The sequence below is a fragment of the Hemicordylus capensis genome, chromosome 3 (genome assembly GCF_027244095.1).
Source record: "Hemicordylus capensis ecotype Gifberg chromosome 3, rHemCap1.1.pri, whole genome shotgun sequence".
NCBI classification, from domain to species: Eukaryota; Metazoa; Chordata; class Lepidosauria; order Squamata; family Cordylidae; genus Hemicordylus; species Hemicordylus capensis.
In genome coordinates, this window is record NC_069659.1 from 167610082 (window position 1) to 167682170 (window position 72089).

General features: G+C 45.8%; 1 protein-coding gene and 1 long non-coding RNA gene across 2 annotated transcripts; both read left to right on the top strand.

Moving 5' to 3' along the window:
• The first annotated feature begins 14450 nt into the window (after window positions 1–14450).
• LOC128349191 (forkhead box protein C1-like) lies at window positions 14451–19123 on the top strand. The gene is made up of 6 exons (XM_053305217.1): window positions 14451–14756; window positions 15202–15225; window positions 15903–15931; window positions 17112–17318; window positions 17617–17835; window positions 18797–19123. The coding sequence occupies exons 1-6, from the start codon at window positions 14725–14727 to the stop codon at window positions 18991–18993; spliced, it is 708 nt and encodes a 235-aa protein (XP_053161192.1). The 5' UTR covers window positions 14451–14724; the 3' UTR covers window positions 18994–19123.
• A 24140-nt stretch (window positions 19124–43263) lies between these two features.
• Window positions 43264–47193, top strand: LOC128351038 (uncharacterized). Its single transcript, XR_008319565.1, has 2 exons — window positions 43264–45973; window positions 46758–47193. It is a non-coding gene; the product is annotated as an uncharacterized LOC128351038 (long non-coding RNA).
• The last annotated feature ends 24896 nt before the right edge of the window (window positions 47194–72089 follow it).

The window sequence follows — 72089 nt, forward strand, 5'->3', positions numbered from 1 at the left end:
ATTTTTTCAACAATGAATATAATTTGAATTTATCAATAAAGTAGTGGCCCTTTCACCCAAGCTTTGCTTCAAGTGTATTGGGGGGGGGGTGCCGTTCTGGAGGGTGTGATACAAAGTGCAGGGCATTTTGTGCATAGTGCCACTTGCAGTTTACCAGGCATATGGTACTGCTTTAGCCTGCAACCTGATATAAACCTAAAGTTTTTACAATCTACCTCTGTGCTGCCTGCTGTTTTCCAAGTCCTGGTTGAATTCTCTTTCATTTTAAAGGTGTTGCATAAGGGAACAGCAGTCTGGGTAGAGCAGAAGGTTTCAAGTTCCTTCCCTGGCTTCTCGAAGATAGGGCTGAGAGAGATTCCTGCCTGCAACCTTGGAGAAGCCACTGCCAGTCTGTGAAGACAATACTGAGCTAGATAGACCAATGGTCCGACTCAGTATATGGCAGCTTCTCTGTTCCTAATACAAACATGAAGTTTTATTATTGTTGCTATTATCATCATCATTATAATTAACTCTCTTAGCCAGCCACAGCCATGCGTGGGGATGTGGCAAGGGCTATGCGTGCCGGTGGAGGAGGTGCCTGATTGGAGGCGCCTGATTGGCTGGCAGCTGGCAATGGCCACTGTGAGGAGGAGGTGGGGGCGACAGTGGCGGCAGGCCTAGCCTGGCCATGGCGAGGAGGCTGCGGAGGGGGCGTTGGGCCCAGCCACAACGAGGCAGCAATGGCGGACCCATGGCCGCTGTGAGGAAGGGGCGGCAGGGCTAGCCCGGCCATGACGAGGAGTCTGGGGGGGGGGGGTGGGCCCAGCTGCAGCAGGTCCGGCGGAGGCTGCAGAGGGGGCGGTGGGCCCAGGTGCGGTGAGGTGGTGGTGAGCAGCCGCAGTGAGGAAGCGGCAGCAGAAACCGTGAACTGCGGCTGGGGAGTGGGTGGGAAAGTGGCCTGTTGGTGAGTGTGGGGGGAGAAGTGGCCTGGCGGGGAGTGGGGGAGAGAAGCAGGAGGGCATCAGGGAATAGAGACTGGGGTAGAAGCTGGAGGGGAGGGCTTGGGGAGGAGGGGAGTGTACTACCACACAGATGCTCTGTGCTGGATCAGCTAGTAATTATTTATTATATACAATCTAAAATGAATTTGATTTGGATTCTCTGGACATGCTGATACTGCTTTGAAGCTTGATCTGGACCTAATTTGAAGTCTAGTTTCAAGTAGTTGTTTCAAGATAGTAGATCCAATCTATATTCTGATTTCAGCTCTTCTCTAATTGTACTGTTCTCTCTCTCTCTCTCTCTCTCTCTCTCTCTCTCTCTCTCACACACACACACACACACACTGCAATTGAGAGTCACTTTTAGTAAAAAGATGAGGAGGCTAGCTTAATTATTGACCCAAGATTAGGGTTGCACCTGAGCAGTATTGTAGTCCCCCCATCCCATATCATCACAACTCACCCTCCCATTTAGACAATGTATAAATAAAACTAAACTGAACTACTTAGGCCTCTCAAAGTGGTTTACATAAAGCTTTTTTAAAGCTTATCAGCTAAAAAACCCCAACAACTTTAAAATAACAACCTATCCAGGGCAGTTAGAGGACGTTGGCAGCCCAACTTCCTATAGTTGCTCTTCCTTTCAGTGATATTAGCATATTTCAAATAATCAGGGTCTTCATAATGTGTGTGTTCTCATGAATTTGTGTTGTATGCATGCATGCATGCATGTGTGTGTGTGTGTGTGTGTGTGTGTGTGTGTGTGTCTATTTGGATGATGCAGATTATCTAGACCCATTTCAAACTGGTTTTTGTGTGGGCTATGGGGTTGAGATTGGCTTTGCTGGCCTGATGGATGATCTCCAACTGGTATTGACAGAGGAAGTGTGACTCTGCTGATCCTTTTGGATATCTCTGCGGTTTTCGATACCATTGACCATGGTATCCTTCTGGACTGCCTGAGGGAGGTGAGGTCGGGTGGCACTGTTTTACAGTGGTTCCATTTCTACCTCTCTGGTAGATTCCAGATGGTGTCTCTTGCAGACTGTTGCTCTGCAAAGCAAGAACTAAAGTGTGGAGTTCATCAAGGCTCCATACTCTCTCCAATGCTCTTTAACATCTAAATGAAACTGCTAGGAGAGATCATCAGAAGTTTGGTGCAAGGTGTTATCCATATGCTGATGACACCCAGATCTATTTCTCCTTGTTGACCTCATCAGGAAATGGCACATCTTCCCTAAATGCCTGCTTGGAGGTGGTAATGGATGCGGGATAACAAACTGAAGTTGAATCCAAATAAGATGGAGGTACTGGCTGTGGGGTGCCGGGACCCGAGAGATGGTTTAGATCTGCCTGTTATGGAGGGGTTACATTTCCCCTGAAAGATCAGGTATGTAGCTTGGGAGTGCTCCTGGATACAAAGCTCTCCCTGGTTTCTCGGGTTGAGACGGCAGCCAGGGGCGCTTTTTATTAGCTTTGGCTGATACATCAGTGACATCCATTTCTAGAGGGGGATTACCTTAAAACAGTGGTATATATGCTGGTAACCTCCAGGCTTGACTACTGTAATGTACTCTACGTAGGGCTGCCTTTTTACATAGTCTGGAAACTACAATTGGTACAGAACGTGGCAGCCAGATTGGTCTCCGGAACAACACGAAGGGACCACATAACACCAATTTTAAAAGAACTGCACTGGCTGCCAATATGTTTCCTGGTGAAATAAAAAGTGTTGGTTATCACCTATAAAGCCCTTAATGGCCTGGGCCCGGGGGTTTTAAGAGAGTGCCTTCTTTGTCATGAACCCTGCCTCCTGTTACGATCTTCTGGAGAGGTCCAGTTAACGGTTGCCGCCAACTCATCTGGTGGCAACCTGGGACCGGGCATTCTTTGTGGCTGCCCCAGGGCTTTGGAATATGCTCCCTGCTAAAATAAGAGCATCTTCTTCTCTGTTTGTTTTCAAGAAAACCCTGAAGACTCACAGGTTCTCGTAGGTTTTTACTTAGAATTAATTTTAATAATTTGTTTTAATAACTGTTTTATGCTATTGTTTTCATTGTGTTTTGTGGATTTTAACCTGTGGCTTTTATATTGTTTTAAGTTTTGTACACTGCCTAGAGATGTATATATGTAATATATATATTACAACTGCGGCTAGAATGGTTCTTGCTAAGAAATGGAGATCTGCAGAAATTCCAACAAAAGAAGAATGGTTGATGAAGGCATATGAATATGCAGAAATGGCAAAACTTACTGTATTAGTAAGAGTTAGTCATATAGAAAACTTTGTTGAAGATTGGAAACCCTTTTTGAAAAACAATGTGAATTTGGATTTATTAATGGGGGTTGAAATGTAAAAATAACAGTTGGGGAATTTGTCATAGTAATGAAACTAATAGATTACTGTGGTGATGAAAACAACAATTAGGACATAATAACTAGATATATAAATACAAAGAAAATATTCACATGAGAGCAAATATGGATGTTGTAGTATAACTGTGTTGAAAGATGAACTGGAAGTCACATTGATATGTAGAAAACTAATAAAAATAAAGTGCAAAAATAAAAGAGATGTCTATATCAGGTGGTATAAAACTATGATAGATAAATAAATATATCTTTGTGTGTTTGTGAGGAGTGTGTGTTTCTGTTTCTGTATGCTGCATGCACATTCATGTGTTCTGCATGTGTGTTTCTCTGTGCACGTGTAACCACACAGGTTATAAGTGCATTTTCAAATTCATTCCATACATCTCTGAAACCTCCATTGCCTCTCCCCCAAATTGCTGCTGCGATGCTACTCCCATTATTCCCAATTGTGGGAGTAACTGCAACTGCGATTACATGATGCTTAGTAGGCACAGAGCAGCCCCGCCTCGACAGCAGTGTGAGCAAGCTTTAAAGCACTGCAGCACAGGCAGCTTTCTCTTCGATCTATGGTTGCCTGCGGAGTATGTCAGCCACTGTCCCTAAGGAGGCCCATTTGGCACCCACCCTTATCAGATCTTTTCAGTGCCAGATACAAAACTTTTATTTCCCCAGGCCTTTTAAATGTTAGCTGAGTCTGTGTTTTATTTTGCAGTGCTGCTTTCGTTTCATTCCTTCTGACATTTTAATTTCAGCTATATTTAAATACATTGCTACTGACTGACCAATGTTTTAACTGTTTTATGGTTGTTAATTGCCCTGTAAGCTATTGCTATAGAATTTATCTATCTGCATCTGGAGCATATGGCTGCTCCTAGTCATTCAACTATGCTTCTTGCTCCCCTAAATGGAGGGCAGTATTGCACTGTTTCTGCACAGTTTGGCTGCATTTCACAATGAAGGAGGATAAATGTTTTCAATCTAGCATGAGGGACTTGTTTTGTTTTTTTAAAAAACCCAAATTGAACCTCTGTGGTCAGAAGAACTCATTACATAAGCCCGTCACTGCTGTAAAGCAATAGCTGTATGAACTCATGGAAGAGAATAGTGCCATTTTAACAGATGGTCGTAGGCATCTACTAGCAAGAGAGACACTTTACATTCAGCAAACATGCATGTCTCCAGCCAGCCAAAAAATGTCAAAAAGCAAGTGTTGATCCCAATAATATGTGCTCATAATTTAAGGCAATGAGCTCTCATTCACGAAACCAGTGTTGGTTGGGATTATGCCTTTGAAACAGAAACTCTTGTGGTAAAAGAGGAGAATTTATGGATGAGGTTCATGAACAGAGAGTAATGAAAATCTAAGAACTCAGTACTATGATCTGATGAGGCAACAGTGAGATAAACTTGTTAAACCTTGGAGGTTGTTGTTGTTGTTATTTATTTATTAATTTATTTATTACATTTATCAACCACCCCATCCAGAGGCTCTGGGTGGTATATATTCAAGAAATTCATTTTATTTCCTGAATATATAATTTATATCATGCCTCTCTGAAGAGGCAAATTGTTTTCATTTCTTCTCAGTCACTGGTAAAAATTAATGTAATGTTAATTTATTAAGGGAAATAACTAAGGAAGTATTCTTTTTTTTTAATTTTATTTGTTCGATTTTTAGACCACCCTTACAAAATAGCTCAGGGCGGTTGTAAAATAATGTGTAAAATAATGTGTGTGTGGGGGGGGGGGGGATATGGCAGTTATTCACCATGTTTACTAAGGAATGAAGTTATAGGAAGATTGGGGGGGATTAACAGCTGTTCATCAATAAAATTAATTACCCATGATGGTTGTAGTTCTCATTCCTTCCAGGGCAGTTTTCAAGAAAAGGCTCTTGCTTTTGAGAAGGGTATCCTGTCTTAAGGCAGAGTATTAGGGATGTGCACCAACTGTTTGACAGAGAATCAGTCTTCAACAAACTGGACCAGTTCAACATTTATGGTTCCCTAAATGGAACCCACCTCCAGGAGAGGCAGGCTGGTCTGCAGCTGAACCGAACCAAGACCAGTCAGTTGCAGACTGGTTTGACCCAGTTCGAGGGGCTATGCTTGTAAAGGGGAATCCAATGAGAGAGGTTTTCTGAGAGAGGTTTTCTTTATTGAATAAACAAACTACTAGAATTTTACATTACGATACATTCACAAGATCAGAAATCCAAAGGTTAGCAATATAGACCAGGATACATCAAGCAAAACCCAAGAAATACAGAATAGTCCTTTCAAGCAAAGAAATACAACACGTCGGACTCTCACGTAATCGGGGGAGGGACATCGATCGTCCATTTCCAGCGTCTTTCCCATTCCACCCTCGATAAGGAGCCCCGTTCTTTTTGGACAAAACCATATAACCTCTTCCAGGCCAATTGCACTGTCTTCCCCACTCTGATCTCATAGTCTCTTTTCACTTCCCCATTGCGATGGAGGAACATAGCATGCATGATATACAAACTGGTTAACCAAAAAACATAGATTGGAACCTTCCATTTACTCTCTAGAACTCCCCCTGACCTATCCCTCTTCCGACCCACTTTCTTACTAGGACCTGGCGGGAGAGGATCCCCGACCGTGCCCGTGGTCAGAGCCTCCCAGGACTGCGCGCCCAATTCGGGCCATCGGAAAAGGGACCCCGCCCTTCGCCACACTTCCCTTGCCATCACGCATTCTTTGAGGAAGTGAGCGTGAGTCTCCACCGGAGGCGTTTCCGAGACGGCGGCTTCCTGTTGGCAAGTTATCCTGGGGCAGAGCTGCTGATTGGACTGGATCCACCGTTTACTCCCATTCAGGGGTAACACTCGATGATATATCCTCCACCTGAATTCCCAAAGGTGAAAGGGAATTTCCTTTTCTTTCAGGAATGCGACCGGTTCTCCCATCTGATAGAAGGACCATGAGCTCCCGCCTTGAGACGACCTACGTTTCTGTGCCCGCGAGAAGGGTCCCTCCGTCAGCGCCATGTCATATACGCTCTTGTTCATCTGTCGGATGGTCCGAGGCATCCTCAATACGGTGGGCACGATCTTTCCCCGTTTCATCCAACCGAGGAGATCCTCGAAATACTCCGGCACGGCCTCTTTCACCTTCTGGGTCACGTTCCCGAGAAAGGCGCCTTTCTCCCACCAGTCCACTCCCCACCGGGAGTCTCGCCAGACGGTCGCGAATAACGCCGCCCAGAGTCTCTGTAGCAGATTTCCTCTGTCATAAACGACGCAGAAGATCCAAATTCCAAAATTATAAGACACAAATTTGGCCAAGAAAAAAGACTGCAACGCCGGGAGAGCCAGGCCTCCCTGTTTCACGGTCTGGTAGGCCACCGCCCTGGGCAGCGGGAAGGTGCTCATCCTCCACATGAAAGCAAACACTCGTCCCTCTACCCTCCTCAGCAGATTGGACGGAGGGGGTTAGACCGTCGCCAGATTGTGGGCAATGGGCACTAGGCAGGTTTTGACATAGACCGCCCTCTGATACATCAATAACTTCCAGTTCTTCCATTGAGCGATCTTAGCGGTAACCTTCTCTTCCCACGCGAGCCAGTCTTCCTTCCAGACGTGACTTTTGACTCCAAAAGCGAGTCCCAAGACGCGCACCGCATCTTTCCATTCTCTCGAGGGTCCCCCTTCCTCGGGGCCTCCTTCCGCTTGATCTCTCACCGGCAGATATCGTAATTGGCCCTTCCCCCGATCCACTTTGACAAAAAAGCTTTTCTCCACGTTCACCTCGGAACCCAAGATCGCTCCGTAGTCGGCAAAAAGGTCCAGCGCCACCCGGACCTCCTCCTCCCCCGTTAACAGCAAGGTCACATCATCAGCGTGCGCTATAAACTTCACTCTGAAATCGCCAGGGGTCTCTTTCCCGATGTCATGTGACGATTCCGAGTCCATCGCCGTAATCGCCGGTTCCTCTTCCTCACTAGATCCCAGGAAGACCTCACCCGGCGAAGGTAGGGGGATCACGAATCCCGGCAAGCAGGGTTCACATTGGATTCTCCTTAGAACTGGATCCAGAGCAAAGACGTATAATAGTGGACTCAGGGGGCAGCCCTGGCGCACCCCTGAATGCAATATGATACGGTCACCTCTCCAGCCGTTAACTTGCAGGACCACTCCTGCATCGGTGTATAGCATCCGTACCCAGTCCACGAATCGCGACGGAACTCCCTTGCTTCGGAGCAGTGCCCACAGATAGGTGTGATTGATCTTGTTGAAGGCCTTGATCTGATTGAGGAGTAACAGATGACCCTTCCAACGATCCTGTTTGATGAATCGAAAGACTTCCCTCACTAAGCACAGAGAATCCACCATGTTCCTGCCCGGCACGGCGCTCGTCTGAAGACTATGAATCAATTTCGCAGCTGTCGCCACCAATCTCTGATTCAAGATCTTCGCCAGGATCCTGTAGTCGACGTTGGTCAGCGTGATGGGTCTCCATTTCTTAGGTAGCGAAGTATCCCCCTTTTTGGGGAAGAAGATCAGAAGCCCGTCCGTGAAGGATCGGCCCAGAGCCCCCTCCTCCATGCAGGAGTTAAATAGCTTGACTAATACTGGCAGCAAGAGGTCCACAAATTCTTTATAAAAAGCCCACGTCAGGCCGTCCGGGCCCGGAGACGAAGTTCCCTTGCCTCCCGAGATGACTCCCTTCACTTCTTCGGGTGTCACCGGTCGGACCATGGAGTCGCATTCTTCCTTCGTCAGAGACCGACCCTCTCTGGCATCCTCCGCCGCGTGACAGTTCTTCAGATACACATACACATCCTCTTCCTTGACAATCCATTCTGCGTACAGCTTTTGGTAATATTGAGACATGACGCAGAGCATGTCTTGAGGGTCAGCTTTCAGGACTCCTTCCTTGGTCCTCAGACCTTGGAAGCCCAAGTGCAGTTTTGGCGCGTTCCTTTTGGCCCATTCATCTCTATCGACTATCGCACCCCTAGTCCGGTAAATTTTACTCATCAGCCGATTCTGACGGAGTTGATTTTGAAAGAGAGGGATAGTAGCTCTGCATCCCCCAAGTCTCTCCTCTTCAAAAGCCTTCCCTTTATTCATCCTATCCATGATTCTCAACAATTGAGAAATGGCTCTCTGGTACTCTTGGATATCTTTCCTATAGACCTCACTATCAGCTAATATTACACACTTAGAGATCCTTCTCTTCAAGATCTCCCAGTTCACCACGACATCTTCAGTGGTATTTAACATCAGTCTCGTCTGACGGTTCAGTTCTAATAACAAAAGTGACTTAAAATAATCGGAACTCAAATGTTTTGGTTGTAAGCGCCATAAAGGCTTCCCTCTGGGCAAAACCTCCAATGAGGATTCCCCTTTACAACAAAGGGGAATCTGGCTTTAAAAGGATTCTAAGGGTGGCCGGGGTGAGGAGGACGGTGAGAGGACACCTTTAAAAGTAGGTGCTTACTGATCTGTCAGTGTCAGCCACTCTTCGAAACCCAGACGCTCCCCCCACCAGCCCGGTGGCACAGTTCTGGTCTCCATGGATGCACTCAGAAAATGATTAACGTATTCCAGAAATTCCCATGAAAATTCATAAATGCTGGTCTGATTCCAAATCAAGTCAAGGGGCAATCACCCATCACTAATTTCCCTTGCCTCCATTTTCAGCTGAATAATTAATGGCCCAGCTGGCAGAGCCTAGATGGAAAATGATATGGTTACTGGCATGCCCTAAGTTGGGCATAGCTGCACAGTGGGGGGTAGATCACCTCTCTGGAATCTACCAATGCCCCCTGGCTACTATGCAGCAGCCTTTAACAAGCTCCCAGTTGTCTGACAGTCCCACGCTAGAAATCTCTCCACCACCAACTCTCCTAGTCAGGCAAGATGCAGAAGTCTCTGGAACATGAATAATAGAGGAATGAGTGTGAGCCCGTGGGTTGATGTTCTGAAGTGTATTTTTCCCTATGAGCAGTAAAGTGTTTCTAATTAGGCCCTCCCTCAATTCATCTGTTTGCTTACCAGAGAGTTATTCTTGCTCTTTTGAGTTATAATTAATTCAGAATGTTATTAATTTTCCTACAGAGCCTAATGTAATGTAATGTACGCTTTCTTTAACGAGGAGGCTCTGCTGATATGATGTTGTTTTATCACAGGTTTGTCAATGTGTGTCATGCTTACAGATTAAGGCATTTTAATTCTTGAAGCCCTAAATATCTCCAGATCAGATGATTCACCATAGTCAACATAGGTAATTGCAGTTCAGTACTCAATGTAATTTATTTGGCAATGTTTTCATTGAAAGGCTTTTCAGCTAGCATTATTGATGTTTACAAGCATTCCCAAACTGACTGCAGTTGGCAACTGTCCTTTGCAGTCTTTAGAGGTGAAAAGTTGTACAATCTGACAAATCGGATTTCTCCAGCACTCATTTTCAAGAGCAATTGTAAGAGCAATTTTCAACGTTGTGCTGTAGGGCAGGCAGCTCTAGCTGCCAGAGCTCAATTCTTAATTTGGCTTTCTTGTTCTTAATCCAGGTACAAAACAGGGGGTGTCCTCTTCCACAGTTCTCTTCCAGGGAGATGACTACAACAATTACTACTACTACAACAATTACTACTACTACCACCCCAAATCTGCAGATGATATAACCCCAGGTGGGATAGCTCTCACGTAGGGTTGCCACATTCTTTGGAGATTATTCTTGGGCATGGCCATCAAAAGTGGATGTGGGGAAGATGCACAAATGTTAAAACCCTACTTTTTAATATCAGGATTGGAAAGAGCTCAGCATTTGACAGTGGAGCTTGGATGCTGTTTTGTGCATTTTCCCCTGAAGCAGGGGTAGGCAACCTGAGGCACTCAAGCTATTGCTGAACTACAATTCCCATCACTCTCATCCACATTCATTGAGGCTGGGGATGATTGGAGCTGTAGTTCAACAACAGCTGGAGTGCCTTGGGTTGTCTGCTCCTGCCCTATAGTGTTCTTTGCAGAAGTGAGCATTAGGAACTCATATAATTTTGGGAGCAGTAGTTTGGGGTGGAGCTTCTGCAGAACTTCATCTTCCATGTTGTCACAATACAGTTGCGTTTTAAGACCTGTTGTTCCTTGAATTTCTTCCTGCTACTCCACATAGGAGATACTTTCTGTTGGCTAAGAGGACTCTCACAAGACTGCACATTCCGCTTCAGGCAAGTTGTTGAGACCTCCAACAATGCCACTAGAGAAAAGGGGGCTCCTTTGGTCTATATGCTTCACAGCTATGCCACCCTCCAGAATGGAGGGGAAGGGGAAGAATGAAGAATGAATGATCCAGAATGGAGGGGAAGGGGAAGCTATGGAAGGGAAGTGAGCCATATAAAGAGTCAACCTAGCCAGGTGGCTTAAAAAGGGTCCTGGGGCCAAAAGATTGGGGTGGGTGATAGTGTCCAATGGGTTGAAGCTACCACCCAAATTTCAAAGAAATTGGGCAAAGGGGTGGTTTTTAAAGAATTTTTGAAGTTTACACATCTTTAAGCTTTTCCCCATAAGGAATAATGGGGATTTCATCAGCCTTAGTTAAAAGTCCCTGGGTTCTGTTGTTTCTGAGGTGTTCTGAGAGTAGATTCTCTGGTAGCAAATGAGAGTGGATTCATTTTCAATGACAAATAATGAATCCACTCTCATTTGCGACCAGAGAATCTACTCCCAGAACACCTCAGAAACAACAAAATCCAGAGCCCCATGGGCTTGTGGGTATGAGGGTGGTTGGCACCCTATGTGCACTACGCCACCACTCACTCTGGGCCACCCTGATGCCCCCCAAGTGGAGTTATGGGGCTGCTGAAATCCCCATTATTCCCAATGGGGAGAAACTTGAAGAGGTGCGAAATCCAGAAATTCTTTAAACATCACCCTTCACAAATTTCTTTGAAATCTGGATAGTAGCAAGCATCCATTGGGGCAATACCACCCAACTCACTCATCTGCCCCGAAACCCCCTTTCTGCCCAAAATCTGCCCCAAAGACATGCCAACTTCAAAAATTTTTGAAAAATCACTCTTTTGCCCTATTTATTTGAAATCTGGGTGGTAGCTTCCTTTCACCCATTGGGGCAATACCACCCACCACGACCCACTCTGGGCCACCCTGGTGCCACCACCCCCTGGGGAGTTATAACTAAGGCTGCTGAAATCACCATTATTCCCTATGGGGAAAAACTTAAAGATGCATAAACGGCAAAAATTCTTTTAAAATCACCCCTTTGCCCAATTTATTTGAAATTTGGGTGGTAGCTTCCACTCACTGGGCACTACCACCCAACCCACTCTGGCCACAAAATGGAGGTCTGAATCCCTGATTTTTTCAGATCCAAATAGAGGGTGTTTTGTTTTGTACCTGAATCTGGGCTATTGAGGACAGGGGTGATTTGGTTTGTCTACAAACCACTCGAATCAACCAGATTCGGGTACAAATCATTTTGAACCCAAATTGTTTCACATATCCCTACCAGTAAGCACTGCTCCAAGGTGGAAAATATCACTTGAAATGGTGTTACATGTGAGGAGGTAAACTGAGCAGAAGGGGCTCTCTACAGGAATCTGGGTGAGGTGCCTTCACCCCACACAGCATTCCAGGTACTGGCGATGGGTAGGTTTGCTGCTGTTTAAAGTGATATTTGACTGCCCTCAACACCCCTTGGAGCAGTATTCACCAGCTGCTACTGGGAAATAATGCAACTACAAAATGAAATTCGACAGAGAGAAATACAAAGTTCTGCACTTAGGCTAGCTTAATTAACTAACTAATTAATTAATTAAAGGATTTCCTGATTGGGCAGTAGCACATTCGGAACATGAGTTAGCAGTGTGATGCTAACTCCTTTACCAAGCTGTCGGTTTGGCAGTGGCTCAGCAAAGGAGTGAGTAGCATGCTTGGGGCTGCACTGAGGGTGAGTGGAGCACTAGTGCTGGCACCAGCAGCGTAAGCAGCTTATTTTCTCTCTCTTCGCCCCGCTTGGCCACCCCTCATCGTGCCAAACTTGTTCTCCCAAACAGGGCCTGGTTCAGTTCGATCATGGATCCTAAAAATGCAATTCATGGATTTTATGCAGTTCTGTCCATGATCAAGCCTCCCAACCAGCTCTGGTTCGAAGTAAACCGGTTCAGCACGAACCATTTGCACAGACCCCTACACATGGCAGCCATCTGTCAAACTCAATGATTGTATGAACCCTGCAAGGAAAGGCAATGAGGGCCAAGAAGCAGTGGGAATGCTGGGGCTGTATTTCTCAAACGGATTTGAGCCAACCAGCCAATTCTTTGACTGCAGGCTTCTACTGTACATGGAACTATTAGAAGATATTGCAAAAGCTGTGCAATATAGTCAACAGCTGTAGTTGGTTGTAAGCCATTATTAAGATGATGGACTATTCCTTCCTGCTTTCCCTCCTAGCAATTTTGTTGAGACATCTGCCTTTGCCCAAGTCTACTGTTTAGTTTTCAAATCCTATTTCTTTCTCTTTTCTTAAAACTATTGGTCCTGCTATGCCCCGTTATTTTCTTAGTATCTTCTCCCTCTCTCTCGCAGTCAGAGTCAGTTCTGGTTCTGGGGTTCTGGTCCTCCTCAGTCATAAGAAGCTTGTGCTTGATTCGCTCTGGCATTATTCTTGACCCTTAAACTACATTTGAACTCCCTCCTTTCATTTTTTCCAAGCTTTTAAGTGTTTTGTTCTCTCATGGTGCCTAGATTTTTAAGCCCATCAGTTCTCTTCTTCATTCTCACCACTTTGGCTTTGTCATGCTACAGAAAATTACTTTAATCTTATTTACTGACTTTCTACTTTCCTAAAGGAAATAGCATTATTTTCTGCACTTTTGCTTCTTGATATTGTCAGCTTTTAGTGTTCTTCACTTTTAAACTCTTTTGGTTTTTGTGGTCCTTTCTAGAGTCTCTGGCAATCGTTAGAATGCCTAAAAATGTAAGAATAGCATCCTTAGCGGGATTCATCCATCCCCTGTGGGGCCATGAGCTACCATGGTGGGTCTTTTGAGAGGACAGAGAGGAGGTCCCTTTGTCCAATGTTCATTTTAATGTGCAGTGCATCAAACTATGTGCAGCAGAAACTAAGATTTTGTACCGTTGGGCCTATTGAGTTTAATAAGGATGTGGGTTGTTTCCTAAGAAGAATCAGAGGGGGCGGGGATAATTGTTTGCTTTCCATTGTCATAACCTTATACAAAAAGTACATTACAGCCTTCTGTTGCGCCCTCTCATTCTTTGTGGGCCATCTTCATTTTTTGTGCTTCCCCTCTTTCTTTGTCCTCCTTATTTCCCCTCCCTCCCTCTCGGTCACTTTCGATTCATTCGCCTTTTTCCTTCTGTAAGCAAATTCTGAAGGAAGGGGATGCTTGTGGGTAGGGGTGGGCTGCAGCCGCTGCTTGTGCAGTTGGACACAAAGTTTATAATAAACCTGCATGCTTCCTCTGTAACATGTAAGAATGCAAAGGCAAGAGCCGCACCCATTTCATGTCCCCAGCATCTGGGATTCTGCCTGTGCACCTGGAGGTTCTCTATAGCCATCATGACTAATAGCCACAGAGGGATCTCTCCTCCCCCATGAATGTTTCTAACCCCCTTTCAACCCCATCTAAGCCAGTGGTCATCACCGCATTTAGAGGTGGTGAGTTCCATAAGTTAACTGGCTTTCTTTTTGTGTATTCTGAACAGAGACGGGCCTCAGTGCTGAATGTGATTTAGAGGAATTTCCTAGCTAAAGGACTTCAGCAAGTGATTAGGTGGAAACCTAATCTAAGTGATTAGGTGGGAAATTAGCTGGGGACATGCAATGGATGTGGCTGTTGCCTTTGCCCTCCTACATGTTACAGAGGACTCATGCAAGGCTAATTATAAACTTTGTGTCCAACTGTACAAGCAGCAGCTGCAGCCCACCCCTATCCACAAGCTGCAGCCCACCCCTATCCACCCCTATCCACAAGCACCCCTATCCAGCCCACCTCTATCCAGCCCATCCCTATCCCCTTCCTTCAGAATTTGTTAACAAAAGGGGAAAGTCAAATGAATAGAAAGTGACATGTGGGGAGCAGGGAGGGCAGGACTGGGATGACTCAACCCTGGTGCTCTGACACTTTGAGCTGCACCCCCAAGACAGTGTTTGGATTCAAACCAGAGCCAGCATGACCAGTAACAGTAACTTGTGACTTCACAGTCAGCCACAGAATTCTGCCATCATGGTTCCCCTTGGAAACCGAAGATTCTGCAGCAGGCTCAATTGGCAGCGTTTTAGATTAGCTGAAGCATCTTCAATAAATTGGCTGTCTTCGGCTGCCAGTTTATTAGCAGCTTAACAACTTAGTTGTCAAGATGGGTGGCTGTTGGTCATGTGTGGCCTGCAGGTAAGTCTCTGGCATGGTGGGTGAAGCAAAATCTAATGGCGGTGTGGACTTGGTTTTTAAAGATGCCCTTCCGTTGTTTTAGCCTGTCTGGGCAGAGAACTGAAGCCCAGCCTGCTGTGTTCACATGTGTTTGTGCTCCCTGTGGGAACTTCAGTGGTCACAAGTTCACCACGACTATTCACACCACACAGCTTCTCCTTGAAATGCAGGCGGCCCTCAAAGGTCACCTGCTTGGCTGATTTCCACTGTGTTTCTTAAGCTTGGAGGTCCTAGACCGGTGAAGCTGTATCACTCAGGAGCTACTGGCTGGCTCCTGTGGGCCCACTTGGGGGGTTGTGGGGAAATCCTGCCCACCAGTTGAAGCTGACTTCAAAAGCTGCTCCCCAGCACCCCCATGTTATGTCCAAGAACATGCCTAACCTTTTCTTCTTTCATGTTCCCATAGGTCTCACCCAGAGGCAGAACCAAAGTGAGTTGCTCTCTTCTCTACCCTTGACTCCTCTTAATGCTTTTGGCTCTGGTGTGGCCAGCTGAAGGGATGGGGGGGAGTGATGAGCAGGAGGTATTCAGACATAGCCCAAACCCAGGTGTGGCATATATTGCCTCATCAAGGTGAGCCCATCTCCTTTCCATGTTCAGGATGCAATAATTGGCTGCTGAATCAAATGCCAATTTCGTCAACTGTCCCCTTGATACCTTTGGCAGGCTGCCTCCCTCCTATTTAAAACACAAAACAGCATGTATGTGTCCCTTTGTGGGGGGGGCTTTTTAAAAAGTGGGGAAACTACACTGGAGAGGGGTGGGAAAGCTGGCCTCATGACTGTGAACTACGAGAGCAGGCCCACCCCCCGCCCCGCCACAACCAGTCAATCCTCAATGAAAAATACTCTGAGCAAAATGCAGTGAGTGACATTCAACAGCAATTACATTCACTGCTCCCAACTATGGAATCATCCAAAATTAGCAGGGCCACCTATAAGGATTATGGGAGAGGACATACTTGGCTGCATGTGAATTAAAATTAGAGGGAGGGCACATACTAGTAATAACCCTAGTAATACTAGTAATACCCCTAGTATTACTGGGGGAGGAGACCCTCTCTTTCCTGTGATTTGCTACTAAGAATATTTCTCCTTATCTCTGCAGGGATGAAGATGAAGAGGGGGCACTGACAGGTAAGTGGATGATGAGAGTGCCTGCTTCTCCTCAGGGCTCCCCAGCCCCCCAGGGACAGCCTCCTTGGAGAACTGTTTCTCTTAGACAATGGAGAGAGATGGGCAGACATCCATCCGATGGATGGATAGCAGGAGGGCAGGTTCAGCCACCTCTATCCTTTGCTGTTGATGCAGCCGAAAGTGTTAGAGGAGACTGGAGGGGGGGCCCTGTGAGTCACATCTAGCTATCCTCCATTCGAAGAGGAGATGGGGAAAGGGCTGTGGCAGCAGGCAGGTAGGTTTGGTCATTCTCCTTTAGAGGTTGTGCACTTTTGAAAAAGTCCTGCAAGAACCCTTTGCCCACACCCAGCCCCAAGACACCCTCTGGGTCTGTTTCTCCCTGCCTTCAAGAAGAGGAAGCTAATTGTTTCCAACTATCTCATTTTTTGACAATGACATGGGTCAAGATGGAACTGGAGGATCACCTGAAAACAAGGGCAACATTTCCTGGCCAATGTGCTCTGAGCTCGGACCAAGGAGACTCTTTTTTTCTCCAACCACAGTTTTCTACCTCTAGCAGCCAGGCCTGCATTCCTGAGATCAGAGCTATGCTTCCTGCTTATGGCATCCAGGCAGATTTTCAAGACCCCCCACCCCACTAGGCCAAGAGGCTGTAACTGGGGGTTGGTTCGTGAACCAGAGATAGTCCATGTCAACCATCAGCTCCCATTCTGCTCAAAGGAGAAGCTTCTTTCCTCACACAGAAGGGAGAGCCCATAGCCCAGTAGTGGAACAATTGCTTTGCACGCACAAGGTCTCCTGTTGAGACTTCATCATCTTCTGTTAAAGCATCTTAGCTAGCTAGGAAAAGGCTTCTGCCCAAGAGTGGCTGCCAGCCAGAGTAGGGCAAAGAGAGCCAAGAGCATGACTTGGTAGAAGGCAGCTGCACTTGTATATACAGCAGGCAGAGCCTGGCCATTGCACTCCCTTCTGAAATGTACTTGGTGAGGGCTGTCTTGCCAGTCAGTGTTATGCAATGTACTCCTCTTCATTCCTTGCTTGTTTCCTTGCTTGGCCCACCTCACCCACAATCCCAGGCTACTTCCCAGCTGGCTAACCTAGGCAGAAAAGGGAGGCCATTTTTATCAGGCCTACAAGCCACGATCATTTCCTGATTCCTGCTTTATTTCCTCTCTTTCAGGTCATCCCAGAAACCCAACCCATGCTGCACCATTTTCTGGGGGACTCCCCAATGTTTTGGGGGACACTCTGGAGAAAGAGCTCACTGAAGAACCCTCCGTGCCAGAACCTCTTCCAGCACCTCATATGACCAATGACATCCTGGAGGAAGATCTCACTGAGGAACCCTCCATGCCAGAAGTTCGGTTGCAGCGGTGGGAAAGGGAAGGTATGTTCACAGCATGCCCCTGAAATTGCTGCTGGGCTAAGAACAGCTCTTTTGCTCTGTTTATTTCATGTTGAAATGCTTGATTTGAGTCTGCATCTAAGATTTCAGAGGGGAGGCCTGTGAGTGGGCTGTCAGTGCTTGCTGAAGTGTTCCTTCGTTTTCTGTCTTTCATGTGTCCAAGCTCCTGTGCCTGTAATCCAAGCAGCTTCTCAGAGTGAGCAGTGAGGGGGCAAGTGATGGTGGGTGTGGTAGGATGTCAGCCTTTGCAGCTGACCTCCTGCTGCTTCTTCTCTTGCAGATGTTCCTGCAGACCCTGCTGCACTTCTCCAGCCCTCTGGGTCTGAGTCATCATTGTCCTCTGCCTCCCTGGAGGTTGCCTCCATCCCACCCTCTACCTCCACCTCTTCCCTCCTCCTGCATCCCTCTCCACCTCCTCCTCCTTCCCCACCTCCTCTGGAGCCGGACCTCAGCAACGTAAATGAAACTCTGCAGAGTTTGGTAGAGATCCAGGTCCGCTGTAAGTCTCACAGAGGCAGCACTCCATAACCTCTACCTTTTCCATCCTCATTGTGATTTTACAATCTAAAAAACTTATAGTCTAAAAAGAGAGGCAGGGATACAATAGAGGAAGGAGAGGGAAGCTGAGGTGGGGGCAAGTGGGGGAAAGATGTGTATGTATTTCAGCCGCAGCTCCTTAGGACCAGGGAGACCCAGGTTTGAATTCTCATCCAGTCATGAAACTCTCTGGGTGACTTTGGGCCAGTCACTTGTCCCACAGCCTAACTTACCTCTTAGGGTTATTGTGAGGAAAAAATAACCATGCATAAACCTCCCTGAGCTGCTTGAGGAAGAGCAGAATATGAATGCTAAAAGGAAAACAAATATCAGCCCTTTTGAGTTTAAGCTGAGATGAAACAGGAAACCAAGGAGGATGATATACAATTGTGCATATTGCAAATCCTCCTTATAGTGTCATCAATGTACATGGGCAAAGGTTCCCTGCCACCAGGAGCATACAGTCTAAAGTTTGGCTTTGGAGAGAGAAGTGAGGAAGAGGAGGAAAGGGAGAGGAAAGCATAAGGGGCATTAAGTTCAAGCCGATGGAGCTGCCTCTACTGAGGCATTAAGCCAAAGGCTGCAGAGTGGAGGTGGGTTTTCAGGTACCATTGGAAGGATAGGAGAGAGATGAAGGGCCACATCTGAGTGGCTGTTCCAGACCCAAGGGTCAGCGAGAGAGAAGAGAAAGAGTTGTTTTAGAGAGCAGGAGACCTTCAGGTGGCTCCTGAAGACAGAGAAGCTGGAAGAGCAAAAAATCAACCTGACGGGGTGCAAGTTCACCGGGGGATACATAGCCATGGAGGATTTTCAAGACAGAGAGGAGGAGTCTGTGCTGGGCATGGAAGGGGACTAGAAGTCCGTGCAGGGACTGACGTGGTGGAGGAAAGGCCCCTTCACCCTTTTTTTTTCTCTCCTTCAAGGCCAAAGAGACCTCCGCAGCTGCCAGGAATGTGTACAAAGCTTCAAGGCACTGAGGGGACAACTGAGGCGGCTAAGGAGCAGACTGGCCAGGGTGGAAGCCACTATGGGGATCGTGGTTCCTCCAAGGGAGCTGGACGTTGCTGAGGAAGAAAGGGAAGGCAAATTAAAAGAGACAACTGTGCTACTATTTACATGAGTAGCAATAAAATGCTATGTATATATATTTAAAATATTAAATATTTGTTTTAATACGATGTAGAGATAGAACAGCAATAAAACTTGCATATTTATTGTTTAAAAAATAAAGTGTTTTATTTTAAAGAAAATACATTTGTCTTGCTTTGAATATTCTTTGGGTAGAGTTGGGTAAAAAGGTCTTTGGGTCAAACTCAGCTACAGAAAAGATTCTCTTGGCCAGTCCACTCAGGGCCAAGAGATGTTTGAGAGTTTCAAGATGGAGCTCAAGATAGACAGTTCCTTGCCAGGAGGCTCATACAGAGCTTGTCTGCCCCAACATGTACGGCTAGGAGGCTGGATTTTGGCCCTGAAGAGAGATCTGCCCCGTGTGGAAGAGGATGGAATGGTGATGCAGAAGAGGAAGCTTGATTTAGGGCAGGGCTGCACAACTCCAGCCCTCCAGCTGCTGTTTGGCTAGAGTCCCCATCAACCCTGACTATAGGCTACTGCGACTACTGGGGACTATGGAAGCTGTAATCAAACAACAGCTGGAAGGCCCAAGTTCGAGGCCAAATGTTATTCTCCAGCCCTCTTATTTTCCACCAGGAGCCAAAGCAGCAGCTGGAAGCTTAGATCCAGGCAGAGTCAAACTGATTGACCAATTTGGCCCTGGGGGAACAGCTAGGAGGTGGCACCTCCATTTCCTTTGCAGGAAGAAAAGCCGTGGGGGTGGCTCTCTGTAGAGCATGACAGGAAAGAACCAAAAAAGGCAGCCTCCATAGGACCTTCCAGGTTCTTTCCAGCATGACAGGAAAGAACCAAAAAAGGCAGCCTCCATATCAGGCCACCTCCCAGGACCTTCCAGCCTTGCTTGTACTCTGGCAGAAGAACCCAAGGAGACCACCTTTATATCATGAGAGCTCTGTATCAGACCTCCACCCAGGGCAATCCATCCCTGCTGATACTTCAGGGAAAGAGAATGAAGAGGCCCCCTACATAGCAGGCCTCCTCCCAAATGCAGGATCAGCAATGAGATTAGACCTTTAGCCTCCAGGCTGTTTTTCTGCTGGAGAAGAGAGAAGAAGGAAAGCCTGAAAGAGAGCACTTGTCACTGCAGATGTTAGATAGGGATGTGCGGTTCGGTTCGGATCCGGACCGGTTCGTCCGAACCGGTCCGGATCCGGCGGCTCGATCCCGGACCGAATCGGGCCCTCCCGGGGACCGAGCCGGACCGAATTCGAGCCGGTTCGGGAATGAAATTGAGTCTCACTCAGTGTCTCTTTAAAGTGTGTCCTCCATTTTGTGTCTCCTTCCCGAAACTTTTGCTCCTCCTTGCATCCATTTTGTGATGCTATTTCCAGGCATTGTATTGGCTGCGCTATTGATCCTTGATTGGCCAGAATGAGTCCTTTGGTCTGGTAGGCTGCTTGGCTGTTGCACTGTTGAGAGCTGGCACCCTGTTGGCCGTGGGGGGAGTGCAAAGGTGGGGGCTCCCAAAGGAGGGAATTTCAAACCTATATAAACCCAAGCCTCTTCTCTGGAAACTTCTCTTGGCTGCAGTTGTGGGATCATCTCTGAGACCTGCTTGCCCTTTGCTGGCTGCTCTGGTGTCTCTGTGAGTCCTGACTGTGTCCTGTGTCTCTCTGTGTGTGCTCTGTCTAATCCTTTGTCCACCTGCCCTTTGTGACTCTCTGTGTGTCTCCTCTCTCTGTCTGTCTCTTGTCTGTATACTGTGTGTTACTTCACTTTACTTTCTTCTTAATTTCCCCCAATTTTCCCTGTTCCTTGTCTGTCTGCTTTTCTCCCCCCCCCTCCCCCCCCTTTCCCTTCTCATCCTTTGGGCCTACCCTCCCCCTCCCCCACTCCCACCCACTGCATCCTCATTGCTTTAAATCTTCTTCCATTAATTATTGCTCTTTGTCCTGCCTTGTTGTTGTCCAACTTTTTGATTTTCACATTGCATTCCATTGGTTTCAGTTATATATTGCTTGCTGGTTTTGCTTAAATTGTACCATTTTGTTTGTTTCTGCTGACTGCTGCTGCCCTGCGAGTTGGTTCCCTGAATCCCTCCCCCCCACCCCCAGAGGATTCTGTTGTTGTTTCTTGTTGTCCCATATAATCAGTTTTGGTTCCCTGCTCCAAACTTGCCCCTCCAAGTCCAACCACACCCCACCCCAACCCCACCCCATCCAGCCTTCTCCCAAGTTTGCTGCTGCCAAACCGAGTCCAGTTTTCTTTGCTTGGTTCCACTTATTCATTTGCTATTATTAATTTGCAGCAATTGTGGTTTCATTGTCTCTGTTCACTTAGTGGCCCCCCTCAGAGTCTGTGTTTGGTTCCCCCTCCCCACACCCCCACCCCCAAGTTTTTTCTGCTGGTTATAGACTTTCTTTTAATTTTTTTTTAAACTTCTGGCTTGTGTTCTCTTGATATATATTGCTTTATATATTTTGCTACCCTCCTCCTCCTCCTCCCCCCCCCTGCCTGCCCCCCCCACCCTCCCTCCTCCCAGACCCTACCCTAGCCCAGGCCCAGCTCCTCCCCCAACCACCCCATCCAGCCTAATCGCTGCTGCTGCCCGAGTTGTTCCAGTTTCTCCTTTGCTGTTTGTTGTTGCCCCCTCCCCTTCCCCCCAACACCCCTCTGCCACACACTAGCCCCCAACCACACACACCCTCTCTGCTCCCCCCACCCCACCTCTTTTTCTCCTTGCCCCTGACTCTCTCCACTCACCCCAGGCCCCCTGCCACACACTAGCCCCCAACCACACACACCCTCTCTGCTCCCCCCACCCCACCTCTTTTCCTCCTTGCCCCTGACTCTCTCCACTTACCCCAGGCCCCCTGCCACACACTAGCCCCAACCACACACACCCTCTCTGCTCCCCCCACCCCACCTCTTTTTCTCCTTGCCCCCGACTCTCTCCACTTACCCCAGGCCCCCTGCCACACACTAGCCCCCAACCACACACAGCCTCTCTGCTCCCCCCACCCCACCTCTTTTCCTCCTTGCCCCCGACTCTCTCCACTTACCCCAGGCCCCCTGCCACACACTAGCCCCAACCACACACACCCTCTCTGCTCCCCCCACCCCACCTCTTTTTCTCCTTGCCCCCGACTCTCTCCACTTACCCCAGGCCCCCTGCCACACACTAGCCCCCAACCACACACACCCTCTCTGCTCCCCCCACCCCACCTCTTTTTCTCCTTGCCCCCGACTCTCTCCACTTACCCCAGGCCCCCTGCCACACACTAGCCCCCAACCACACACAGCCTCTCTGCTCCCCCCACCCCACCTCTTTTCCTCCTTGCCCCCGACTCTCTCCACTTACCCCAGGCCCCCTGCCACACACTAGCCCCAACCACACACACCCTCTCTGCTCCCCCCACCCCACCTCTTTTTCTCCTTGCCCCCGACTCTCTCCACTTACCCCAGGCCCCCTGCCACACACTAGCCCCCAACCACACACACCCTCTCTGCTCCCCCCACCCCACCTCTTTTTCTCCTTGCCCCCGACTCTCTCCACTTACCCCAGGCCCCCTGCCACACACTAGCCCCCAACCACACACACCCTCTCTGCTCCCCCCACCCCACCTCTTTTCCTCCTTGCCCCCGACTCTCTCCACTTACCCCAGGCCCCCTGCCACACACTAGCCCCCAACCACACACACCCTCTCTGCTCCCCCCACCTCTTTGGACCGCTGCTACTGCTGTGTCCTCCCCCCACACCTGAATCCCCCCTCCCTGCTGCGCTGCGCTTCTCCTCTCTCCTCTTTCTCTCTATCATCTCTCTTTCTCCTCTCTCTCTCTTTCTTTTCTCTCTCTCTCCTCTCTTTCTCTTTGTCCCTGCCCCCCCTCTCTTTTCTCTCTCTCTTAGTCTTTTCTCTCTCTGCTCCCCTTCACTTTCCACCTCCTCTCCCACAGCTGCAGCCGCACACAGTAGCCTACCCACCTGGCGGCTGCCATCGGTTTTTTTTTTCTTTTTATAGTTTTTGGTTGATTTTGTCTCTGCTTGGGGGTGAGTTGAGCGACACAAATAGTGTTGTCTCCTCACTTCTGCCCCTCCATCGTTGTTGAACTACCCCGGTTGCCTGTGTGCCTCGTGCGGCCGCCCTGCTGTGTCTCAGCCCAGGGTGGCTGGCTGGCGGCGGCGAATCCGTGACCAGCAGTGAGCGGCAGGAGAAGGACCGGAAGAAGAGGGGTTAGTGCGTGTGCGATTGTGCACCTTTTGTTGCCCCTTTCTCTCCCTAGCTGGCGGTTTTAAATAGGGACACCCCTATTCTGAAATGCATTTGGGTGTGGGGAGGAGGGAGGGAACCTTGGAGAGGAGATGTACTGTTGTAAAACTTGTGTCTTCATGCCCATGCCCAGTAAAGAAATTGCTGCTGTGTGTTGCGTTGCATTGCATGCGTCTTGCAGGTGGTTTTTGAACAGGTGCCTTCCAGAGTGCTTCCTTGCCTCTGGGGCAGTCTGAGTGGGGTCCAGGGTTCTGATGCGATGCTGCCACTACATGCTGGGCCCATGCCATGCCAGAGTGCTTCCTTGCCTCTGGGGCAGTCTGAGTGGGGTCCTGGCTGGGCTCTGATGCTGCCACTACATGCTGGGCCCATGCCATGCCAGAGTGCTTCCTTGCCTCTGGGGCAGTCTGAGTGGGGTCCTGGCTGGGCTCTGATGCTGCCACTACATGCTGGGCCAATACACACGTATGATGATGATCATGATGTTCAATCCATGAGGCTGCCATCAAGTGTTTGCTGCTGCTTGCTTGCCATGGCATTGGGCAGGCAGAGTCACAGAGTGGGTGGGTTCAACCTCTGTGTTGGTGTGACTGGGTTCTGGTTTTGGTTGTGTGCAATTTAGAGTCACTAAATAGGCTGCATTGAGTTTGATGCTCCCCCCACAGGAGCATTACTTGAGAACCACCCCCCAGAACCCACACTTTGTGTTCCAGTTCACTAAATAAGGGTTTCCTCCTTTGATCTGCAGGTTCCCAAGCGTTGACTGCATCCCTCCCCCACCCCCGGTAGGTGCTGTGCCCTCCCCCCATCCACTCTCCCCCCCCAAAAAAGCTAAAAACTTGCCACCCACACCACAACTACTCCACCCAACTGCCCGTGCCACCCTCCCACACCAGGGTTCCACCCTTTAACCCCCTATTTTTCTAAAAAAAACCCCTCCCAGACCCATCTCCCCAATTGGCTTGGTGGTTGACTCCCAAATTCAAAAAGGACACCCTCCCCCTCACTTCGATTGGCTTCCCCCCCCATATCAAAAAGTCTTCCTTTCCCCCCAATTGGCTTCCTTTTTTGAAAACAAACTTCCCCCCCGCCGCCTCCAAATCAGCTGCCTTTTTTTTGGCCCCTAAGCCCCTCCAAATTATTTTTTTGACCCTGTCTGGCCTTCCTCCTAAAGTCTCCCTCCTTCTGACCTAGCAGCATGTCTGAGCGCCGTGTGGCGGGCAGGGCTCGCTCAAGGCTGGCAGGCAGAGGTGGGAGAGGCCAGGTGCGGGGTGCGCCTGCGGCACGGGGAGGGAGAGGACGCGGGGAGCCTGAGGACACCCCAGTTCTCCCCATTGGAGAATTCTTTGCTCCGGCCCCATCTTTGGTGCGCAGGATTCAGTTCCCCACGCCTGCTGCCGCCAATCGCGGCAGAGGCAGAGGCACTGTTAGGGCTGTGGCGGGTCCCTCCTCGCCGGCGGCACCAGGTGCTGCTGAGCTACCGCCAGTTGTTGAGGTGGAGGAGACTGTGGAGTTGGAAGAGCAGGTAGAGGGTGGTGAGGACCGTGCGGCTGGCAGCGATGCAGCCAGGTTCTCCCTCCCTCTGGGGCCCCTTCCCCCTATCCTTTCGCCGCTCAGTGGGCCCCCCCCTCGTGAAGCCCGACACTCTGGTGGGGAGCGGTCTGGCGAGGTGGTGGAGGAGAGGCCTGCCTCTCCGATGCCAGTTGAGCCGGGCCCTTCCTCCGCTGTGGAGGGCGGAAGGGGCGGGTTGGGTGGCAGCAGTGGGCAGGCAGCGGCGGCCGCCCCCCCCCTAGGACTGCAGCCACCCTGCGAGAAACGGCCTAGGACGGCGCCCAGGGCGCAGGAGGCCAAGGGCAGTGGTGCATGGGTGCATTTTGAGGTCCCTCAAGATGCCCCATTCCACGCCCGCTGTGTCCACTGCAGGATGCTTGTCAGCCGTGGAAGGGACCCTGCGCACCTGGGTACGACGCCTATGTGGAGACACCTAGAGCGTCACCACCCAGGTCTCAGGGGACAGGCTGGCAGCGCTAGTGCGCCTTGTGCATCTGCCACTAGGGCGGGCAGCGGCAGTGTGCCAGCCAGCAGGCAGGCTACACTGCCCGTCCAGCGGTGGACGCAGTCCTCGGGCAGCCAGCGTATTGTTCGCGTGGACCATCATCACCTCACCCGCCTCATAGGGGAGATGATTTCCACCGATGACCAGCCGTTTCAGGTGGTCGAGAACAACGGCTTCCGCCGTATTCTCCAATACCTGGCTCCCGAATACGTCATCCCCTCAAGGACGACGTTCAGCCGGAACGTGGTCCCCTCCCTGTACCGCTGGTGCAGGGAGCTCGTGTCGGCCGAGCTGCGTGCAGCTCCGGCCGGGACAAGCGTGCATTTCACGACTGACCTCTGGACCAGTGTCAGTGGGATGCACGCTTCTTTCCTGGCCCTCACTGCCCACTGGTGGGGACCGGAGAGTGAGGGGACCTCCGCGGGCGATGCTTCCGGGTCCGGCGCGGCTCCCGATGCACTACGGCACAGGTGGGCCGTCCTGCACGTGGAGACGATGGACACGAGGCACACCGCGGAGGAGGTGGCGGCCGTACTCGACCGCCAGATAGAGGAGTGGATTGGCGGGTGTCCACACCTCTCCCGCGGCTTCATTGTCACCGACAATGGAGCCAACGTTACCGCCGCTGTCGAGACAGTCATGGACTGTGTGAACATACGGTGTATGGCACACACGCTCCATCTGACCGTCAGGGACGCCCTTGGCCTTAAGGAGCTGAGGGCGTCCCAGGAGAAGGGGGCCCGCCCCATCGCAGGTGCTGTTGCTGCCACGGCTACGCTTGTGGATAAGTCCCGCAAGCTGGCCGCCCACTTCCACCGCAGCGAGAAATCCAGGAGACTGCTTCGCCAGAAGCAGGATGACCTTGGCCTTCCTCGCCATCTCATCCCTACGGATGTGGAGACGCGGTGGAACTCCACCTTCCTCCTGTTCCAGCGCCTGTTGGAGCAGGAGAGAGCCCCTGTCGCCCTGGCGAGGGACGAGTCCTTGGATGTCTGCGACTTCTCGAACGCAGAGTGGAAGCAGATGTCCGAGGCGGTGTCGGCACTCGAGCCCTTCCAGCTTGCCACGAAGGGCTTGTGTGGCGACACCACTCCCTTGAGCCAGGCGCTGCCCACAGCTGTTGGTCTCGAGAAGCTGATGGGTGGACTCCATATCTCTCTGACCACGCCAGAGGGTCGTGCTCTGGCTGGGAGGCTGAGGTCTGGGGTTGACAAGCGGCTCGTTGATGTGCTGGGAGACAGGGAGGAGTATGTCCTCGCTTGTCTCTGTCACCCAGCCCTCAAGGGCAATGCCGTGAGTGCCGACGACTTGCCCAGGTGGAAGGGCATCCTGGTCGAGAAGGTTAGGGAGGAGGAGGCCGCTAGGGCCCGCAGAGACCAGGGTGTTGGTAGTGGTGCGGGGGCAGCCCTCGCGGCCCAACCCGCACCCAGCAGCAGCATGGGCGGCCAGCCGGCGTCAGCTTCCCCTTCCCCTCCCTCTTCCCAGTCCAGCAGCGCGGCATCCCAGGCGGCGCCATCGCAGCAGCCATTTGCTACCGACTCGAGATCCGCCCAGTGGTTTCAGCGGTTCTGCTATGGCGCCATGCCTGGTATGCGGGAGGCTCGACCTGCCAGGCCCCCCTCCAGTGCTGAGCAATGCGTTGCGCAGTACTTGGAGGAGCCTGTGGAGGGAGACGGCGTGGACTGCGCACAGTTCTGGGCGAGCCGCCGCCAAGTCTGGCCGGACCTGGCGGTGGTGGCTGTGCGCCTCCTCTCCTGCCCCCCAACCAGTGTCCAGAGCGAGCGGGTGTTTTCACGTGCCGGGGACGTGGTGACACCCTCTCGCTCCCGCTTGGACCCTGGTCTGGTGGAGCAGCTGGTCTTCCTTAAGGTGAACCTCCCCCTGTTGGGCTACCCCAAGCTGCAGTTTGAGACGGGCGAGTGATTACCGTGGGTTGCCCCATGGTTGGTCACCTGCCTGGCTCGAACTCTGTGCTTATCCCTACCCTCCCCCCTTCCACCTCTAGCTGAGCTGACGTGACAGATGCTGAGCCGTGCCAGCCAGTCGCAGCGTGTAGTGTGCCCACACAGAGATGCAGTTGTAGTAGTAGTTGTAGTGCTGCGACTGGCCAGATGTTTACAATGCCCACACCCACCTAAAAAGAAACCCAATGCTGACCAGCACAGGCCCTTTATCTATCCACCTGTCAGCATTTGGGGACCTGGCGTGGGCACGGCACACCCCCCCAAAGTAGCACAGCCCACGGAGTACTAGACTTAGCGGCAGCGGCGGGTATACGTTCAAAAATGCAGTGTAGATATGTAAATACTGTATGTAAATAAACATGTAAATAATTTTTTCTTTAAAAACCCCATGTCAAAATCAAGCCTCAAAATTATGCAAAAGAAAGAAAAAAAGGTGACAAAGGGAGAACAAAATGATGAATGCCAAATGAATTGATTTTATTGAAAATGTCACCAGAAATCATGTGTGGGGGGCTTGGTTTACATGGAGAAGATGATTGGGTGATTTTTTGAAATGAAACGAATGAATTATTATCATCTTATGTTCATCTTGATTGTGGTCACTGTTGATGTTGGCTGATGGCAAAAAACCCAAAACCATCAGAATAGCAATGAACTGGCTGCCAACACAACATATTGATTGATAACTGTGCAGGGGGGGAATTGGGTCTGTGTGTGTGTGTGTGGTGCAGGCTCAGTCTGTCTCTTCCTGTTGTGTGTCTGTCTGTCTGTCTGTCTGTGTGAATGGATGCCTAGCACTGTCTCTGTGTGTGGATGCTTTCTGTGTGTAGTGTGGTGTGTGTCTGTCTACATGTTTTTTTTCCTCCCCCCCATGCCTCCCTCCATCCTTCCCCTCTCATCCTCTCCCCTTCCTCTTCACCACCTTCCATCCTCCCTCCCTTCCAGCCCACCACCGCCTCACCTGCCCCCAACCCCGGTCTGGCAGATGATGAGAGTCTGGTCTCTCCCACCGAAGCACACACGTGAGCACGTGTGTGCACAAATATGTGGCTGACCAACTCTGAGCCGGACCCTCCCCCCTTCAATCCCCTCTACATCCCTCTCCCCCTCCCCTTTCCTCCCCCCTGCCTCCCAGCCTCCCTCCCTGCCTCCCTCCCCCCTCCTAGCTAGCAGCGCACACATACACACACAAAACACCTGTGGTGGCAAACACCACCAGCACACATGCACTCACACTGGTGCCACCACCTCTGCCTTGGGCCTCTGTGTCCTTGAGCAGATATGTGGTGGTGGACCAGAGAAGCATTTCTTTCCAGCAAGGCAAAAGGCATGCACTCACTGCACACACACACACACACACACGAAGAGGTGAAGACGAGAAGAGGCAACTTCTAGAACCAGCAGCAGCAGGTGAGTGTCGTGTAATTGTGTTGCTTCCCAAGGCCACTGCCCATGCTCAATGCTCAGTCTGCTGAAACTAAAGAACTAGCTACAATCACCCTTCCTCACATGCAGCTCAGCTCAGCTCAGCTCAGCTGCACAGCACACTGACTAACTAGACACTACAGCTGGTGGTAGAAAAAACAGAAGTCTAGATTCTAGAAGATGTCCTGGTGGATTTTAAACTTTCAAATCTGTGCTAGGATTGCCTCGCCCGCCTCCTCCTCCTCCTCCTCCTCCTCCTCCTCCTGCCTGTAATTGTGCCCTCTCCCCTTGCAGTTGCGCCGTCGTGATGGGTTGGTGATGTGCGTGCGCCGTCTACTTGTTAGCTCTCTCCTCCTCATGTTGGCTGGGCTTGCCAGGCACTGGCTGGCAGCAGCTGTTGGCTGTGTGCTAGGCTCAGGCTGTGGCGCGCGTGACTGGACTGGGAATGTTATTGTAGCGGCAACACTGGTTGTGGTGGTAGCAGTAGTAGCTGTTGTTGTTGCTGGGCTGGTGGCTGCTGGCCTGTGCTGACTCTGCGCACTTGGTCTGGTCTGGTCTGGTCATTGGGATGCAGATGTAGGGTGTGTGTGCATCATCCATGGGGAGCATCAGAGCAGAGCAGAGCAGGTTGGCTGGCTTCTGTCTGTCGGGCCTAGTCAGTGGCAGGCACTGAGTGAGGCGGTGGTTCCTTTGGGCATCACGTCACCCATCATGCAGAGCGGCAGGTCTGCTGCTCTGCTGCTCCGCCTCCTGCTTCTTCTCTGTGTGTGCTGCTCTTGTGCTTAGTGTGCTGCTCCGCTGCTGCTGCTGTGCTGGCAGGCAGCACAGCAGTGGCCTTTTTGTTAGATCAGAGAGTGGGTGTTGTCTCTCTGAGTGTCCTCCTCTTACTTGCTTGGATAGGAGTGGTGGTAGTAGGTAGGCATTAAGATGGACTGACTAGGTGTTACGTGTTAGGGCGCCCAGAGAGAGGGGCCAAAAAGATGGGGTGGCAATTGTTGGGTTGCTCCTAGTATTATTGGTGAATTTCTGAAGAAAAATTTTTTTTCCATTGGCTAGAATGGGGGTTCGGGGCTGCCCCAGACCCGCCTCTGTGGGGTGGCAGCACCGCCAAAGTGGGTCCGGGGCCATGGCAAAAATGCCCTCAGTCCCTCCCAGCAATCCCCGTAGAGATAGGAGTGATGGTTCTGTTGTTTTTCTGAGGTGTTCTGAGTGAGTGTGGATTCTGTGATAGCAAATGAGAGTGGATTCATGGTGTCTCATTGGAAATCTCATAAGCTATCATAGAATCTACACTCAGAATACCTCAGAAAAACAACAGAACCATCACTCCTATCTCTACGGGGATTGCTGGGAGGGACTGAGGGCATTTTTGCCATGGCCCCGGACCCACTTTGGGGGTGCTGCCACCCCACAGAGGTGGGTCTGGGGCAGCCCCGAACCCCCATTCTAGCCAATGGGAAAAAAATTTTTCTTCAGAAATTCACCAATAATACTAGGAGCCACCAATTGCCTTGGGATTTTTGGGGTGGAGGACACCCATGGGTGGCTACCACCCACCCCAGCTTTTTTGCCCCTAAGGGCTCCACATTGTGAGTTATGGGCAAAAATTTATTTTTTGAAAAAAATTTGTAAAAAATCAGAGGAAGGTCCAATCGACTTGAAATTTGGGTGGCAGGTAGAACACAATGTCCCCTTCAAAACCGAAACCGAACCGGACCGGGGGGGTGGTCTGGCAAAACCAAAACCGAACCACCCCGGTCCGGTCCGGACCCGGTTCGGACCCGAACCGAACCGGGAGAACCGGTTTTATGCACATCCCTAATGTTAGATCTGATATGACAATGAAATAAGACAACAATGCAGGGACCACTGCATTAGCTACACAACTCAGTGGTCGAATGCCTGTCCTTGACCATCTCTAAGAGCCCTTAAAGATGGTCAAGTGTAAGGACAAGAATGCGTTTGCTCTTGAGGCTCATTGTGCATGCACTGAGAAGAATCATTAGAATCAACAGAAGATCCCTTCTTAATGGGATACATTGGGCTGAGTGTTTGCACCTAGAACAACACATCACCATGGGAGTGCTGTGCCCATGAATGCAGTAATGCAAAGAGGTGATGTTTCAGACAAATGGTGCACCTGATTCAGACAGCTCTAGGCAACAAGCTTGATACTCTGGCAATGATTCAGGAATATCATCCAATCTTCAAGGTCAGTTTCCTTTTAAAAGTGAAGAGAGAGTTTCTGTAATCCTGATACCATTATTACATTTTATTAACATTATGCTTACTGGATGGTCATACACTGATTTTCTTAAAAGGATTCACTTTCCTGGCCAGAGTGACCAACATTTAGTCTACTAATTGTTTTAACTTAAGAGAAATAAACAGCTCCAGGAGATATGACTTTTTTGGATGCCCCTTAATAAAAATGGAACTACTTTTATAGAATTTCCTTATTTTGCCAAGACCAGATGGCTGAATTTTGAAAGCACATTTAGCAAATAGTTTCTCTCTCTCTCTCTCTCTCTTTTCTTTTGATAGGGAAGAGTTCATATCTGTATCAATATATGCCAGCCCAGGGCCAACTCCAAAAGTAAATGGGATATTTGGCCCAGGGGTTGGGGAGCCAACAGATCAGCAGCTGAAAGTCCCTTGCTGTTGCCTAGCAACTAATACACATCCCTTTGCCTTGGCTCAGCAAAACTGCCAAATCAGATCTCAACATGGATATCACAAGCCACTGCACACCTAACCATGACAGTGCCTGCAACGAGGCAAGAAAGGCTGCATCTTGTCAAGAGAAAGGCACACCACCTGCATTCAAGGGTGCAACTTGGGGGGGGGGCAGCCAGGGCACGTGCCCTAGGCGCCACTGAGGAGGGGGCGCCACACCAGTCCCTGCCACCCCCACCCCATTGCCCACTGGCCCGGCCCCAGGGCCCCTCAGCCACTTGCCATCCTGCTTGCCTTGCCCTCTGGCTCTGGCCAAGGATCCGAGCGGCCTGCAAACTGCAGAGAGCTCTTCTTCTCTCCCCGCCTCTCAGCTGATTGGCAGGTGGGCGGGGCTTCCAGAGAGGCCTCCCAGAAGCCTGAACTTGGCATTCCCCAGCAAGCCAGGAAGGAGGTAGGATGGAAGAGTCGTCTGCAGCAGACTCTCTGCCCAGACCATCCAACACAGCTTTTGCAAGGTAGACTGTGAATCCCTTTTTGTGGTTACCCCTCTCCCACCCCAGGTATATAGGGATCTGCTTGCCATAGGGCTTTGATCGGGGGGGGGGGAGACTGAGAAGTCTCTGAATATTTAATTTAAAACAGATTGAAAAATTTCTGGCTTTAAATTTCTGGCTTTTTACTATCTAAAAAGGCCTGTTGCTTGTTTCATGGCAGAAAATTACAAAAACTTCTGGAACAAACAATATTACATTCATTCATGTAAAACTGCACTTATGTTCAAGTTGTTTTGCACCCCAGAAGGTCTGAGTGAGAACTGTGAAGCATGTGTTGTGCTTTTATTTTATTTTTCTTATGTGTGAACTGCTCCCCAATAACTTGCAGGGACTTCAGGGTAAATCTGGCCAACATGTGAATGCAGCACCTCCATTCCAGAGGAGATGTGTGTTAAAGGGCTTTAAAAGCCTCATGTGAAAAACCTCCTGGAATCAAACTTTACTGAATTTGTTCAAGAATTCTGAGAAAACAAACATAGGCTCACCCTGCATGCTTGAAAGTCTCCTTTGCTAATCTGCAGCAAGGAGGCCATTTTAATAATTAGTGTTTTTAGTGTGTTCTAAGCATTAAAAGTAGCACAAATATATAGTACTCACTGTATATCACTATATATTGTGAAGTGTGCGTGTGTGTATTCAGTGAAATGTATTTCCAGGCAGCATGCTTATTTTGAAATATCAGACTTAAATCCTTGGGGGCCTGGGGTGCGTGGAGGCCCTGGACATTGAGGGGCTGCTGGTCCATTTTAAAGTCTCATCTTGGCCCATTCCAACTTTGCTATGCCCCTGGCAGTCACTACACATGGGTTTCTGCACAACACCTGCACAGAAGAAACTTCCATGTAGAAAATGTGTCTTTTGTAAACTGACCTTGAATTTTCCATCCATGACTGGGATATCTGAGATTTAGAGTCAATAATAAAAGAACAGCACACTGCTTGTGACAGGAAGGGGCAAATTACAATGATTTCTTAATCTGGAAGGGGCTGGTTTTGGCCCTGGCAGAACTTGGCTGTCCGCTCCTGTTGAAAATTCCTCTGTCTAGTGTGGCAAACTAATGTATCCTCCTCCCTCCTGGTGTCAAAGTAAGCACTAGAATGGTGAATGCACATACACCCCATCATGAGCCAACAGTCATAACAAGACAAAGGCTGGTAGGAATCATTCACTGGTTTATAGACCCCACGCCACCTTCTTCTTCCCTTATTTTGCTAGTGGCTATTTGGGCAGGTGATCCTCTAGTCTAGGACAAAGTCATGTTTTTTTAAAAGCATGATATGAGACAGAGAAAATGACACCTGGAATCCTCACATAACTCCTGACTGTTGTTCTAAGTCTTTTACAGAGATGGCTCATGTTTTCAGGTTTTGATCAACAACCATGCCTAGATGGTACAGTGTTCCTTTTAACAGGGATTTCCAGATATTGTTGACTACAAGTCCCATCATTCCTGTTTGGACAAGGGCGCAATTTCAGTGCTTGCCCTAGGCGCTATTTTCCCTAGATACACCTCTGGTTAGGGGTAATTACTTATATAGCAGAGTATTTCAAGAGCTAAATCATTCCCATTAAAGCAGACATTAACAGGATCTCAGGGGCAACAGCTTGTAAATGATACGCATGGAGATTCATGTAAGGTTAAACTAATCTACTTTATTCAGAAGTACATGATGATAGAAAAGACCTATATCTAACTGCCAGCCACATGTTGGTCACAGAGAGACCTAAAGAAGCACGGTGCTCAAAGAGAGTGCTAGAAGCATCCTGGGGAGGAGGAGAAGGAAGTCACTCCCAGGAAGTTCCTGAGTACATTCTATCCATAGAGGGGTCATAGAGGCAGAGATAAACAGGAAAGAGGAGGAGACCCTATCAATCTCTACCCCCAATGCCCCTAGTGGTCCTTAGGGTAACTGGTGCAAAACGTTGATGCCATCTGGAGCTGAATCTCCAACATTCATAGCACCAGCGTTGAAGAGTGTGCAGCCATTCCCACAGAGAGGTTTTTTTGTGTGCTTCTTTCTCTCTAGGTTTTCATCCTGAACTGCATGTGGAAAAGAAACAGGAAATCCATATGTAACAGTACTTGCTAGTTCCTTTTTTTGTTTTTGAAAGGCAACCCCACAAAAGAGTGTAGTGTAGTGCAGCTATCCACTCGTGCCACTGTGGTCAGATCTGCCTTCTCCAGGAATTCTCCAGCTGATATACAGCTGGTGCATCAACCTAAGTTGGACAAAGGTCTCTAGGGGTTTCTGAACTTCACTGTGTTAGGCTCAAAAATGATTGAGGTTTTGCAAGCATTTCTTCCGACTACTCATAAACATCCAAGGGCTTTCACAAGCCCTCAAAAATATCCTCAGCAAATACAAGTGTTTGCCCCATCCCTGCCATTTTTGGAACTATAGGACTTTAGCACTGCCTAATCAAATCAATTGGGATTTCATGCCTGGGGCATGAAATGAGATGAGATGAGGCAGTCACCTCAAATGTCATATTATTGGGGCACCAGTGGGGGGGGGGAGTGCCTTGCCAAGATGCTCTTGTTGCCCTTTGCCACCTGTGGACTGACTGACTACAAGCAGGCTGGAATCAGCTGTTAAGTGTTCAGCCCAGCTTGCACCTGAGTGGATACTCATGATCTAAGCAGTTTCCCTCCTGCTTGCTGATTGGCTTGGTGGGTGACGGCAGAAAGGTGCTGGAGACCTGCTGCTAGGATTTAAGCCACAGACACAACAGGTGCCATACAATGTCTTTGGCATTTTAATTGTAGTTTGGTGTAATCTGCCTTGACCAGTGTAACAGAGAGAGACATATTTTAGGGGTGTGCATTTTGGAATTTTCTTCTTTCGATTTGTATCTGAATCGAAACACCCCCGTTTTGTTTTGTACCCAAATTTTCTGAATCCGAATCAGCCCTGTTTTGTTTTGTAGCCGAATTTTCCTAATCCGAATCGATTTGGATTTTTAAAAAGGGTCCCAGGGCAAAAAGATTGGATGGTGGTGGTAGTGTCCAATGGGTGGAATCTACCACCCAAATTTCAAAGGAATTAGGCAAAGGGCTGATTTTTTGTGAATTTTTTAAGTTTACACATCTTTAAGAATTTTCCCATAGGGAATAATGGGGATTCCAGCAAATGTATCGCTGCAAATCAAGGGGAAAGGGTTGACCCAGAGTGGAGTGTGTTGGGTGGTAGTGCCCAATGGGGGCAAGGAAACTTCCAGAATTATCTCAAAAGAATTAGGAACATAGGAAACTGCCATATACTGAGTCAGACCATTGCTCTATCTAGCTCAGTATTGTCTTCACAGACTGGCAGTGGCTTCTCCAAGGTTGCAGGCAGGAATCTCTCTCAGCCCTATCTTGGAGAAGCCAGGGAGGGAACTTGAAACCTTCTGCTCTTCCCAGAGTGGCTTCATCCCCTGAGGGGAATATCTTGCAGTGCTCACACATCAAGTCTCCCATTCATATGCAACCAGGGCTGATCCTGCTTAGCTATGGAGACAAGTCATGCTCAGCCACAAGACCAGTTCTCCTCTCCATTGGGCAAAGGGCTGATCTTTTGTGAATTGTTGAAGTTTATGTGTCTTTTAAGATTCTTCCCTAGGGAATAATGGAGGTTTCATCAGCCCCATAATTCTACTTGGGGGGCACTGGCGTTTCCCAGAGTGAGGGGTTGTGTAGTGCACATAGGGTGCCAACCACCTCCATACCCACAAGCCCTTGGGGTACTGGGTTTTGTGTTTCTGAGGTGTTCATTGTAGATTCTCCGGTAGCATATGAGATTTTCAGTGAAAAACAAGAATCCACTCTCATATGCTACCAGAGAATCTACACTCAGAACACCACAGAAACAACAGAACCCAGCACCCCATGGCTTAGCAACCCTTCCCCTGGCCAATGTGGGGTCAGTAAAGAGTGGGAAGAAGCAAAAGAGTCAATGGGGAACAAGGAGGGAATTGTCAGCAGGTCAGCCCATGATTTAGGTCACCGATCAGAAGGCTGGAAGGGTGGGAAATTCAAAGAGATGTCAAACACAAAATGGAGACTGACTCAGAGATTACTACAAAATGGAGGTCCGAAACAACAAAACGTTTTGTAGCCGAAACAGGGACGTTTTGTTTTGTGTACAAAACTTTTGGATCTGGAAAATGGGTGTTTTGTTTTGTCTACAAAACACCTGAAACAGGCTGTTTTGGGTACAAAACGTTTTGTATCCGAAACGTTTCGCACATTCCTATTATTTATCTGATTGTCTTATGAAGTATATACTAATGTATCATCTTTTTCTCCTTCATTTCCTCAGGATGTCATAGTTCCCCAAGGATCTGGGATAAGACTGTTACTGTTTTCCCTTGACTTGTTTCTTCTAGGTTCTATTATTCTTTTAAAAATTAATTGTATTTTATGCTGACATTTTGCAGCTTTACTTTTCGCTTCCAGCTTCCACTCCATCTGTTATTGCCAACCTCTCTGCATGTCTTAGTGCTCTCTCTTCATGGATTATTGCTTGTTTTCTGAAATTAAATTTGTTCAGGATGGGATTTTTAGCTTTTTTTCTCTCTGTTGCTTTTTCTAACCCTTCTATTTCTCTTTCTTTTGCTGGTGTGACTGTTCTCTTATTTCTTGCTTCTGATCTTCAGTTCTTCCATTTTCCTCTCTCTTACATATTCAGTTCCGTTCCGTCCAGTTCTTCCATTTCTTTCCCATTACACATCTACAAGCGCTTGCCAAATCTTTCCATATGCAATTTGCTAGTATTTCCTAAATTTATTATTTTCTCTCTGTTGATTTTTACAACTCTTGTTCATTCTCTTACATTTCCCAGGCTTGACTACTGTAATGCTCTTCTATACTGGTCCCTCTCTCTTCTGTGAAACCTGGTTTATTAATGGCTTTGAAATATTTCCCAAGAGTTCCCAAGAGGCTAGCCAAATATTGCTGTTGCCAGTAATCAGCACAAGCCAAAATCTAATTAAACTGAAATATTTTCTTTGGACCCATTGACCCCAGTAGCCCAATGGAGCTAATGGAGGAGCTCAGTGCAAGAAAAGTTTAAAAATAGGGCGCTTTGCAATCACATGTTGTGCACAGATGGTAGAAGAAGTTACCACAGAAATGAAGGATCAATTTTTCTTAGGCTCCATTTTTTGAACCTGCATGAAGGATTGATTTAAAGCCGACCCCTGCACAGAGCATCTGCGCATTTTTTGGGGCCGGCTACCTCTCTCCCCCCCTGCCCAAGTCTTCGGCTGGGCCGCCGCCGGCCTCCGCGTTCAGGCCGGGCCCGCCACCGGCCTCCACGGCCGGGCCGGGCCCACCACCGGCGGCCTCCGCAGCCGGGCAGGGCCCGCCACCGCCCGCCTCCCCGGCCAGGCCAGGGCCCCCGCCACTGCCGGCCTCCCTGGCCAGGCCAGGCCCACCGCCACCCTGGCCTCCATGGCCTGGCAAGGCCTGCCACCGCCTCTGTCCTCCACCAGAGACGCACCTCAGCCAATCAGGTGCGTCCCTCCGCTCTGCTGCCCAGCCAATCAGCTGGGTTGCCGGGACACATCCCTACAGAGGCTGAGGCACGTCTAGGAGAATTAAATATATAGATGATTAATGGCAAGACTGTAAATTTCAAAATTGATTCAGGCATGAATCCTCCTCCACTACACAAAGCACAGACTGTTCTATGTAGCCCAGGAGGTCCTTTAGACTGTACTGGACACTTTATAACACAAACCAGTCAAAAAGGCAATCAGTACGAGTTTTCTGTCTATGTGATTAGAGGCCATGATCTAGATCAGGGATTCTCAACATTGGGTCTCCAGATGTTATTGGACTTCAACTCCCATAATCCCCAACCAAAGACCACTAGGGCTGGGGATTATGGGAGCTGAAGTCCAATACCATCTGGGGACCCAACGCTGAGAATCCCTGATCTAGTTAATCTTCTCAGTTGTGGAGTAGCTACCAAAATGGGACTAATGAAAGCAGTGAGGAGAAATAGAAAGAGTGTTGGGGGGCACTGACCTACTCCGGAACATCTACTCTGTGGACATTGTCTTAAGACAGGATGCTAAGCCTTATAGTGTTCACACTCTACACAGGATTCTCATTCCATTACTCCACAAAGAGGAAATATAGCTAGAAAGGATGAAGGCACTTAGCATAATTAAAGAAATCACAGAACCTACACCCTGGTGTGCTACAACAGTCCCAGTCATAAAGAAAAATGGAAAAATCTGTATCTGCGGAGATCTGAAAAGTAAAAGCCATTAGAAGTTTAAAAGCACCTACAAATATCACTGAATTGAGATGCTTTCTAGGAATGGTGAATTATCTGCAGAACCTCTCCACAGAGACACAGCCACTAAACCTGCTACTGTGGTCCAATACATGCTGGAGCTGGGGATCAGATCAAGAGGCTATCTTTATGAAAATAAAGGACATGATCTCAAATGCCCCAATTTTGCATCTCTATGATCCCAATAAGCCTATAATGGTTAGTACTGATTCAAGGAGTTATGGACTGGGTGGTGTTCTACTCCAATTACACAGGTCCGAGTGGATGCTGGTAACATTCTGCTCCAGGACACTTACAGAAACAGAACAATGTTATGCACAAATAGAGAAAGAATGCCTAGTAGATATTTGTGTGGTCTACCATCCTTCAGACTGCTCACTGACCACAAACCCTTGTGACCTTAATAAAAGGGAAAGATTTGGATCAAGCACCAGTACGATGTCAATGTTTTTTTGATAAGAATGACGAGGTTCAACCCAATAACTGTATACATTCCAGGGAAAGAGCTAGTACTTGCAGATGTCTTATCACATTGTCCCATACGGCAGGAAAACCCCTATGACCTAGAGAAGAAAGTACAAGCTTATTTTGATGCAGTACACATCTTCATGGAAACATTTAACAAGCGGCTTCTTCCGATCAGAACAGTTACTAAACATGATCCAGAACTTCAATAGGTCTTACAGTAAATCAGAAATGGGTGGCTTAAATAGATTGATGACACTTCAGAGCCGTCTAAGCAATACTTTTGTGAACGTGGCCAGCTTATTGAATCAGATGGAGTAATAACAAAAGCACTTCATATCTTGTCATATCTGAGAAAGAACTAGGGATGTGCATGATTCCATTTTTTTGTTTCGATTTGTACTCAAATTGAAACACCCCCAATTTGTTTTGGGTCTAAATCTGACCCCCGCCAATCACTCTAGATTCAGTTTGTACACTAATTTTCTGAATCCGAATTTGAATTTATTTGGATTAAAAAAGGGTCCTGGGGCCAAAAGAGTGGGGTGGGTGGTAGTGCTCAATGGGTGGAAGCTACCACCCAAATTTTTTAAAAAAGAAAAATGGGCAAAGGGGTGATTTTAAAAGAATTTTTGAAGTTGGTGCATCTTTAAGCTTTCCCCCATAGAAAATAATGGAGATTTAAGCAACCTTATAGCTCCACATGGGGGGCACCAGGGTGGCCCAGAGTGGGCTGTTGTGAGTGGTTGTGCCCAATGGGTGCAAGGAAGCTACCACCCAGATTTCAAAGATATTTATTTATTTATTTATTTAATCAATTTCTATACAGCCCTTTCAAAAATGGCTCAGGGTGGTTTACACAGAGAAATAATACATAAATAAGATTGATCCCTGTCCCCAAATGGCTCACAATCTAAAAAGAAACATAAGATAGACACCAGCAACAGTTACTGGAGGTACTGTGCTGTGGTTGGATAGGGCCAGTTACTCTCCCCCTGCTAAATAAAAGAAAATCATCACATTGGGCAAAGGGGTGGTTTTTAAATGATTTTTGAAGTTTATGCATCTTTAAGCTTTTCCACATAGGGAATAATGGGGATTTCAGCAGCCTTAGTTATATCTGCCCAGGGGGTGGCACCAGGGTGGCCCAGAGCAGGTTGTAGTGGGTGGTAGTGCCCCAATGGGTGCAAGGAAGCTACCACCCAGATTTCAAAGAAATTGGGTAAAGGGGTGACTTTTAAATGATTTTTGAAGTTGGCATGTATGTCTTTGGGGCAGATCTGGGGCAGAAAGGGGGTTTTGGGGGCAGAAGAGTAGGTCAGGTGGTATTGCCCCAATGGTTGCCTGCTACCACCCAGTTTTCAAATAAATTGGTGAAAGGGGTGATTTTTTAAAAAGTCCTAATTTTGTGCATCTTTAAGCTTTTCCCCCATAGGGAATAATGGGGATTTCAACAGCCCCATAACTCCACTTGGGGGGCATCAGAGTGGCCCAGAGTGAGTGGTGGTGTAGTGCACATAGGGTGCCAACCACCCTCAAACCCACAAGCCCATGGGGCACTGGATTTTGTTGTTTCTGATGTGTTCTGAGAGTAGATTTTCTGGTAGCAAATGAGATTGAATCCACTTTGAACCCAACACACTTTGGCCTCAAAATGGAGGTCCGAATCTCTGGACTTTTTGGATCTGAATTGGGGGTGATGTATTTCATACCTGAATCTGGGCAACTGAGGACAGGGGTGATTTGTTTTGTTTACAAATCACCCTAATCGGCCAGATTTGGGTACAAATCGTTTTGTACTCAAATCATTTTGCACATCCCTAGAAAGAACAACCTTCCAATGTGGAAACAGTACCTGCAACCCCAAGTTCTTCTATAGAGACTGTGCCAGGGCTAGCCACAAAAATTGACAATGATATCAGTACTCCGCTCACTACTTGTTCCAATCGAATTATCTGGAAACTTCTGAGGTTTTAAGATAGACGTACAAATTGCCAATTCTTTAGATATGCTGTTTAAATAATAACTGTTGTTGGTTTGAGATGTGTGTGTGGGGGGGAGGGGGAGATTTGTGGAAGTGTTGTTTTAAAATGTCCAGCCAGTAGGTGAACCTGTCTCTTCCTGTAATACAATAATGAAGTCTTTGCCTATAATGGCTGCCTTCCTCTGAACTCTCATGACAGACTCTGGGTAAATTACTAGGAGGATATATCAACTAGTGTACCTGTGCAGTGTCACATGGTAAAATATTATGCAGACATATTTGTCAGTGGAAATATTTAAGTCCATAGTGGGAACTGGCTGAAATTCAAGTATGTTTGCTTTAGTAGACTGCAAATCAGACAATCAGTCTCACTGATTTTAATATGCCTAAATAGACGAGCTTCAATCCAAAGTCCTTAGATGTACGAAGCTCTGCAGTTTTTGGATTTGGACAATAATGTAGATGGAAAGTCCATTCAAATAGATGGAATTAACTTTAAAATAATGAGTGCTGCAGAATCAGGGTGGCAAAGAGCTTAAATCCAAATACATTGTCTTAATGGGATTAAGGTTTGGGCTGTAAATCTGTCAGAGCTCCAACAAGAAACGGTTTAAAGTGAGTCATAAGCATGAATTATTGTAGTCATTGGAGCCTACTTTGCTGATCCAATTATTCAGTATCCACTTCACTGGTGCAATTTACATTTGTTCATCCCTTTTGCTTTACAACTGATTATAACAACATTTGATCAAATAGGGAGAAATTGTTTACTTTGTTAAATATTCTTTTGCTGCCTAAAGAAATGAGGGTGAAGGGAACAACACAATTCATCTTCAATATCTTCAAGGTTAAAGTGTGTGTGTGTGTGTGTGTGTGTGTGTGTGTGTGTGTGTGTGTGTGTGTGTGTGAAGCAGGGGAAGCAGTCCATTTTAAAAGCACATTTTATTCTCATTATACCTCATAGGGTTGGAGATTTACTGCAAATTTATGTTAATTTATGTTATTAGAAGCATATTGACAATGGTATTGATAAGGAGAGCTTTGGCTTGACCAAACCTTGCATGGACAGTAATGTAGGCCTCTTGCCCTCAAGAGTGATTGTACAGAAATGTGTGAGTCAGAACCTGAGTGAGGAATTTCATAAGTGAGGCAAACAGGTAGTGAAGTAACAAAAGCTAATGTTAAATGTTAGGAGGGTTTCAACATGGATACAAGAAACAAAAAACTGCAGACATCCTGCAGGTTGACTTAGTGTAACATAACAAAATTTGGAAAATTCTTTGGGGGCTAGTCATATCAAGTGCTCATGATCAGGTGAGAGGTCCAATGAGAAAAGAGTAAAAATCTATAATAATAGAAAGGGTATAAAATGATTGTGTTAGATTGTAACGGGGTCCTTTTTCAGACCTACATTGACAGTCTGGTTGATCCTTCAGCTGTCTGAATATCCCGGCTTTGCTAATTCCTGTAAGATGTAGTAGGGGTCATTTTTGTATTGGATAAGTTAGCCCATATTATCTTAGATAAGTGCTTGACATGAGTCCATGTGTTTGACATAGGTTCAGGCCTTGACATTGGCTAATGGTCAGGACTGGTCATGCCCTGGTCTGGTGATAGGTGAATTCCAATCTCCCATGCTATGTCCAAACTAAATGCCCCCTTCTCCAGCTGAATGCACACACACACCCCACATCTTGCTGATGAGTAATTTTCCACATCACTACTTTTCCCCACACCCCACCCCTCCTCAATATCCCCCACCTCCTCTCTTTTGCTCAATCTTAAAGAATTAGCCTGTTGACTCAGGTGAACTTCCTCAAATTTTGTGAAGGTTCTTCCCCATTTTCACTGAAAAACAGGGTCCAAAAGTGAGAGTATGCTAACCACAAGCGTTCCACTTGAAGGGGCTGCATGCCCAGATTTGTACTCTTTTTGGTTTCCACTTACATATATCCTGTTGTTAGACAATAAAATTAAATGTCAATGGTCAAGACCCCTTTTGACCAATTATTATCAAGGAAGAATGGAAAAATATTAATGTGTGGGTGATCTGCAAAAAGGTACAATAACCCCGTTTTGTAGGAAGGGAGGAAGCTGATTCGATCAATTGGACAACACCTAACACCAGGCAAAAGAAGAAGCACAAGGGCTTTGATGATGGAACCAGGATATTTAACGGTGTTTCGTCTGTACACTTCCATATGGAGAAGACGACAAACGTGGTTCGTCGCACATGAAACTTGTGTTTGCTGTCCCGGTATCCATGTGGTCATGGTCATTTGTTGTGAAGAACCTGGATGGAGGGGAAATATGGAGGTGGTTGTTTGGGGAGGAACAACCTATGATATTTGGTGGTTATGCCCATCTAATATTTGGCTTCGTACATCAAAAATTCTGGGAGGTCGAAGAAGGACCTGGGCCACTCAGAGGCAGAAAATGGATCCTGTGTTCTGTGCAAGAGGAGGGGGTCTTACGCGGGCACAGCTCATGGAAAATGCCTCTCCGGGAACTTGGAATGGAGTGGCTCCAGTTGATTGATGTGTCTGGCATATTTAGGGGAAAGGGAACATAGTTTCCTCCATCACTTACATGCATGTATGCCATTTGCTGTTATTTCCCCCTTTTCTTTCTTCTTCTATTTTTCTTTTCACTCCAAAAGGGAGGGCCTTTCTTTGCTTTATTTCGTGATTTATGTTTTAATTTTGCATGTATTTTATTTCAGATACAATCACAATGCCTAGAGGGGGACTTGAGGGTGTGAGAGACACCCAACGTGTGTGAAGGTTGTTATTGCCATCTATTTGGTATTGCGCAATGATGGTGACCTTCCTGTTTGCTCTGAATTTGCATGACACGGCTATGTTTTTCTGGGCAAGCCATCCATTGGATAAAACAGGGTGAGAGCTAGGCGAAAGCAGGTGGAAACACAGGCTATGCATTTACACACACCCTACACTCACACACATGGCCAATGTTGTGCAAAAGGGATGTTGGGGTATTGTATGTCAATGGTTATGTTTGGGATGGGAAAATTATTATGGAGTTGAGTGATATTTGTCTTTTTTGTAGAGTGACCTCGACCCTTCCGCCAGGGGAGAGCGATCCACTCCAAACTCAAACCGAGTTACCTATTATGAGTAGGTCTGAACCTCATGTGAAGTTTCCCAGGTTCAAAGATCACCATCAGAAGACAAGGAAGATTAGATCCCCAGACCATGCTGCTGTGCTCCCATCTGTCACCATAACATTGATTCCAAGTTTGCCCAACTAAGGCCAGATGTGGGAATGCATTCTGAACAACATTTTGAATCCATTGAAGCTGTTGCCGGGAACAAAGGTGAGATGGCAAACCTATGGGCATTGTATGAGCAGGATGATTGTGAACTTCAATGGAAAGAAATCAGCCTATGAATTCAACTTGGATAACCGTCCTGGAGGAGTGCTGTGGGTTGTGACACCATCTGAATACGTCTCCCTTCAGAAGACAGAGCACACTTGTGAATTGACTTCTACTGTAGTTCACAATTGTGTCAAGAAAGGACATTGGTCACTTAACAAAAGTGCAGACCAAGCCACTGTAGCGTAGATGCTCCCTGATGTGAAGAGAATGGGAAAATGTACCTGGAATAGCAGTTTTCCCTGGGGACGTCTTAAAGATCCCAGCCCTCAGTCTTTGAGATATGTGGTCCTGAAATATCGTGAGCTGTTTCCTACAACTCCTGTTCTGCTGGCCGGTTGCGCTGTCTGGAAAAAAGCTACTCCATGTCCGGAAGGGTGCTGGAGCCACACCCTCTGGATTGTGGTGAGTGCTGAAACAAAGCTTTGCTAAACAAATAAGATTCTCATCATTTCTTGGGACTATTGGGAGACTTGCCTGACTCGAATTGGATCTCTGATATTGATGCTTCTCCTCCTCTAGGCCAAGCCTAGAGTGAACCATCTAGACTAAGAATCTTTAACCAATTTAAAATGTCTTTCAATAGGAATCCAGAAGGGAAGATTGGAATCCAGTTTTGGCATAACTGACTCGTCAGTCAAACTTAAGTGCCAGAGTGGTTACAGTTTTAAGCTTGACTGGCCTGATTGGTGAGTTCAGATAGTCAAGGTCTATGTAGACCTGTGTCATGGTAAGTCATTCTAATTAACTAACAAACAACAGTAACATTGCACTTCAGAGTGTTTGAAGTGTGCCACATACATTATCTCAGAAATCCTTCCAACAACCCCTTAAGTCAAGGGCAGGCAGACCTAAGATTTCTAGAAGCTACTTTCTCTCTCTCTTTTTGCCAGAGCCTTGGGAGCTACCAGCACAAAACAGCAGCTCGGGGGAGCAGAGTTGGTCACAAAATGGCAACCTGGGGAGGTGAAGCCAGTAGCAAAATGGCAGCTAGTGCAAAGATTTTACCTGGCTGACGTTCTGATTTATGAAGCATTTGTGTGATGAGCAAAACTGCACAAGAACAAGAAGATTGCATCATTGCACTAAAACCCCCAACAATTTGGGAAAGATCCCTAAACTAGAAAAATACTACACACAATACATCAACAACACCCCCCCCTCTCTCTCTCTCACACACACACACACACATCCCGAAGTCACAAAGTGTTCCATGAGAAATTGAGGCCAGGTTCAAATTAAATACCAAACCGGAGGTCCCTTTGTTGGAGATGGAGTTCAAGTGCATTGACCTTTTGCACCACCTATCCTAATGACCACTAGGGGCATTGGGAGCAGAGGTGGCTATTGAGGATCTCCTTACCACTCCCTGCTTTCCTCTGCTGTATGACCCTCGCCTTGACTCCTCAGGTACTCCCTGTAGTGAGTCAGTCCTCCAGAGAGAAGGTGGAAACATTTCTCTCTCTCCCTACCTATTCATTATGTAGCTGATAGATAGGATAGGTCTTTCCTATTCCAAATGTATTTCACTAATAAACCTATTTAGTTTAGACTCTACAATGATCTCCATGTGTGTTACTTAAATAGCTGCAACAACTAAACTCTGCACTCTGTAACTGGAGTGGTAGCTTCCTTGGTGTGGTGCTTCGCTAAATAATCACAAACCCCAACAGGATTACAGGCTCAGCAGCCCAAAATTCTGCAGCGGATTTTTTCCTTTTAAAGTGCAGCTGAGTGAGTTAGAAAGACAGCATGGATCCAGAGGCGAGCGTCGCTGCCTTTTCCAAGCTAAATGGAAGGCATTATGAACAATGGGTTATGAAAATGGAAGCTCTCCTGATGGCAAAAGGAATTAATGGAGTATTCAGAGAACCACAACCAACAGATGGGGAGGCTGCCAAAAAAGAGTGAGATTCACAGAACGACAGAGCATATGTCTTGGTTCTTCTAAATGTGAGTGATGATTTACTAATGCATTTCAAAGAGACTAAAATTGCCTCAGAGGTGTTGAAAAAGCTCAAAAAGGTGTGACAGATTCTCCCCCAACGCTGCTGTTCTTTTAATTCAAAGGATTTGCAAAATGCAGCTGGAGGTAGGAGGGGATCTTTCAACCCATATAAGTGGAATGTAGGAGACTCACAGATTACTTAAACAACATGGATCTACTTTGGATGATCAAGTGTTAATTGGCTTGATTCTGAGATCTTTGCCACAACGTAATAATCATGTAAAAATGGCACTGGAGGTTTCAAATAGTGAGCTTGAATTGGAAACTGTAATTGCGTGCTTGCAAGATTTCAATCTTAAACAGGAAGAAACAGATTTTGAAAAGCATGGGGACAGTACTACAGCCTTTTTCAGGAAACAAAGGCTTTGCCTCAACTGCAATGAAGCTGAGAATTCTCAAGCTAATTGCCAAGGTCCTAAATGTGGTAAATGCAGAAAGAATCCTAGAGGGGGAACACCTGGTTACCATAGCAACAGAGATGACTTACAGTCTGTGAACACAATAGACAGCGTTCTCGCAGACAGAAAGGCAAACAGCACCTGGATTTAAGGAACATGAGACTAAGAGAGACAGTCAAAGAATCAGAACTTACCAGAAATGAAAGAAATGTTTTTATTTTATTCAGGTGCTACCCAAAATGTTCTGAATTCCCCTGAACTGTTTATTGAAGGGGGGGGGGGATACAAAGTTCCTGCTTTGTTGCTGAGGGGAACATGATTTTTTTTGAAGGGGAGAGGAACAGCCAAACTTCGTTGCTGGCAGTTTGGTGGACAGATTGAGAAAATTTTGATCCAGGATGCTCTCTTAGTCCCTGATATGGAGTGTAACTTGATCTCTGTGGGCCATGGAGTCAATGAAGGTTGCAAAGTGACTTTTGAGGACAAAGCTTGTTACATTACCAAATATGATAATTTAATTAATTAATTACTGTTTTAATAGTTTTAACATTGTTTTAAGATATTGTTTTAAAATTTTGAATTGTTGTGGTGTTAACTTTTTGCTGTCATTTATTTTAACTAATGTTTTAATTTTTCTGTTGTCGTTTATTTGTTTTAACTAATGATTTTAACTTTTTTGTTGTCATTTTTTGTTGTAAACCACCTAGAGACGTACGTTTTGGGTGGTATAAATATATGTTAAATTAAAAAAATAGATTATGACAGCCTATATGCGTAAAGATGTTCGTTTTCAATTGGACTGTGTTATGAATAGGCAAGACTTGCAACTTCATGCAAACACAAGAAGTGGTCTACCATCCTATACCATAAAACCCTTAAGCGCGCGGCCGTGCTGCCCGTGCTGCCCGTGTCTTTTTGGGCCATTCTGGGCATGCGCGGAGCACATGCCCAGATTGGCCCAAAAAGACATGGCTGCCCAGACACTGGTGGCCATGTTGGCCCGAACGGCCCATGCAAGTTTCCAAAGCAGACAGCTCCCTATTCCCTAAATGGCTCACAATTTAAGAAGAATGCCGCGGCCGCCCGATTCCTCCTTCCCCGCTCCACCCCCCCATGATTAAGGGCCTAAATGGCCCAAAAAAATGCCGCCGTGGCCGCCGCCGCCTCCCGCCCTCCCAAGTGGCCGATTCTTCCTTCCCCACCCCCCCACATGAATAAGGGCCAAAATGGCCCATTAAAATGCCTCCGCGGCCGCCGCCGCAAACCGCCCACCTGCCCACCCAGCTGCCTGAGACCTCCTCACCCGATGCAGCCCAAGACAGACAGAAAAGAAGAGAAGAGCTCGCGAAAAGAGCTCCTCTCTCTGTAAAGCCACTGCCCAGACTGGCAGTGGCTTTGCCGAGAGAGGAGCTCTGCTTGCAAGCTCCTCTCTCCTTCGCATTCAAAATGCCCGACTGACGCGGGCAAGGGCTGTCTGCGGCAGTGGGGGGGGGGGGGGGAGCTAGCGCCCGTTATCATAACGGGCTTGAAAATACTACTATGTCATAAAAGAATAGTGCATAGGCAGATAAATGAGCTTGAGAAAAATAGTAGACTAATTAAGGACTTTAAAGTGGAATCATGCAAAGAAGCTGCCACTAGATGTCAATGAAAGCAGTGAGACCCAGCTTTTCTGGACAGACACAGACAGAGTCATAACATCCTTTGGAGCTAATACATTCTGACGTCTCTGGTCCACTTGAAAATAGTATGGGTAGCATTCACTACATACTCACATGTATTGATGATTTTTCAAGATTTACTTATGTATATCCTCTGAGAGAGAAAAGTCAAGTGTTTGAAAGGATTAAAGAGTGTATTGTAGGGATGTGTGAATTGATTTGGGTACAAATTGGTTTGTACCCAAACCTAGCTGATTCATGCAATTTGGAGACAGAACAAATTGCCCCTGTGGTCCATTGGCTAGATTCGGATTCAAATCGAATCATGCCTGATTCAATTTGAATTGATTCGAGATGTGGATCCCTCCCATTAATTTCCCGAGATTCCCAGCTTTCATTTTTTTTAAAAAATTTAAGCTCTAGCCCTTGAAGAAGTGGAGTTATGGAGCAAAATGTGTGGTTACTATTTTTCAAGTGTTTGGACTCTTTGGTGTATAATAACTTTTCCTCAATGAATCCCTATGAGGATTTATTACACACCTCCATTTCTTCTATTTATTTTGACAGTCTTTTCAACAGTGCCAACTGCCAACTGCCATGTGCCAACCACACCCCCTTCCACTCACAAGGCAGTGGGGTACTACTCAGTTTATGTTCAAAGACTTTTTTTCAAGTGTTTAGACTCTTTGGTGTCTAATAACCTTTCCTCATAATGAATCCCTATGAGGATTCATTACACATCAAGGAGTCTAAACATGTCAAAAATTCCTAAGATATAAACTGAGTACTCAGTGGTTTGTGGGTTGGGGGGTGGGTAGTTGGAACATGGGATGCCACTAATCCCCACCCCTACTTACAAAGCAGTGGGGTCAAAATGAATAGAAGAAAGGAAGGCATGTAATGAAGACATGAAAGCATCTAAACTCTTTCAAATATTCATAAAGAAATAAACAGTACCCCAGTGTGTGTGTGTGGGGGGGTGTAGATTGACACATGGCAGTTGACAGTTGGCACTGTCCAATGACAGTCAAAATGAACAGAAGAAATGAAGGCATATAATGAATCCTCATAGGGATTTATTATGAGGAAAGCTTATTATACACCAAACAATCCAAACACTTGAAAAATAATGGCCGCACATTTTGCTTCATAACTCCACTTCTACAAGGGTTGGAGCTTAGCTTAAAAAAAAAAAAAAAGATAGCTGGGGATCTATGTTAGGGTTAGGACAGGGCAACTTCAAATCCCCATTATTTCCTATGGCAGAAATATAGAAAATCAGTAAAAGCTAAATAAATTCATTAAAAATAAACCAAGCACCCCATTGCCTTGAAATTTGTTTGGTTGGTGGCACCCATGGGTAGGTACCCATGGGTGCCACCAACCAAACAAATTTCAAGGCAATGGGGTGCTTGGTTTATTTTTAATGAATCCATTAAAACCCACAATCCAAATGTGGTGCCCCTAGGACCTTGTTAAGTGGTCCAAAATGATCTGAATCCAAATCAAATTGAATCAAATACAAATTGAATCTGGGGGTGATTTGGGGGGTTAGATTTGGGCACACAAAAACCTAGGGATGATTCATTTGGGGCACAAATTAAAAAAATGATTGTGCACATCCCTAGTGTATTGCACTGGTCAATAAAATACAGTGGTCCCTCGACTTACGAAGATAATCCGATCCGAACGCACGTTCGTAGGTCGGAATTTTCGTAAGTCGAAAAGCGCATCCACGGAGGTCTGGAACACTCGTAAGTCGAGGAAACCGCATCTAAAAATTCGTAGGTCGAGGAAGCCGCATCTAAACCGGCAACGACTTCCGGTATTTTTTGTCGTTCGTATGTCGAAATCGTCGGATGTCGAGTGCTTCGTAAGTCGAGGGACCACTGTAACTGGAATAAAGCCTCAGAGACTAAGGTCAGATAATGGAGGTGAATACATGTCAAATGACATGAAAAGATTTTTCAAGGAACATGGGATTTCACATAAACCTACACCCGCATATCCACCTGAACTCAATGGTGTGGCAGAGAGGAAAAATCGTGCTCTACAAGAAATGACCAGATGCATGTTACATGATGTTGGCTTGGCAAATAAATACTGGGGAGAAGCAGTGATGACTCATAAAATTATTTGTATAACAGATTGCCAACCAAAGCAATAGACAAGACACCATTTGAACTGTGGCATGGGTGCAAACCGTATCAGAGTGTTTGGATCAAAGACTTATGCATATGTCTCAAAGGCCAAGAGAACCACACTCAATTCCAGATGTGAACTGGGAGTATTGGTTGGATTTGGTCCTTTTTGAATCTCAAACTACAACACACACCAAAACAACAAACACCAACTATATAATCCATATTACTGATGAATTACAACCATACATATAATGTAACCAAATAATTGTTCACAATTACAATGCTAAGGAAACCAGAATTGATGAAATCCATTAATCTGAACATTCCTACATTGCTGCCATCCAATTAGTCTCTTCATTTAGACCAAAGGGCATGACTGTTTGTAGTTAATATATCTAATACACCTCTCTTTGCTATAATTAACTAGAAAGATAGTTTTCAGAGGCTCGTACTTTCTCTATATACCAACATTCAGTTCTTTTCCACGACAACCATATTCCTTAAAATGACTAACCCGGGGTTCCTGAACCTTTCCTTTCCTGGGCGTTTTCCACACTACAAGATTTGCAACGCTTAAAGTGTTGCAAAGTGTAATGGAGTGAGGCAGTGGTTTGAAAACGGGAGCCCAGCGATTCTCAGGCAGTAATCTGTCTGATTACTGCAGCGGTTTTTCCAAGCAAGGAGCTTCCATACTCCACCTCTAGAGCGCATCTACTGGCCCCTCCTCCTCTCTATCTCTGGCCAGTGAGGGTTTTGAAGGGAGAGGGGGTAATTGATGTGGCAGACTTTTTTTTTTAACACCTTCTTGGTGCACTTGCACAAATCTGCCACAAGGGGGAAGCGCCTTTCTGAAAAAATGCCTTTTGTCAATGCAGGCTAGTCAAGACAAGCAAAGATAATTCTTGTGTTTGAAAAATACAGTGGTGGAGAGGGAGGAAGGATGCAGAGAGGAGGTGAGCAGTCTGAAGATGTGGTGGGGGGGGCACAATGGCTTTGGGATAAGTAGCCGGAAGCATTGGCAAATACACCTTTGCATCTTTGCACAACCTCCCCCCCCCGCAAGATTTTTATTAAAAGGGAGGAGGGTTAGTCGAGGGCGGAGAGTAGAGAAAGCCTGGAGGAGGAAGGAAAACTAGTCCCCACAAACAGCACCTCACCCTGCAGCGGGGGTGGAAGAGAGAATACCGCCCTCCCTGCTGTGTGCAGCACCTGCCGACTCTACCCCACCCCCCGTTCGTAAGTGCTAAGCACTTGATGAGGCAGGAAGAAGCAAGAAAAAAAAAAACCTTCTAAACTGATGGTATGGAATAGGGAAAAAAGCAGTCCATACTTCCACACGGTGCAACACCGGAAATCCGTATCAAGCCTCTCTACCACGGAAAAATACAGCTAGTTTCAGGCAACACATTAATAGTGTTGTAAGGCGGAATCACATCAATATGATGCGAATCCAGGCATGGGGAGTGTGGACTGCACCCATTCTATAATGTGGTGACGCCGAGGGCAATCTGGATGGGCACTCAACAGAAACGCTTTGGCAACATTGCAGTGGTCAGTGTGGAAAACACCTTGATACAGCTTTTATGTTGATATGTATCTTAATCATTCTGGTTGTCATTCCAACATATAAGAGTTTGCATTGACATTGGATAAGGTATATAACTCCTTTGCTGCTGCTGCTGCAAGTTAAAAAAAAATCATGTATTATGAACCCATTCTTAGGGTTCTGAAACACGTCTAATTTTGTACAATTTGAGCAGACCTCTGCCACATGGGTATTGTCCCCTGGGTCTGGATCCATCTTATCTAGATTGTACTTATTTCCAGGGTTTTATCCTTTCTTACTTTACTATGAACTGTTAAATCTGTTAAATCTGTTTTAATATTCTAACCCGATTTTGGGGCTTTTAATCACTGTAATTGTTTAATTGTTGTTTTAAAATGTTTTTAAATTGTTAATTGTTGTTATATGGTTTTAATTAATTTGTTTTAGCTTTTTATTGTTTTAGTGGTTTGTTTTAATTGTAAACCGCCCTGAGCCATTTTGGAAGGGCGGTATATAAATCTAAACAAACAAACAAACAAACAAACAAACAAACAAACAAACAAACAAACTAATATATCTTTCAAATTGTACTAATTTTAATGTGCACTAATATATCTTTCAAATTGTAGGTATTTATATAAGTAAATAATAGAATATCTTTATATCCTGGGATGTTTTCAAATATATACCAATGTTTCCCTATGTTCTTCTTCACTAGATGGGAATGTGTGCCAAAAGTTAAAAGTATCACCATTCTGTTCCTGTCTCCATTCTTCATATTCCTATCTAAATTCTTCTATCTAAATTCTTGGGAATGCCTATTTTAGAATTCTTCTTTGGGTATCCTCTCCCCCCCAATTGTTCCATCAGAATGTGTGACTGGTTAACAAAGGCCGACACAGTGCTATAGTTTCTGAGAAGTCTAATCATCTGTGAATATGGGAGATTTCTCTTCAAATGGGTTGGATGGTGACTATCATACTTTAGAAAGGAATTGACATTTGTGGGCTTTCTATAAACATCTGTAATTAATCTTCCATTGGATATGCAAATATTTACAACTAGAAAATGTATGCTGTCCTTATTGGAAGCTATTTCAAATGTAATAGACTTATGTACAGAATTTATGAAGCCTCTAAATAACTTCAATTCATTAAAAGTGCCTCTCCAAATTAAAAAAAATATCACCCAGGTATCTTTTGTATACTATAATATTTTCTCCAAAGCTGAACTTTGAAGAAACAAGATAGAAAAAGTATTGATGCTTTTGAACTTTGGTGCTGGAGAAGACTTTTGAAGATACCATGGACAACCAGGAAAACAAACATATGGATCATAGAACAAATCAATCCAGAATTTTCCCTTGCTCAAACTATCATACTTTGGAGACATTATGCAAAAACCCAGCTCCCTTGAGAAATCAATAATTCTGGGAAACATTGAAGGAAAGGGAAGAAGAGGACAACCAGCAGCAAGGTGGATGGACTCGATTACAACAGCAATGAATGCACCACTGAGACCTTAAAGGCCAAGCTGAAGACAGATCATCCTGGAGAGAATCTGTCTATTGGTCGCTAAGGGTCAACACCGACTTGACAGCACTTAATCAATTAAAAAAAGGGTTATTCTTATTTGTCACATGTATTCTTTCAGAATGATCCATATAAAGGTTAGCTAATTCTGGAGCAAGCCAGCACCCCATTGCCATGCCAGAAACCTGCCAATAATAGGTCTCAATAAACAGAAATAAATTTTTCTTCAGTACTATTTCTGCTAAATCACATCCAAAGTTGCTGGTAGGGGATTATATAATATATCCTGCTGATTTAGTGTCTCTTCAATGACCAACATAGCCTCTTCCTCAGGAATATCGAGGTATAAGGATGTCCCATCCATAGTCACCAAAAGGATATCTACACAGTCCAATTTGATTTCCTCTAAATTCAGGAAAGGGGTGTCAGGCAGCATTCCTCTGCTTGTGACTGGTTGACAGCTGCGAGATGACATTTCTTTCACTGTTGAGCTTGTCAGGCTAAGGGAATAGTGGGCTGAACCTAAACACATCCAGGAGGAAGGAGGGACATCGCCTGACATGTCTCTCTTTCTCCTCCCAGTGATGACTCATCTCACTTGAAGCTGAGATAAGTTCTCCAATCAGGAGCCAGAAGTATGCCATAAAGGCAGAGGGGCAGGAAGGGAAAGTGAAGAGTGAACTGTGAGCCAATGCCCCCCCCCACTTCCTCAAGGGTCCAGAAATGTTATCGTTCAATTATAGCTATGTCCCTGTCCTGAGCCTTGACAATATGGGAGGCTGCAGCTTATAATAGATTATATTAAGATCATGACAGCCATTATACATGGACTTCCTTTTAGCCACTGGAAAACTCTCTGCCAATTTCTTTCTATGTTTATGCAGAAGATCATTATATTTTCCCTAGGGCAATGAACATTAAAAACAAACTAATCCCAGAATGCCCATGGGTTGATTAAATATACTTTCTTACACAAATTTACCACAGTGAAGAATGCACTATTCTAGTGGGAGCTGAGAGAATAATAGAAAACCGAATAATTCACATTCCAATTATTAATCATACTTCTGGTGTTTAATACAATAAATGGGCATATCTGGAAGGGATAATCAATGATCATCATTCCTGTCTTTTGGGAGTGTGGACCAGCATCTATGAACAGATTTTTTAAAAGCCTCCTAATTCCTCCCAGTTTTTTCTCCAGGGGAATAACATCCCTCAGGTTCCAATCAGAACAGAGTGCAAGCTCAGCCCGCATGATCCAAGGCCTTCAGAGTATGGGAATTAGGGTTGTGCATTTTGTATTTTTTCTGTTTCGATTTGTACCAATTCTGAATTAACCCCATTTTGTATTTTGTCCGAAATTAAGCCTTCCGAATCACCCCCGTTTTGTTTTGTATCCAAATTAATCTGAATCTGAATTAATTCAGATTAAAAATGGGTCACATGGTCAAAAGAGTGGGTGGGGGTTATAGTGCCCAATGAGTGGAAGCTACTACAAAAATTTCAAAGGAATTGGGCAAACTGCTGGTTTTTGGTGAATTTTTGAAGTTTGTGTGCCTTTCAGATTTTCTCCATAGGGTATGATGGAGGTTTCTGCAGTCCCATAACTCCACTTGAGGGGCACTGGGGTGGCCAAGAGCAAGTGGGGCGGTGTAGTGCACATAGGGTGCCAACCACCCACATGGGTTGCCAACCCATGAAGTACAGGGTTTTGTTGTTCTAGAGGTGTTCTAAGAGTAGATTCTCTAGTAGCATATGAGAGTGGATTCATGATTTTTCATTAAAAATCTCATTTGCTACCAGAGAATCTAAACTCAACACCTCAGAAACAACAAAACCCAGTACCCCATTGGGTTAGTAATCCAGGGGGGTGGTTGGCACCCTCTGTGCATTACACCACCACTTGCTTTGGGCCATCCCAATGCCCCCCAGGTGGAGTTATGGGGTTGCTGAAACCTCCATTATTCCCTATGGGGAATAATCTTAAAGACGCGTAAACCTCAAAAATTCCTAAGAAATCTGCCCTATTTGGAATCTGGGTGCACCACCCTTGGGGCACTGCCACTCAAGCCACTGTTTTGCCCCAGAAGCCCCACATAAACAAGTTGAAAGAGTGAAGAGAATGATGAACAACAACAATACTTAATTTTTTGGCACAGTTATTTGAGAATTTTGCAGCGGGCAGGAGCCTGTCCCTGTGGCACTAGTACAGCAGCACAACCCATTTGTGGATTCAAGCAATTTTTCAATAAAAACACTCCCTCCCCATGGAACAGTGACCACAGGTCATTTGAGATAGCAAGATAGACCAATGAACCAGTGTGGTGTAGTGGCTAGCGTGCTGGACCAAGACTGGGGAGACCCGAGTTCAAATCCCCATTCAGCCATGAGACTAGCGGGGTGACTCTGGGCCAGACACTTCTCTCTCAGCCTAACCTACTTCACAGGGTTGTTGTGAAAGAGAAACTTAAGTATGTAGTACACCGCTCTGGGCTCCTTGGAAGAAGAGTGGGATATAAATGCAAAATAATAATAATAGATAATAATAACATGGAGAGGAGAGCTGGTCTTGTGGCAACAAGCATGAATTATCCCCTTAGCTAAGCAGGGTCCACCCTGGTTACATATGAATGGGAGACTAGAAGTGTGAGCCCTGTAAGATATTCCCCTTAGAGGATGGAGCCGCTCTGGGAAGAGCAGAAGGGGCATCTCCAAGATAGGGCTGAGAGAGATTCCTGCCTACAACCTTGGAGAAGCTGCTGCTAGTCTGTGAAGACAATACTGAGCTAGATAGACCAATGGTCTGACTCAGTGTATGGCAGCTCCCTATGTTCCTATGTAACATGCTTGTCTCACCCTTCCTGGTACACTATCACCTAAGTGCATGTGTGAGGGATTGTCTGAACCACCCCTTCACATTAGATTAGGCAGCGATGGGAGGGCAGGCAGGACATATGCTCTTATGCTTCACTCGTGCCTGGCCTTTCAGGGTTTTTAATCAGTTTTAATTGTTTTAATACCTGGTTTTCAGGGTTTAAATTGTTTTGATAGTTTAATTGTTTTTTTAAGTTGTTTTAAATTGGTATTTATATTTGTATCTCTGTTTTAATTGTTTTTAATGTTTTCTGTTTTAATTGTAAACCGCCCTGAGCCATTTCGGAAGGGCGGTATATAAATCAAATAAATAAATAAATAAATAAATAAATATAGGCTGCCAATAGGCAAAATACAACGTGCTAGTTATAACTGAAAAAAGTGTGGTGTAGTGGTTAGAATGCTGGACTAGGACCAGGGAGACCCGAGTTCAAATCCCCATTCAGCCATGAAACTAGCTGGGTGACTCTGGGCCAGTCACCTCTCTCTCAGCCTAGCCTACTTCACAGAGTTGTTGTGAAAGAGAAACTCAAGTATGTAGTGCACTGCTCTGGGCTCCTTGGAGGAAGAGTGGGATATAAAATGTAAAAAAACAAAAAAAACCCCTGCCTTGGTACTATGGAACAGCTTCAAATGTTCATTAAACTGATGCGGAGTGAGCCATAGCCCAAACAAATCAGCCTGCTGTTCAGAATTGTTGAGATTTATCATCAGTGCATTTAAGAAAGTGTAAAACCATGGATCATGGTTACAAGAAAGAGAGAAGCAACTAAGATTCCTGGGGATGTCAATAGATTGACAGGGGTATTCCCCCCCCTCCTTTTGTCTCCTGTAGTCCCATGTGGATGACCTGTCCCTGCAATGGCAAAAGTTGTGAACCATTGGCTTAGACATCATGTCCCACCAAATTACATTGTGGCCTAAATTACATTAGACTGCTCAACTTGAGCAACAAAACTTAGACACTACTATAACTCATAAAAATCAGAAGAAAAACAAAATAGCTCTTCATGAACAAGTCAAGAGATTCTTTCTAAACCTTTGGAAAGAAAAACCTGTGTAATTTCAGAACTTTCCTAACCAGCTTCTCAAAAAGCTTCTCCACACAATTTATACCATGGCTTTTAGCAAGAGTTTTGGAATTGCATTGAGCTCCCAAAGATATTTGGGAATTTCTGTCTCAAAATGCTGTCTTCCAAATCCCTTTGCAAGGTCAGTTTGCATTTCAATCACACTGAATACAACACATACTTAACTAAACCATTCAAGCTCAAAAGCTTTTTGCATATCTTATTTTTTGCTAATCACTCAGTGCCTCAGCTGGAGTGGAGCGAGTCAGAGAAGTCAATTTCAATTGCAATGCTTTCCCAAAGAACAAAGCATTCTGTCTGAAATACAGTCATTTCGATTTGGAAACAAAAATCTCTGTTTTTAAATTCTTGATTTTGTTTTGGTTACAAAACCTCTGAAATTGCCATTTTCGGGCACAAAACGTTTTGTACCCGAATCAAAATGCACAAGTCTAATGAGAATAAGCCATGATCTTTTGTAAGATGAGATGGGAAATTGAGGCCGTGAAGGGACACCACTCAGTGGCCAATCCTGATTGTTTTCAGCGGGTGGGGGGAGCCATTAAGGTAAGTGCTAAGGCAAGTTTGTTGGAAATGCCATAGGTTGGCAAAAGTTAGTATAATTGCTAAGAATTTGGTAACTTTTCCAGCTTCCAAAGAGTTTCTGAAGCACTGAACATTTCTACATTTAGTTCCCCCCCCCCCTTTGCTGTCCTTTCCCAGCATCATAAATGCACTTGTTTACAATCTCTTCTTCTTTTTGTTGCTGGGCAGCTTGGCAAAAGAATTGTTTATTTTGGTAGAATGAGCATTTTGACAGCAATCTATATACTTGACATTTTTCTATATAATACAGAAATAGTTTGGGGAATGGGGAGCAACAGGCTTTTACAGAGCTGGCCTTGTGGTAGCAAGCATGACTTGTCCCCTTACCTAAGCAGGGTCTGCCCTGGTTGCATATGAATGAGACTCTAGAAGTGTGAGCACTGTAAGATATTCCCCTGAGGGGATGGAGCTGTTCTGGGAACAGCAGAAGGTTTAAAATTCCCTCCCTGGCTTCTCCAAGATAGGGCTGAGAGAGATTCCTGCCTGCAACCTGGGAGAAGCCACTGCCAGTCTGTGAAGACAATACTGAGCTATATAGACCCATGGTCTGACTCAGTATATGGCAGCTTCCTATGTTCCTAAGTGTATAAGACAAACACAGAAAAGCCACCATTCCAACGGAAGCACACTATACAAATGGAGTAGTCTCATAGGAAGACAGGAGTTTTGCATTTGTGACAATTCTGATTCTGCCTCCATTATTTGCAAATTTGCACATATTACAACACGGACAAAACAAATGTTCTTTCTCCAGCAAGCAGGACTAAACATGCAGGTACATGAATACTTAGAATTTCACACCCATATGAATCTGTGCATGCTCCTTCAGTGGATATGTTGATGGTTTACATAGTCAACAGTGGGATGGGGAATGGGCCAACTCGCTGCGGCCAACTCGCCACCAGTCAATTGGATGCAGCCAACTCGCTGCAGGGACAACTCACCGCAGGGAACAACGCAATTGCCCCCCGCAAGCCCGTCCAATCACTTTGGCTTTCGATCTGGAGGGGACAAGTGGGAGGGAGGCAAGAGGAAGCTAAATTTCCACCTACCAGCCACCAAAGTATGTCTTTTAGGTTCTGCAGTGGAAGGAAGAATCTCTCTGCATTCCTGCTTGTGGGGTTGTGCCTCATGGGAAGTGAAATGTCAGGTGCGAAGCCTGCAGCAGAGCTTTAGAGCTTTAGATCCCCCAAGTGTTCTGTTAATATCCCTGGGATAGACGTTAGGTAGTCTGCTTTAATAAGAGAACTCAGCAAGGTCTGCTGCTGCTTTGGGAAAACCCGCAAAGGGGCAATATGAAGAGGGAAATGGCAGCTTGCCTGCTCTAAAGCTCTGGTGCAGGCTTCGCATTTGCTCTTTTAGAGCAGGAACATGTTGTTGAGGCTCAAGCAATGTGTTTTGGCTCTGACAGAATGGATCAGGGCAGGGCAGGCTGCTTCATGTTGGATGTATTTCTGTTATCCGCCTTCTAGAACATGATACAAAACTGAAACTTCCAAATACTTAATAGAGGTATTCAATATCAAATGCTCTTTCTGCATCAAGGACAATGGTTAATGTTTTTATATATTTGTGTTGTATGTAGCAATAAGATTTATAATTCCCCTTATTTTGTTATTCAGTTTCTGATTAGGAAACCCACCTAATCATTCTTTATATTTAATTAATATGGAACTTATTTAACCTGTTTGATAGATGCAATTCTGATTAAAAACTTATAAACAATGTTTAACAATAATATAGATTTCTATGATGCGACAACTGTTGAATTTCTAGTGGGTTGTTGGTACTATAACTAGCATTTTGGCATGATTTTGGTATACGTCTCATGAGCATTTTGTGGTATATGTCAGTAATTAATAGAGGTTTGGCTAGGATATCCTAAATAGTCTCATAACATGTGGATATTATGTTTTCTAGCTCTTGTGATTGACAGAGATTATATTGAACTTCAAATGAAGGATTTTGAAATGTGAACTCCTTTGTTTAAAAAGCCTAATCCCATTTTGAGGTTCAAACCATACCCGCTTTACCTTCCCAACAATAACAACAAATACCTTTACCATAGAGAAAGAGTAGCAGGCATGAGAGTTCACTACCACACAAGAAAATCTTAAACTGTCTTAGTCTGAGTCATACCGCTGGTCCATCTACTTCAGTATTGTCTTTATTGATGGACAGTGACTCTTCAGGGTTTCAGCCAAGGGGTCATTCCTAGACTTATTGGAGATACAGCCAGGATTGAACCCAGGACTTACATATGCAGAGTATATTCTACCACTGAGCTACATCCTCTCCCTAAAGAGAGACCAAATCACACAGAGTATCATTTCCTGCAGGAGTTTATGAGGTTTGCATTTATCAAAATACAAGCCTTATGATCCCCAGCAGAAAATGTTATTCTTCATGTTTACTCCTAGCTAAGACCTTGGTTTCGTCTGTGTGGCAGTGAGTCCTCCCGAGCAACTGTTACCCCCTCCCCTTTTCCTGAAGTAAGATAGAAATTTTGGCTTGGAAAAGGTGTTGGAGTTTGTAGGGCAGGGGGTAGCTGTTGTTTTTAGATACTTATATTCGATACTTATATATGAAAACATCCTTAGGATTTGTTTGTTTTTAAATGGTCAACTAATAGTTGTGGGGGGGGGGAGGTTAAAAAGAGGAGGGCTTATCATCACTATTTATTTTTGACATTTTAAAATGTCAAAAATAATTAGCTCCTAAAGCCTAATTGCTGGATTGTGGTGGGCAGGGGTGGGTGGGGGTCAGTGAAGATCTCTTGGAAGAAAGCAGAAATACTCATCCACCATTTGCCCTCAAGAAGCCGCTGTGGAATGATGCAATGCCATGACTGCATGTGGGGAGCAGGTTTTCTGGGCAGGGGTGTAGCTACAATTGAAGGTGGGGGGGGGGGCTAATGGTTATGGAACAAATTCCCTGGATATAAGAGGATTGTCTTCATTGCAGGCCTTCAGGAGAGCCATAAAGACCCATCCTTTTAGCCTGGCTTTTAATGATATGAAGTTTTAATGTTATCTAGTTTTATTTTTAATTTTAATTTGTGTTTAACTGATTTTTTATTTTAATTTTATTTTAATGTAAACTGCCATGAGCCACCTTTGGAATGGCAGTATATAAATCAAATAAATAAATAACCAACCAACCAACCCTAGGTGGTGTTCTTCTTCTTCTTCTTCTTCTTCTTCTTCTTCTTCTTCTTCTTCTTCTTCTTCTTCTTCTTCTTCTTCTTCTTCATTTTATTTCAAGAATTACATACATACATAACACTTACAATGCAAATAGTTCCAAAAACTCAAACCAAATCCCCTCATACTTAGAAAAACAACATCTAGTCTTAAAAAGAGAACATTCGTGGGCTGCTAAAGTAAGTACATTGAAGAACCATTTTTCAATATCTGGAAGGTATTTACATTTCCAATTTTGAAGAATAATGCATTTAGCCACCAAAAAGGCCCTAACGAATAACCCTTAATCAATGGATATGGCTTACTAGAGTATGCTTTTCTTCTTTCTGAAGAAGAAGGTGGGCAGTGGCCCATCTTCACTTTCTCTGCCAGGGTCCACTCCAACCTTGCCCTCCCCCCCCCCCCGGTTTTGGGGGGAAATTGGTGGCCACTGGAAGGAGCACTATCACCACAAAACAGGCAGCAGTTATGCAATAAGGCAAGCCAGGAAGGTTTTAGGGATCTCTTTTACTACCTAACCCTCTAAAATCTGATCCAAACATTTTCTCAAGAGAACTTCCATCTCAGCCTTAATCTCCTCCCTGCTGTCTGCATTTGTCTTTGAGGAAGGATGATACAGGCTACTGAAAAATGCGGACTCTATTTCCTGCAAATGCAAATTCCTTACAGCAGTTTTTTGTGGGGTGTGGGGGTGTGGGGCTGGGCACTTTGTTTTCTCTAGCCCAAATACAGGAGACAAGAAGTTGTTCTGGTAAGAACTAATCTGCCTACTTCCCTTTCTCTATAATCTTAATTGATAATTACCATCCTAACCCTTTTCAGCCTTAAATGTTCATATGCCCACCACCAAGAGCCCCTGGTGGCGCAGTGGTAAAACTGCCGCCCTGTAACCAGAAGGTTACAAGTTCGATCCTGACCAGGGGCTCAAGGCTGACTCAGCCTTCCATCCTTCCGAGGTCGGTAAAATGAGTACCCAGAATGTTGGGGGGCAATATGCTAAATCATTGTAATCCGCTTAGAGAACTTCCAGCTATAGAGCGGTATATAAATGTAAGTGCTATTGCTATTGCTACCTTGAATTGGGGTGGATGACATCATCATAAACTATGCTGTTGCGCCATCTGTATGTGTCACTCACTACGACTATACCAATTTGGTTCAAATAACTACCTGTTAGGCAGTCCACAGGTTAGCCCACTTATGCTCAACCATACACACAACCATCTTAAATCAGGGTGGATGACATCATTATAAACTACACCCTTGAGCCATCTCTATGTAGAGCTGTAGCAAGTTTGGTTCAAATTGGTTAGGCGGTTCACAAGTTAGCCCTTTTGTACTCCAAACGTTCATGTGTTCGCCATTTTGAATTGGGGTGTATGACATCATCACAAACTATGCTGCTGAGATGTCCCTACAGCTGTACACAATTTGGTTCATATTGGTCCAGGCATTGCAAAGTTGATAGGCACACACACACACACACACACACACACAGACTCACACACACTTCTGGGTGATTTCCTAAGTTTAATTTCTTTAAGGAAAGTAGGCTAAAAAAAAAAGTGGGATAGAGGGTAAGAAAGAGAGATCAGCATGGGCGAGCTGTTGATAAGAGGAAGAGATGTGAAGCAAATTGAGAGCATAAATGAGAGTATAAAGCAATGGGGGATGCAGGGGTGGGTGGAAGGAGAAGTGCAAAGAAAGATGTCTTTCTTTGCTTTCCCCTTCCTCCCAGGGTCTGCTACTCCCTCACCTCCATAAGAACATAAGGAGGCTGTTCACACATGCAGCAAAGACTGGGCTTGGATGCCTAAGCCGGATCTTTGCTGCACATGTAAACTGCCAGGAGCTGCGTGGCTCCCAGCTGTGCAGTGGCAAACCCTGTAGGGAGCCCCAACTGTTAGCCAGGGTTAAGGGCATGAGCTTGCTCTTACCCCTGGCTAACTGATTGTGTTGCTCCCTTGAGACTGGTATTTAGTGGCATCTTGCCTCTGAGGCTGGAGTTGGCCTATAGCCACCAGACTAGTAGCCATTGATGGACCTGACCTCCATGGATTTCTCTAAGCCCCCTTTGAAGCCATCCAAGTAGTACGTTTATTATGGTCCTTAGACCAGCTTAAGATTTAAAATAATACATTTATAATTTACAAAAGATTCAAGTTGCTAGTACAAACTCTACGAAGTTTGGATGCAACAAAACAAAACTTGGCCACATTAACAGAGGAAACTGATTTAAAATTTGACAGCAAAAAATCCAAGTAAAATTGATCAAGCCATCCAAGCTAGTGGTCATCACCACATCCCATGGCAGAGAATTCTGTAGATTAATTATGCACTGTGTGAAAAAGTACTTCCTTTTGTTACTTCTAAATACCCTGTCCTTCAGTTTCATGGGATGGCCCCTGGTTCTAGTGTTGTGAGAGAGGGAGAAACATTTTTCTCTATCCATTCTCTCTACTCCATGCATAATTTTATACACCTCTATCACGTCTCCACCTTAGCTTCAACAGTTGACTTCTACAGCTTTATAGCATGATCTGGGCCAAGTGTTTAGTAAGGCAGGGGTTTGGACCTGTCAGGACCAACCTGTCACTGGATGGTGTTTAGCTACAACTTTCACCATTCTCAGCCACAGTTTGACCATTGTGGCTTGAAATTATGGGAGCTGTAGTCCAACATTTGGAGACCCCAGGTTGGGAGCTTCCACAGTAAGGTGCTAATTCCCCAACTCCTTTCAAAGTTATTTTAATTAGGAGCACCCAGAATATACCAGGAGATGCCATGCTAGTGTGATGAAAGCATACTTATCTAAAGTGGCTGTAAATGTAATATGCCTTCATCAGATAGCATATGCTATCCGGTGGAAAGTTCTCTGAAGTCAGAAAGATCTCTGAAGTCAGGAAGCGGAACCCTGTTCCAAGTCAAAAATGTAACACACTGGCTCCACTCAGTGGTTCGAAGGTGAGGCTTCCCTCCTACTATACAATCAACTGCAAGTAGAATGCTTGGAAAAGGCAGTATGCTTGCAACAGATGTGCATCCTTGAGGGACTACAGAGTACTGTACATAACAAATATGTCTTAGGAGAGTGGATCCGGTAGATGTTCAATCTGGCCGCTGTGATCAATTTGCTTGATTCTTTGCTGATAAAGTCACCCACCTTTGTCTAGAGTTGGACTCTACTTCTACAGGATCTGATCAGACAGAGGAGATTCTGCCCTGTGACGTTACATGGGACACCTTTGAGCTGGTCGAGGATATGGACACGATTCTCTTGGGTATGGGTATGGCAACATGTTGCTTGCACTCTTGTCCCTCCTGGCTGGTTAGAACACCCGGTGGGAATGTTAATTCTTGGCTACGGGAGTTGGTTAACTCCTCGCTACCGTGAGGGTTTCATGCCAGCAGCCCTTAAAGAAGCGATAGTTCGCCTTCACTTGAAGAAACCCTCCCTGGACCCTGAGATCCTTGACAACCTCCCTCTTTTAGCAAAGGTGTGAGAGAGGGTTGTATGTGCCCAGCTTGAAAGGGTCTTGGAAGAAACTTAGAATTAATTTTAATTCTTAGCAGTCAAGTTTCAGGCCTCGGCATAGCACAGAGACAGCACTGGTTGCTCTGGTAGATGACCTTCTTCGGGACCTTGATGAGGGTAGTGTCCCTCTCTTGGTCCTTTTAGATCTCTCAGTGGCTTTTGACACTATCGATCATGCTATCCTTCTTGACCACCTGCATGGGTTGGGTATCGGGGGCACTGACTTACAGTGGTTCCGTTCTTACCTTAGCGGGTGTGTCGAGTCGGTATGCATTGAGGACAGATGCTCTGACCCATGGCCACTCCTTTATGGAGTTCCCCAGGGTTCAGTTCTTGCCCCTGTCCTCTTTAACATCTATATGGAGCCTCTGGGTCAGGTCATTTCCCAGTATGGGGTGAGATTTCATCAATTATTGTGGCTGGGGATGGTGGGAGCTGTAGTTCAAAAACAGCTGGAGGACCAAGGTTCCCCACCCCTGATCTAGGGCTACCTTTGAGGACGATTGGAAAGCTATGACGGGGCCAGAATGCAGCAGCTTGCCTACTCATGGGTGCCAGAAAATATGACAGGGTAACACCTCTCCTGCAGTCATTGCACTGGTTGCCTATTCGCTTCCAATTTAAAGCCCTGGTTTTGACCTTCAAAGCCTTGCGGGGTTTGGCGCCTGTCTACCTACAGACCGGCCTCTCCCATCCAGTTATATCCCGTCCAGTCAGATCTACTCAGATGGCCCTTCTGTCGGTCCCTGATTTCTGAGAGGTTCAGGGCACTAAGACCCATGAAAGGGTCTTTTCCGTTGCTGCCCCACTTCTCTGGAACTCCCTACCCCTTCAGTTTGTTTAGCTCCTTCCTTATTGATTTTAAAATCTCTATTGAAGACATTTCTTTTTCGCCAGGCTTTTGCCCTGTAGTTTACCTATTTGTTTTTTTCTTTTTTGTTAGTTATTTTAGTTTTTAATTTAGAATGCAATTTTAATGCTCTCTTGCTTTGCATGTTTTTGTACACCGCCCAGAGTCTTCAGAGTGGGTGGTATATTAAATGTTTCTAATAAATAAATAAAAATAAATAAGAAACAAGTCTACATTTCTGTTACAAGATACCGATCATGAAAAAAGTGTCACAATCAATATGCACAGTCATCTTGATCATGCAAGTTCAATTGGCTAGTGGTATCAGCTAAGAAGATCTGATATTCAAAAGGGGTACATGCTAATACCTGCAGCCATGCAATAGAGAACAGCGACTGGGCTTCTTGCAGATGACCAGATGAAACAGAATTAAAACCAACTAGCTAGTATAAGTGTAGAATATATGCATTGGGTATGATGTTTTTTGGCCCACAAGACAAGTGTATACAATAAGAAAATAGGCAGCTGCCATATACGGAGTCAGACCATAGTTCCATATAGCTCAGTATTGTCTTCACAGACTAGCAGCGGCTTCTCCGAGGTTTCAGGCTGAGAGAGGTCAGCCCTACCTTGGAGATGCCAGGGAGGGAACTTGAAACCTCCTGCTCTTCCCAGAGTGGCTCCATCCCCTGCGGGGAATATCTTATGGTGCTCACACATCTAGTCTCCCATTCATATGCAACCAGGGAAGTTGTGACTTGTCCCCTTAGCTAAGCAGGGTCTGCCCTGGCTGCATATGAATGGAAGATTAGAAGTGTGAGCACTGTGAGATATTCCCCTCGGGGGATGGAGCCACTCTGGGAAGAGCAGAAGGTTAAGAATATAACAACAGCTCTGCTGGATCAGGCCCAACTAGTCCAGAATCCTGTTTCACACAGTGGCCCACCAGATGCCGCTGGAGGCCATAGGCAGGAGCTGAGGGCATGCCCCCTCTCCTGATGTTACTCCCCTGCAACTGGTACTCAGAGGCAGCCTGCCTTTGAGGCTGGAGGTGGCCTATAGCCCTCTGACTAGTAGCCGATGATAGACCTCTCCTCCATGAAGTTATCCAAACCCTTATTAAAGCCATCCAGGTTGTTGGCTGCCACCACATCTTGTGGCAGAGAATTCCACAAGTTGATTATGCGTTGTGTGAAAAAGTACTTCCGTTTGTTGGTCCTAGATTTCCTGGCAATCAATTTCATGGGATGACCCCTGGTTTTAGTGTTATGTGAGAGGGAGAAGACTTTCTCTCTATCCACTTTCTCTGTACCATGCATGATTTTATAGATCTCTATCATGTCTCCCCACAGTCACCTTTTTTCTAAACTAAATAGCCCCAGGTGATGTAGCCTTGCCTCATAAGAAAGGTGCTCTAGGCCCCTGATCATCTTGGTTGTCCTCTTCTGCACCTTTTCCAGTTCTACAATGTCCTTTTTTAGATGTTGTGACCAGAATTGTACACAGTATTTCAGGTGTGGCCGTACCATAGTTTTGTATAAGGGCATTATAATATTAGCCGTTTTATTTTCAATCCCCTTCCTAATGATCCCTAGCATGGAATTGGCCCTTTTCACAGCTGCCACACATTGAGTCAACACTTTCAAGTTCCCTCCCTGGCCTCCAAAGGGCTGAGAAAAACACCTACCTGCAACCTTGGAGAAGCAGCTGCCAGTTTGTGAAGACAATGCTGAGCTAGATGGACCTATGGTCTGACTCCATATATGGCAGCTGTCTATGTTCCTATGTTCCTAATTCACACAAACCCAAAATTTGGTAGCAGGTTTAAGGGTCTAGCCAGGCAGACTATATTCTGGCTACAGTTGTTATAATGCTATACAACTCCACATGCACAAAAACCAAAACCCTGCACAGATAAAACCCTCCCTAATGCTCACACTCCCTAGATGACAACATTGTAGAAGTAGGGTAGCCCACTGTTCTTTCCAGGGTGGGATACTCCTTTTGCTCCATGTAGATCACAGCCTTCCCAGAGGCCTCAAGGTGCCTGTGTGCCCAATTAAAATACTCAAGACATACTGATTGACCAGCACATTTCAAAAAGGTGAGCAATTCCACCAGATACTCAAAATATGTTGTACTTTTATTGGACATTTAGAGTCCAACCAGAATGTCACTGTTACCCAGTACTCTGTTTTCTATGTTTTGTTTTATCTGTCCTAATTTGCTCTATCTACTGTATAAAAAGAACTGGAGTTATGAAATCTGGGGTGTGTGTGTATGAGTGAGAGCAGGGCGGGGGTGGGGAGAGAGAGAAACTCAGTGGACTTCACAAGGTTTTCTATCCTGGACCAAGGGCAATGTGTTTAAGATTAATGTGGTGGTGTACTTGTGTGTAATGAATTTGACCAACCCAGTTCATTCCAGAATGTGTAGAAAACAAAAAAACAAAACACACACAACCCCACACACCACAGGGAAATGAATGCAGATTTTCATTAGAGTGCCCAGCACTCACACATCACCAATAGCATCATTTTGTTTGATGTTTGTTGAATTCACTGCCAACCCTGTTCCCCCATTGTGGAGACAAGCAATCCATAGCGAAAAAGAACAAAGGTTCCTTATTGCTCTGAACAGATAGAAAACATGATGGGTCAGGAATACCCCCTGACCCATCATAATACAGAAAATATCATAAATTCCAGCCTCCTTGGCTGGAATTTGCCCCCTCAAATTCATGGTGAGCTCAAGTCCTGACATGAACATATCCCAGAACAGGAATTGAATATTGCAGTTATTTATTATAATAGTTTTAACCCTGGCTTTCTCTACTAAAAACAAGCATAAGGCAGCTAACAAGAGATCAACAACATACAATACAATAAAAACGTAATATAAAATATAACAGCATCAAAAACCAGTCTAAAAGCTGTAGTCTAGGAACAGACTCGGTTGCTCTAATAAAAATCAACATTTAAAAAGCCTTACGGAACAAGAATATTTAAAAATGCTGTTTGATGAAAAACGTTGAGCCTGAGGCAAAGTTATTATGTATTAAATTACCTTTATATTAAGTGGTCTTGTACAGTAAGAACTTTCATTTATTTCAAAGGCACAGTGAAAGGTCCATCACTATATGAACACATTTATTCTCAAAATCAGTACATTTATACAGACGTTTTCTAATTTATATCAATTTTTGAAATGATATTTCATTTAAAATTCTACACATGTAATGTTTGGCAGCTGCCATAGAACTATTCCCTTTAATTTAGCTTAGTGTCTTAACTAGAATGCTGCTGCAAGGGAATGTACACACCTGCTTGTCAAAAATATGTCAGATCTCCCATGCCATGCAAATAATAGAGAGCTGCATTTTAATTTTTCACCCACATGCCTCCACCTTTTCCTAATCCACTTTAAAGGCAGGGTAATACCAAGCACATATAGTCAGACACAAGTCTCAATATGTTCAGTGCAGCAATATACTCTCAGGAATATACTTACCTGACCTACTCTCAGGTAGATGTTCATAGGATTAAGCCTTAAACCAATCTATGAACTGAAGGAAGGAAGGAAGGAAGGAAGGAAGTCTGAGCAATAACGTTTTCCCTTTTTAAATTGTGTATCCAGATCTTGATGTTTAAGCTTAAGTCACAAGGATCTGAGTTCTTTACTTTTCTCTGGAGATCTCCCATAGATCTGCTGCTGATTCCCTGAGAATCATTAAGCACTGTATTTTGACAAAGAGATATATATTCTTAAATCTGGTGGCTGTGAATATTTCAGGGCACTGAGCTGTCATAACATTCCAACAGCCTTTCCCACTGCTGTGAAATATTTGTCCTAGCACTTTTCCTGCCATATTTTACCCAACAGTCTTTGTTTTTGTCAAGTAAAGCACTTTGGAGGCACAGTGTAAAGCAACTGGGTCCCTATCTGAACACAGCAGAAGACAACATGTCCTGGGACAAAAAGTGAAGATGCCCCACACCTCACTTTTTCTTGGGAGAGACAGAAGGGGGAGAATGAAAAGCAAGTTGCTGCCAACCCAGCATGGATCATCCCTCCCTCAGGGCCCCAAGGACATTTGTCCCTCCTCCTTGTTAAATTATATCAACATGGAACTTCCAAGATTCCTGCCACCTTCCTACCTGCTGAGCAGATGAGAAGCAGTAGCAGCAATAGCTCTCTTCCCACACTCTCCTCGACCTATTCAATCGATGCATGGATGGAAGAGGGTTTGTGCCAGCTGGCTGCCTCCATGTTCTAGCAGAATGTAAGACTGGACCCTATACGGACAGAGAGTTCCCAGGGGTGTGGTTTTTTGTATTTTCAACACAAATCCTTGAAAATCAGGTTCCACTGATTTCAAGAGAGCTTTCTTCCAAGTCTTTTTAGGACTGCAGTCTATATCATGGGGAGAGACTGCAGCTCAGCAGTAGAGTAGGCGCTTTAATGATGCAAAACCAAGCATGCATTCAAATCCCTGGCATTCCCAGTTAAGGCTGGGGAAAGGCTCATCTAAAACTCCTGGAGAACAACTGCCAGTCAGCACAGAAAATACTGAGCTTGAGAGCTCAAGGGTCTAGCTTAGGATAAGGTCGCTTCATATCTTCATCAGCTTTAATCTTGAGATGCCTAGGTTTTTGAATTAGGCTTTTAAGAATGTGTCAAGAGCCAGACATTGGAACTAATGAATTCCTGTGAATAACTGATCGTGCAAGTGGCCTGCTCATTTGGACAGTGCAACATCTGAAGTGCCTTCATTACTCACTTTGGGGCCTTCGTCACTCACTTTGGGGCCTGTTACGTCCTAGCCAGTGGTGCACCTAGGTAATTTTGGTGCCTGGATCTAAAGGCCTTTGGAGCCCCCCACCCACACAAGTTAAGCATCATCCCCCTACACACACACACACACACACACACACACACACACACACACACACCATGACACACACAGTATTTTTCACCTGTCGGTTCTTGAGGGCACCAACAGCAACTGAACTCACAAGAATGTAAGAATATAGAACAGGTACATTTATGCAAATATGCATTAGCAGAAACATTTCAGCATGCAACTTAACATATTCCCATCCCACATATATTTCTTTCCCCACTCCCCGCTCTGCCTCTAAAGCACCCAGCTCAGGTCAAAATCATACTCAGCCACCCAGCACAGCATGGCCAGCGGCACCATGTGGTGACCACACCACCCAGAACAGACTAAAGAGGAGGGGGGGCAGGGAGTGTGGGGGCCCTGGACTTTGGCCCTGAAGTCCAGGGGTAAGAGTGCCTCTGGTCCTACCAGCTCATGGAAGGTAAGAAGGGGCTATATCTGTAATGAGAAACATTACAAGATGCAGTTCTTCCATCCAGGAAGAAGAGATTGCAGTCTTCCATGAGTCCCTGATTCAGAAGCTAATTGAAAAATGGAAAAAGAAATGGAAAAATCATTTGAAACTTAATGCCTGCACTGGCACATTTAGAAAACATTATCTGTATTAAGCATAGTGGGTCACAACTGTTAACTTAAGCTATGCTGTTTTTAAGAGTTAGTATTCTAGACTGCATGGCTGAGGGCTACAATAAAAGGAAATGAAATGAATTTCCAGTACAACTTTCATGTCTAACTACATATTTCCTTGCATGTTTAAACATAAATGAGAAACTTGGGTAACGAGTTATCCCATGGGCTGTAATGTTGTACTGCACTGTGGGGAAGGGCGGGGGGAGAGTAGAAACTGATGAAAAGACAATCTAACCTATTTTTCTGATACCCTAAAATTCTTAAAGCCTATATGAATGCATGAAACATCACATTTGGCCATCACATAAATGTATTGGCAAACTCCCGCTTCTTTGGGAACTAAAAAAAGGGCAAACTAAACAAATAAGTTGGGATAAAATATAGCTGTAACTGAAATTTCATTCTCCATTTATTCTCATGAAGAAGGCCTGCCTCCTGGCACCAATATATTTATAGTTAAGATCTGTCATAAGAGCTGTCATAATTTCTGATTATAACTCCTTGGGACATATTGAGTTCTGCCTAAAATCTGTTAGCATGACATTGGTGGTGTTTTTTGTTACATTCTTAATTTGCTAAGTCCAAAAAATGAAGGGGAAAGAAGAATTTATAGATAATTCAGGCAATGTTTAGAACTTTTAAGAACCATTTATTTCGGTGGGAAAGATGCTCTCCAACAAGAGTGTAGCTATAATTGAACAAGGGCAGGGGGGGGCAGTTTGCTTTTCACTGTTCACTGTTGATGTTGAATAGATATGTGAGATAGGTATATATGCTAAAAGTCTTTCTTAGCCAAGGGAATGCATACACACACTGTGTGAAAGTGTCTGTGTGCGTGGGGAATGTGAGATTTCCCACTTTCTTGGCCACAAACAACCAGGCTTTCTTGACCACAAACAGACCATATGATTCAGTTCTACCTGTACTATCCTGAACAAGACTTTCTTCCTAGTTGTCAGTGATGGTACATGGGGAGGAATACGGAAAGCAACTATCCAGGGGCTACTGCTAAGTGGCAACTGAAGTGTGAGGAGGGCCTTCTGCTGTTCGTGGAAGACAATATTGCTTGATGGCCACAGAGGCAGGACAAACTACAGCTGCCATGC

Excerpts from the sequence above, each read along its gene's own strand:
- LOC128349191 (XM_053305217.1), top strand. The coding sequence starts at position 14,725 with ATGGGTGGCTGTTGGTCATGTGTGGCCTGCAG. Across the intron at positions 15,932-17,111 it reads TGAAGAGGGGGCACTGACAG|GTCATCCCAGAAACCCAACC; the intron begins GTAAGTGGATGA and ends CCTCTCTTTCAG. Across the intron at positions 17,836-18,796 it reads GGTAGAGATCCAGGTCCGCT|GCCAAAGAGACCTCCGCAGC; the intron begins GTAAGTCTCACA and ends CTCTCCTTCAAG.